At 43.0% G+C, this 72,089-nt stretch overlaps 1 protein-coding gene across 3 annotated transcripts; it reads right to left on the bottom strand.

The window, feature by feature from the left end:
* Window positions 1–22,030: 22,030 nt before the first annotated feature.
* LOC147426249 (uncharacterized) lies at window positions 22,031–58,300 on the bottom strand. 3 transcript variants are annotated; one of them, XM_086498052.1, is made up of 7 exons: window positions 57,939–58,300; window positions 57,583–57,718; window positions 44,959–45,121; window positions 38,908–38,990; window positions 37,974–38,060; window positions 37,766–37,897; window positions 22,031–22,435 (listed from the first exon to the last, which is right to left on the bottom strand). In XM_086498052.1, exons 1-7 carry the CDS (start codon window positions 58,112–58,114, stop codon window positions 22,433–22,435), a joined length of 780 nt encoding a protein of 259 aa, XP_086354178.1. In that variant the 5' UTR covers window positions 58,115–58,300; the 3' UTR covers window positions 22,031–22,432. The 3 variants fall into 3 exon arrangements, with proteins under 3 accessions (XP_086354178.1, XP_086354177.1, XP_086354176.1); XM_086498051.1 differs by lacking the exon at window positions 22,031–22,435 and adding an exon at window positions 23,564–24,913 and having other exon boundaries at window positions 44,959–45,108; window positions 57,648–57,718; window positions 57,939–58,295; XM_086498050.1 differs by lacking the exon at window positions 22,031–22,435 and adding an exon at window positions 23,564–24,913 and having other exon boundaries at window positions 57,939–58,287.
* Between the last annotated feature and the right edge of the window lie 13,789 nt (window positions 58,301–72,089).

Consider the following 72,089-nt stretch of genomic DNA (forward strand, 5'->3'; position numbering starts at 1 on the left):
ACTTCATGTTTGCAGCCATGTGGTTGAACCATGGTGCCCCTAGGATAGCATCCTTATGTTGGAGAGGAGAGATAAAAGAGTCTTCTTTGTCAACATAGCTTTGGACATGAAGCCTCAACTTCCCAATCAAGGGAGTAATAGAGGCTTGATGTCCCTTGAAAGCTCTATTGACAGTTACAATATCTTCCATCTCAAAAACTTGAATGCCCAACTTAGTAGCCAACTTTGTTGATATGAGGTTGTGAGTAGATCCAGGGTCAAACAAGATGAAGACATCATGCTCCCTTACCTTTCCTCAAGAATAGGAGAGAGGTGATCCTTTGCAATGAGCGTCCTCATTTGGAGCTTCAATAGTGGAAGCTCTAGGAGTCTCATTGCGGGCATTTCTCTTGGGGCAAGAATGATAGCTATGTCCTTGCTCCCCACACTTAAAATATTTATGGTCCTTGCAAAAAGCTTCAAGCTCTTCAGGAGAGAGTTTATTTTTACCTTTGTAAACTCCCTTCTCCTTGGACCGATTGTTGTTGTTGTTATTGGAATTGGCTTGGGAAAAATTTTGGGCATTGGTTTTTCCCTTTGCATCACTCTTGTATTTGCTTTCCATGGGCTTTGACATTCCGTCTAGCCCCTTGTTGTAAATTGATGCGCCAAGCAACCATAGTGTGGTGGATTACTTCGGTGATAGAACCAGGCCATTGGGAGTTGACGTACTCAGCCATCTCTTCAGGTAATCTCGCACAGAATTGTTGCTTTTTCTCGACAAAGTCTATCTTTTGAAAGATAGTAGCCTTGAGATGTAATTCCAAAACTTGTCCACATATTTGTGGTAGACTCATGGGAGAGAAGCTTCAAACTCCGCCATTCAGTAAGCACTTTGTCCTTTGCATCGCTTGCAAGGAATTGCTTCATGATGGAAACTAGTAGAGTTTTCCATGTCTTTGGGGCTTCACCGTTGCCACGAAAGCTAGTCCACAATTGAAGATATGATTTTTGGAAGTGCATAGCTACATGGCGTAGCTTGGAGGACTCAGTGAAGCCCTCGTCTCCAAAGGCCGCATCAAATTGTTGGATGAAGGCCAATACTTTGTTGGTAGCACCAAAAGTACCATCATAGGTGAGAAAAGAGATACTCTTTCCTCCCTCTTTGAACTTCTTGAGCTTTTGTGACCTTCGCCATGCAGGGTAAGATTTGCGATGTCCTCCTCTCTTGTATTCTCTAGGAGAATAGTCATAGCTTTCGTCGAAAGAGGAGGGAGGTGAAGAAGAAGGAGAAGAGGGTGACCTCTTGCTTGCCCTTTTCTTCCTTTGTTTCCTCTCTTCCCTTTTGGAGTGACGAGGAGAAGGACTGTGGGTTGACCGTTTCCTCTTGGGAGGAGTTGGCAACCGTCTAGACCATCGTCTTCGTGGAGACACATCTTCAGAGGAACTTAGGGATTCATTACTTTCTCATTCTTTGGATTCCTCCTTTCATTTGGGAGAGAGTCTTCTTTTGGGGGTCTCATCAAGAGGCCTCCTAAGCTCTCTCTCCTCTTGGAGAGGAGGGGAAATCCCATAAGCGCGAAGTTGTTGAGTAACTTTGGCTTGCAAAGCAGGGTTGCCCATAGCTTGCTGCAACCTAGTAACAAGATAATTGACAAACATAGGGCATCATCATTACCACCTTCATGTGCAAAATCAAAGTTATCAATTTTCATTCTACTCTCTTGGTTATTGTCAGTCATGCTAATTAAACTTATGTATAGATTACTTTGTGCTTTGGTACCCGCAAAAACCTTAGTCGCACTCTTCTTTACCTTTGAAAATCAGTTCTCAAGCATCCACACCCATGGTTTAGATATTGTTGATTGCAAAGACTAGTGGAGCGGGTCTAACATTGCTCGATTTATAATGGTTCTTGTTGATCTTGCTCGTAGATCAATAACGGTTAAGCCAAAGGCAAGCCCTGAGAGGCTCCATTATTAAGACTATAGTTCCCAATGGTGTACCTCGAACTAGGCCCTTCTCAACCAAGATAATAGATCCCTGTCCCACTTACCCTATTGCAATAAATAGGCCCAACCTTTCATGGAAAACTTAAGGACCTCTCTTCTTAAGCAAGAAAAGAGAAACCAATAGCTTTGATACCAATGTAATGGAAATGGCCTAGGAACTTTGAGAATAGCAAAATTAAGAGAATTAAAGAGAGCATTTTTGTGAGACTACTTTGAGAACATAGAGGGTGAACTTATTTAGTGGTAGCAACTTAACCATTGTACTTAATTAACTTGGCATGAACAATACTTTTGCAAGAGAGAGAGAGTTTAGAGAACTTGACATTAATTGAGGACCGGATTAAAGTGGAGCCGCGGTACCCCCTCCAATAGGGTTTTGTATTGTAGATTCTCCCATCAAGAGAGACTTGGTACAATACAATCTTTGTGTTCCCTTTGACCTAGGTGATGCAATGAAGATGGAAAGCTTCCTTCATCATGAGCATAACATAGACTTTGTAAAAAGCATTAACTATCCCCATCCTCAGTCCCAAGGCCTCAAACACCTTCAAGGTGGAGAGAGCTAGCAGGGAATGAGGGTAGGGAAGAGTGTTGGGGTATAGGCGTCTGTGCCTTGCCCGGCCGCCCAGAGTCTGGGCGCCCACTGACTTCTATACCTTATACATAGCATAAGTGTATAGGGGGCTGCTCACCCATTGAGTCTCCCCACCCACATCGTGTGTGTCTCTCCTTCTCTCTCTCTCACTCTCCGTCTGTGGTGCTCCCCGATCCCCTTCAATTGGTATCAGAGCTATGGTGACCGCGGAGAGCACGACGGCTTTGAGAGCTTCGAGGCGATAGCTCGCTCGCTCTCGACGGTAGAGAGATTAAGAAAGCTTGGAAGCTTTGTGAGAATGCAATGGGAGCTTGTGAGCTCAGTTGAGAGTGATGTATGCTCTTGTGGAAGCTCAGAAAGGAGTGAGGAAGATTGTGTGTAAGTGAAGGTGTTGCCCTAAAACTGTGTGCGCAGCAGCACTGTTTTCAGATTCGTTTTTCTCCTTGTAAAATGCAGATCTGAGAATTCAGTCCGCCATGCCCATCCGTTTCGACGTGGTCTACAACTTTGCAGAAGAAACTTTTTGCAAATTCCTCACCGTTTTGCTGATATTCAGCTCAGACTGACTGTATACAGAAATTCCAGATTTTCTGTTGTCGCATTGTGTGCGAGTTTGATGTACTTTTGGAAGCACGGGAGATGCTTGAAGTTGAGTGCATAAATTCTGAGCTGAAGATGCAATTGCAGCTTGTGTTAAGCTTGTGGTTTGAGGGTTTTTTGGTAGACTTGGGTAACGAAGTACGGAGGCGTTTACACACCACCGAAGCGGTCTCTTGAGAGACGCAGGTTTTTGGAGCACACAGGTGGAGCTTCTTTCACTGGTTTTCACAAAATACTTTGGCAATGATTTTGTGCTTGGATTCATGGTCTTTGCGGATGGTTTGCATATGGTTATGGCACATGGTTGATGCCCATTATATATGCATTTTGGCGAGCACTTTCAAGTGCCGGTAAGCTCTCTTGAGAGCATTGTTTTCGCATTGATCAAGTTTCCGGATTGCAAATCTTTTGAAGTTTGCTTATGCGCAGTCACTCCGTTGATGTACGTTGAGTGCGGATTGCCATTGTACGTGAAAATGTGGAGCCATTTTGGCATTTCTACTCATTGGCATTGAGTAGTGTTATGGTTTATGGTAGAGATTGTACTTGAGTTTTTTGCTCAGTTTTCAGGGGAAATTCTGTCGGATTTTTCCCAGATTCTCGCCATAGTTTGTGATCGAGTGTTTACTCTCACTTTGACAGGTTTTGTCAGTTTGGACACAGTTTTGTGTTTTTTTGTATCCACTCTCGCAAGAGTGAGGAGTTGTGTATCTTTCTTTGCTTGAGACAGTGGTTTGCTCTCGGGTGGGAGAGTCTTGTGATCTCGAGCATTGTTTGCCATAGTTTTGCAGAGCTTATGCATGTATGTTGAGTGTAGTTTGATGCGCATTGATTGCTCATTGTATTGAGCTTGCAGGACAATGGTTATTTTGTGTTGATAGCCATTGTACGTCGAAACTCTGGCGAAATTTTCCCAGGAGTTTTATGCGTATCATTTATGCGATCTAGGTAGAGATTGCGGGTCGCACTCAGCATTTGCGTGTGGTGTTCTCTGTAGGTGGGAGATTTGTGAGTGTGTATGCATCGATACCGCACAGTGTGGGCTTGGTGATTAGCTCACAGATTGCAGTGTGATACTAGAGCAGGTGAGGCTTGTATTAACATTGCGGGAGCTCTATTTTGGAGTGTGTCTCACAGGTTTTACATTGTGTTTCTGGCCATATTTGTAGACAGTTTCCAGGTGTTTTTGGTGAGGTGGTTTTGCTTTCTAGTTTGCTACATTGTGCTCATGGCAGAGACAGGTGATCGATCAGATTGTGACCTCTCACAGATGTGCGTGTTTGATGGGTCAGACTTTGCGGCATGGAGAGAGTGTATGCTTGATGCATTGACACAGCGAGGGTTGCATCGACCATTGAGTGGTGATGCAGGTAGACCTTCAAACATGTCTGACGATCAATGGCAGGAGCTAGAGGAGATGGCACTATCTACACTCTCTTTGCACCTTGCGGAATCTGTATATGCTCTTGTTATGTATGAGACTACTTTGAGAGCACTTTGGCGCAGATTACATGATATGTATGATAGATCTGAGTCATCACGGACTCGTGTGAGACATGTACATTCACGAGCACGCCGACAGGTGACATGTTGGTATTGTGGTCATTCTGGACACGTTAGACGGCGTTGTTTTCGTCGTATGCGACATCGTAGGAGACATGGCAGTCTCAGAGATGTATGTAGTGATGCCATGGACTCAGTTGCTTTGACAGTTGAGGCACATGTAGTGTCGGAGTATACTAGTGACGGGGATGTCACTTTTACCTCGAGCTATGCACGAGATGCTATACATGTGAATAGTGCACTCCCTTCGCAGTGGTTGCTAGACGCAGATGCTATGTTTCATGTCACGCCGCATCGTGCATGGTTTTGTAGCTATTCTAGCGGGATGCTTGGCAGTGTACGTTTGACCGATGGATCGGTGCATGCGATAGCAGGTGCAGGAGATGTGAGACTGTCATTACCGAGTGGTGCATCTTACTTGTTACGACATGTGCGCTATGTACCAGATTTGACAGTGAGTTTGATCTCGATTGGTCAGCTTAGAGATTGTGGATGTCAGATTTCGCTACGAGAGCGAGATTTTGTGATGCATTTGGGTTCGCTAGTGATTGCGAGAGGTGCCAGGAGTGGTACAGGTTACCCATTGCATGTGGATCACGCGAGAGACGGTGTTGTCTCTGTGATCACGCAGCCAGGTAGAGAGCGAGAGAGCAGGCGAGTCTCTTTTGCTTGTGGGTTGCAGGATGCTTTGCATGGAGTGCAGAGTAGTGAGCTCGTTGTGCACACAGTTGGGGCACGACTTGAGCAGTCACACAGAGAGGTGACAGAGTCAGACATGCATGTTTTGCTAGTGACTGAGAAAAGCAGAGAGTCAGTTGTGCGAGATACTTCTATGCAGGATAGACAGGTAGAGCGGTCTTGCTCTAGTGAGTCACGACAGGAGGACGTTGTGCAAGAGTCTATGCATACGGAGTTAGAGCATGAGAGCTCTAGTGAGTCACAGCAGATTGAGTGGTCATGTTTGCAGTGGATGATTGCAGAGGAGGCTGAGACATCAGCGATTATGCAATCATTCCTTTCTATGCTCGACAGTGAGCATGGGGATATAGTTGTGCAGGATATGTCTTCCAGCAGACACCTAGAGCAGCTGGTTTGCTCTGAGGTTGCACGACAGGTTGATGCGTCTTTTGTGGACAGTCAGGAGATGCATGTGGCTGACACGCCTTGTCAGTCAGAGATGCCTATTGCCAGGGATATATATGTTGATGCATGCTCCGTAGAGCTAGCAGGGCCCGCTAGCATTGCATCGGCATTCTGTGGTCTCATGTATGAGATGCTGATCTTGAGACCAGATATCGCAGCTGCAGTGGGAGCATTTGCAGTTGGGGTTGTTAGTCGTTTGTTGACTGATGATGGCATAGTGCACGAGGGAGATATGCAGGTATTGCGTACATACTTGCAGTACGTGTGCGGTACGTCTGGTGGTGTATGGACTTACACGGGAGCAGGACAGCCGGATGCACATGATCACAGCCAGCCAGTGGGCATTGATTGAGAGCGGTTTTCTCTCGCCTTTTGTAGTCTTTAGACTAGGTTCCCTTGCTTAAAGGCACAGTCGCCTTTAAGTGGGAGGTTGTTGGGGTATAGGCGTCTGTGCCTTGCCCGGCCGCCCAGAGTCTGGGCGCCCACTGACTTCTATACCTTATACATAGCATAAGTGTATACTCACTCATTGAGTCTCCCCACCCACATCGTGTGTGTCTCTCATTCTCTTTCTCTCACTCTTCGTCTGTGGTGCTCCCCGATCCCCTTCAAAGAGGAAGAAGAAACATCCGTAGGAGAAAAAAATAGTTCTTCACTTATCATCACTCTTCTTGCTAGCATACATAATAGCATAGTAATGAAGATGGAGAAGATGGCAAGCTTAAGCATTGAAGCATGGCTCTTGGTTGGATTTGCATTCCATAGCCAAGAGTGTTGGTGTAGGCTCTCAACTTCTCTACTAGCTTGAAGAAGGAGATGGAGCTCCTGCACTTTGCACTTCACACAATGACTGAGTGAGTGAGTGAGTGTGTGTGTGTGTGTGTGTGGGAGAGTATACCCCCCAAAAGCTAGCCCCCTCCTTTCTTGGTCGACCCCCTCTTCTAGCACTAGCTTGCATTTGATCGGACCTCCTCAAGCTTGCACAATCATATGCTTAGTGCATATTAAGCAACAAGGGTAGTCTTGGGACAAGTGTCCCCCTTTCCACTTTAAGAGAGAGGACTTCATAAATGCATAGACAATTAATTACATTAATTAAATTAACTAAATTATCATTGGACCCCTTGGGAGGCCAACCAATAGGCTTTAGGCACACCAGGAGGGCAACATGAAGAGGAGCTTGACAAGTGTCCTATTTGCTTTCTTGGTACCAAGATTGCCTTGTGTGAGGGTGTGTGTGTTCTCTCTCTAGCCCCTACAAAGAGGGCTCGCCCCCTCATGAGTAGGGATTATGTTGAATTTGTGGAACACCTTACCCTCAAGCACCTTAGTCATGGAGGACCTTAGCACCTTAGTCATTTAGCACCTCAAGCACCTCAAGCACCTTAGTCGGCAAGCACCTCAAGCACCTTAGTCAACAAGTATGACAAGCACCTCAAGCTTGGACCGGGTTCCCACCTCAAGCTCAGCCCTAGCTTACCTAAGGTCAAAGGAATTTTAACGCTAACCATTTGAGGTCTTTAATTAAGCCAACCCTAAGGTCTTCATTAGCTAGCCTTGCTCTTCGACATATCATCTCTCATTTGGACCCCTTTACCATTGGCCCCGTGTTGATATAACATGTCTATATTCTAACCCCTGTTCTCGTCTATTCTCCCACATTAAATGATCAGTTTAATATGAGAAAATCATTTGGGTTGGCTAGATATTAGATTTTATGACACAAGTTAGAGACTATATAGACATTTTAGAGTGGAATGAGAGATTGTAGAAAGTCTACAATAAATGCAAGCACACTAGAAACCATAAGGTCATCTTTCAGCATATAATTTTTAATATTTCTAGAGACTTTGATTGAAGGTATACTGCAAGATATTAGTGGTGTGAACAAGTCACAAAGCCTATACTCATTTCACCAATTGGACAAATGCCTAGCTGAGAGTTTGGAAACCATCAAGAGAAAACAATCATTGTTTCAAGTAAGAAATTGGAATTTAGCTAAATTTCACATCATTTATGAATTTGAGGTTAGGGAACAAATAACAATTAGGGAATAGAGTCAAAGGAGACCAATAAAGATGAGTGTCTTTTGAAGAGATTGTAAATCAGGTTGTATTATATTTGTTGAATACGATATTTGAAAAGGATGTTTTGGATGCATGATGTTGGGCGCTATGAATACTAATGTTAGAATTAACCAAACAAGAACCTCTAGGTATCACTAAAATAATTTCCCAATGACTCTTAAAATTCAGCACGAGAACTATCATGGGCCTAAGATTTACATGGTAGAAGTATCTACGTGGGGTGAAGGAAAACCCAATGGGAAAAACCTAAGATTTACATGGTAGAAGTATCTACGTGGGGATTGTGCATATGAAGGGATGGTCGAGAGTAAAGGTAATCTATTTGGTCCCTTAGATTACAATAATGCCAACATAAACACTATAATCATAGGGTACCCTTTAGACTCTCTTGTTTATGCTCTCCAATAGGCATACCTACCTCTTTGAAAAGGTGGAACATTGTGTATGCTAGGCTCTTGTTGCTCACGAGTGTAAATCGCACTCTCTCAAAATTGTTGTAGCTTGTGCAATTATAAGTGCACCTATATGCGATGATGTGAAGGCTTACATTGTATTGACATCATAAGTGGATCCAAGTGGAGGTAGAAGAAAACATGAACAAGGATTGATGTTGTAGATGATGCATGAAGAAGTCTAGTTAGTAGCGGAAATGCTATGAAAGATATGTGGTCACATCAATTTTTTGCTTGTTATGTAAATTCCTTGTAAATTCCCACATGGAGGTGATATGTAATTGGTGTATTGGGCTCATTAAGAGTTCCCCAATGTAAGTCTACTGCTAAAGACTAAGCCTAGGTGATTAGTCAATCCTTTTTGGGGTGGTTGGTTCGGTGACCCTAGGTGTAAAAGCCAAAATGTGCAATGTTGTGTAACAACTTTTTGGAGAAGTGAGGAGAGAGGAGAGCTTGAGAAACATGGCTTTGGATTACTTCATCTTCTACTTGTCCCTTTCCTTCTCTACTACTCTCTTATGTATGTGCTACTTGCATTGTAAGTGCTGAAAGATCTTGTCCCTCTCTATGCTTGCATGGTCACTTAGTTCCATGCATGTGTGCATGTTGTAGAGTAGATAATGTGTGGTTGCGGCCATGGGAATGCATGTTTCATGGCTTTCTTTATGTGTGTAGTACAAAGTGTGTGTGTAAAGGGTAGAGCAAGACTGCACTATGTGTGTGTGTGTGTGTGTGTGTGTGTGTGTGTGTAGAGAATGTGTGTAGAGGGTAGAGCAAGATTGCACTTTGGGGGTGTGCGTGTGTGCGTGCGTGTGTGTGTGTGTGTGTGTGTGTGTGTGTGTGTGGGTGGAGAAGTAGAGACTGTGGTTGGAAAGAAAGTAGGATGGATGCATCTCCATTGCTCCACTCCCTTGCTTTGATTCTTCAAAAGGTCCTATTTCCACTCCAATTGAGAACTCTTATGCATGTGTGTGATGTTGTCATGCACTATATAGGTCACGAACTCTTTGGATAGATAATTTGGGTCGTCAATCTAGTGCACTATACTATGATTGCAGAAATCTTTGGTACCATTGTAGGGAGTAATTCTCCTAAGTTATTGGAGCTTGATTTGGACATTAAGGAAGAGAATAATTACTAATTTCCTCTTTAATTTCATGTGTTGGGTAGACTTGGGTATGATTACTGATTTAATGAAAAAAATAGAGTTACCTACTATCTCCTCCATTTTAGTTCATTATTACCTTGTCTCTTAACCATAGATTAATTGTTAAGCATAGTTTAATTTGAATTTAAGGACAACATTCACTTATTGTGGTTTAATTTGATGATTTCACCCTCTCATGGCTGATCAATGTGCCTAATTGTGGATAATCTCATGACTGATGACTGATATTCATTAATTTTGCCTCTTTGTTCACTAATTTGACAACTAACAAACTAATTTTGCACTTCGCGCTCACTACTTTGTGGTGGTTTTTGGTTGATTGCACATGCATATTTGCACAATCAAGTGCATGGTTGACTTGCATTGACCGTTGATTTATGCTAATTGACTAACGTGTTCTTGATTTTGGTCGGCTTGGGCAAGGATCAGTCACGAGAAAGTGCACGCGCCCACATGCACGCACACACGCACACACACACACACACTGGCTATTTTTTGAGCTATTTTTTGAATGAATTGACAAAACCTTTCTCTTCTCCAAAAAACGGGGGTTAAATGCCTTGTCTTTGATCCTCTTGATTTTTGCACCATATGATGGTTGTGGGGCTCACAGTCTCTAGAAGATTCAATGGGATTCATCAAACGGTTTTCCCTACATTCCCTTGTAGAGGTAGAGAGAGGAAGTATCCAGGTGGAGAGGTAGCAATAGAGGAAGGTGAAAACAAAGTTATAGAAACAAAATAGAGGAGGAATGATAGATATAAATATATAAATAAACTACTTGAGCCATTTCTCCTCTGATAATTGCAAAAGGTTGCACTCTTCTTTGAATTTTCACGTTCACCTAAAATGGAGCTTCATCAAATTGGCAATACCCAGTATGACAAATTGATTTCAAAAAAATGATACCCTAGATTCTCCATTTTTGTAAGTTTTATGTTAGCCTTGTGCACATATAGGGTGTCCCAGTTTGCAAGTAGGCCAAGGATTCTCTTGATTTTCTTAGCTTACATTTATCTAACCAACCCCCTCTTTGATGTCACCATGGAAAGTGGGTTGGCCTTGTGGCTAAATTCTACATACTATAAAATTGTGAGACCAAACAACATCTAACTATTCTTAAAATATCCCTTTTAAAAAAAACTCAATCTTCAAATGGCTTTTTGTATATCCACATTCAAACTTGATCCATTCCTTGTAAGGTACATTGATCAATAAAACTTCCATGGTTCTCTTTCTCTCTCTCTCTCTCTCTCTCTCTCTCTCTCTCTCTCTCTCACACACACACACACACACACACACACACACACACACACACACACACACACACACATGTAGGAGAGCTCCCTTGATCATCATATCAGAGAGTTCAACATTTAGAAGGAGTTTTTAGTCCACCTCATGTTTTTAGTCTTTCTAAACTCATGTGGCATTGGATTGTTTTTTACTGATGGGGCTATATTGAGGAATTTTATCCAACTCTAGTCAGTAGATTGGTAGGTCATGCTAATAATTGTATAATGAGACTCTTCTTCTTATGGTTCTTGTCTTCTGTTTAGTCCTTTGATCACTCATATCAAAGAATTCAACGTTTAGAAGGAGTTTTCGGTCCATCACGTGTACTTTTTTGGGTTGCCTCAATACTATGTTCTTTCTAAACTCATGTGGCATTGGATAATTTGAAGAGGCCAATTTTTTTTACTAATGATGGGGCTGTATCAAGGAATTTTCTCCAAAATTATGTTTAGTTTCGTTTGTTGTAATATATGCATAATCTCATTTGTTTGTGTGGTTTTGAAACTCACTTATTTTTATCTAGTCAATAAATTGGTAAGTCATGCTATAATGAGACTCTTTTAATTATGGTTCATGTCTTTTGTTTACTTCTTTAATTACTCCCATTGTCACTATTTTTGGACTTTTCACTTGTTAAAAGAAAAATTCTTGCTAATTTAACCCAATGGTTCTTCCTCTAATGCTTTGGATGTCTCCATTGCCGTTAAGTCCATCTCATTATCATCCATTGTTTCTTCTACTTTGATACATTGAACAATGATATTATTCATGATTATACTAGATTTCTTTGGCCTCTATATTTGTTGGACTTATCGCTCTGCTTTGTAATGAGAGACCATGTGCACCTGAGCTAATTGGTTTAGACTGTTGTGGTTGATTGCACTCTTGCAAAATAATTTTATGTTTGCCAACTTATTCTATGTCTACACAGAAGTGGATCCTTGCCTAATTTCATTTTTCCACAACATATGCAATTTTTGTTTCCATCAATACCCAAAGACAATGAGATCAATATGGAGCATGGTGCTAGTCCACTTCTGCCACAAAAACCATCAAGCAAAGAGATTAAAATTATGCAAGCTCCACTCCATGGTAAGAGCTCTCTACAATAAAAGTCAAGTCGCTCGAGTGAAAAACCAAACACTCCAACATAAGAGTTAAGACTTGGGCATTCCAGAGCCAAAATGTGGGTGGATGTTACACTTAGAGCTTTGAGTCCCATCTACTCGGTGTAAATAAATTGTTTGTACATAGCTTTTCTTTACTTTTCATCATTATGTGTACTTTTAACTCAAGATTGAGAGTTGAGCATATGTAAGTCATGCCGCTCATGCTGAACAAGACGAGCACAACAGTCCAAGTCTAAGTCTAAGATAAAGTTTTGGTGGAGATGGTGAAGCATACTCACGTATTCATGCATTGTAAGGGAAGAGCAAAGAAACCTCTTCAATAAAATGCCTCCTTGGACTTATGTCAGTCCCCTATGACACTTCAATGCCTCAAAAGTGCAACATAAATTTCTTAGAGAGCCCATCACAACTCTCTTTTTGCATCGCATACTATTTTTATTGAATGATCTTTGAGTATGCATCATAGAGCTTCTCACCACCGTCACACACATGCATTAGGTAAGTTTTCATTGTACAACCCATGCACATGCACTTACTACTCTCAATATGTCATCTTTCACGATCAAATAAAAGATGAAGGCACTTTTTGCCCACTAAATTTTTTCCTTTTCCTTCAGGTTTTCAATAAAGAAGAGTTTCATCATCAGCCAACACATAAAAAAATAATGGCACAGAAGTATTGTCTACACTGATACTTCCAAGGCATAACAAAGGTTGAACAAGGAGGTGTCCCCCACAAAGAATACTTCTTAACTATGATTGAATTGATACAGGGGTGCATCCTCACTAGCCTCATCAACATCTATTGCTTCATTGAGCCAAACCAAATGAAACATCAAGGTACAGAAATGGATTTCATGGAGTTCATATTTGGCAAACTTCACCACTATAAGGACAACCAATCATCAATTGCATTCAAGCTTACCACTTCCCATCAAAGCCTCTTCAAATTAAATGTCTAGCCATAGGTTGGTTGCTTCTAACTTCTTTCCATATTAACTTCATCATCCATATGCACCATAGCTTTTGATCTACATATGGGCATTTAATTAATCAGCAATTGAAATGCCTTGCCCTTGTATCGAATCAAATTTTAAAGAAACTCTAATCAATCCATGTGTGACTAGCTTTCATATATTTTCTTCTCTCTTACTAACCCTCTCACCAACAACCAACTTATGCCTTGTCACTTCCCAAAAACCCTTCAATATGTTCACCAATTTCACATTGGGCACCCTTCACAAAGGATTGTGCAAGGACGAAGGCTCATAAGACAGGGAGGATTTGTGTGTCAAAAAGTGAAGACATGCCAATTAAGGCTTGGTCAGTGTTGGTCAAAGTAGTCAAAGCTTGGTCAACCATGGTAAATGGAGATATGAATGATCAAAGTGGACTATCATGGCCTAATATGGCTATTTAGAGTGTAATGCATCATTAGGAGCCTTATTGGACCTATTTTTAAGGTGTTGCGAATGCTACGAGAAGGTTAAAAACTTAGTCAAAGTGGTGATTTGACAAAAGTCAACCATTGTGAAGGATTGGGGGGCTGGCCTCTACAACACCTTAAACCAACAACACCAAGAAAAGAGGATGAAGAGAATAGCTCTCTCAAGATAATATGGGTTGATCTTCTCTCACAAATTTTGACAACCTCACTCACGCTCAGCCTTAACTAGCTTCGACTAGCTTCCCTCTACATCGCTACAACTCCCACTATACTTGGATGCACTAAAGGAATCAAGGAAATCAAAGAAAAAAAGTAAAGAAAAACAATGGAAATCTCTGCACTTTTTCTCTTAACACTAGAATGGTAACAGGACACTTTTATGTCCTTGGACACTTTTGTGTCCTGTTAAGTGACCATTTTTCTTGAATTATTTGAAGAGTATGAAAATGAAGTTTTAGGTGCTATATATCCACAAAGTTGCCTTATGAGCTGAAAAAAACTTAGCATTTTTTTTTGAGTATCGATCTCACCATTAACCTTACTCTTGCACAACATTTTCGAACCAAAACTGTGTGAAAAAACGGGTCCTGTTTTTGGCTTTTTTTCAATTTTTGGCAACTATACCACTCTAAAATTCATGTTTGTGAGGTTTAGATGGCTAGAGGTTAGGCCTTCATAGTTCTCAACATGTTTTGATGCTTGTAGGGAGAGCTAAGTGTTAAAATGGAAAGTTATGACCAATTTACAAGAATTGCATAATGCTGTTTTTTGGCCAAAATTAGCACTTTTATGATTTTTTTGGTGGCTTTCTTGATATCCAAATTCAATTTTGATTGTGTAAGTGTAATGTATAACATAAAGCTAATCTTCCTTGAGTTTTGGGGGACCTAATATGCTATATAGCATAGTATATGATGATGGTTGAGTTTTTTGATTGCTGAAGAATACGATACATTTTAGAGTAGCAAGTATAACTTTCTCAATATTGCTAGTTTCTTAGGCCAATTGTGTGTATTTTGTAGGTAGTAACCATATCTAATCATAGACTACAAACTTGGCTAGATATTCAGTAGTTTCTATGGGTTTCTAGAGGTCATAATGCTAAACCCAATTTTTTTATGTTTGCTGTATTTAGCACTTTATCATTGCCCCCAAGGTTCCAATTGTAAGAGATCCATTATCCTTTTGACATGCTCCATGGCTCCTTTTGAATCGAGAGGCCCAAAGGGAACTAAGAAAATATGTATATAGTATCTGTATTGAGCGTGACTATAGAAACTTTGATGATAGGTCCGTAGAATGGCAAAAATGCAACTTTTTTGTACCTATTTTTTTTGCCCAAAAAATAATTAGTGAGGTAAAAGCAACCATATGTTTTGGTCACCAACCCATTGAAGTTAACGGGGCATTTTATCTCATGTCCTACAAAAATCTCCACTCTTATTTATATGCAATCAACCGTAAGAAATTGTTGTTTTGGGAAAAATGCAATGGTCCATCAACTTTGGGGGCTTGTAGTGACCAAGGGATGAGAAAAATTACAAGTTTATCATTTTTTCCATATGTAGTAGTTATTGAACTATAAGCTCATGAAAGGATTTTCCAAAATGAGTGGATCTACTATGGTTTTGGAATTTTTTCCCAAAACCCTGAAAGGACACTTTTATGTCCTGTTAGGTTACCATTCTAGTGTTAAAACCAAGGGCTAGTAGAGACTCCATAGGCACTCCCATATATACACATAGTTTGACCAAAACCCATCCAAATCAATCCCAATTTGAAAACCCACAAAGGTCAGCAAAAAACTCAAAAAAATTAACGCAAAACTTGGGGATAACCTTGCCCTTTTGAATATGTACAAGCAAGGAACTGCAACACATAGTCTACCCTCGACTAGTTGCACCACAGGAACTACACAACATGGTTGCCATACCTCAAACCAAAATGAAGAGAGGTCAATATGCAGAGCTAAGAACCCACTCTCATCAACCCATTGAGGAGAGACACACTCTCAACTCACCACACCAGGCAAGAGGGGCACCCCTACATCAAAACCCCCACTCTTCACCACAAGCTACAGCAACACAGAGTTTCTTCTTCACATATGAGATATTATTTGAAGTTTGGACACTTGCACAAAAATAGCAAAACTATGTACCCCACACAACTGGCCCGCATGTGTAGAGACAGATGGTACACACTGCCTTTGTACACTTTGTACAAGCATGCTTTATTTACATCCAAGGGTCCCAAAAGCACAAAAAAACACTTTTCAAATACTTTGGGGTTGCCCTCAAAATCACGTCGCCCCCCCAACAAGCTTGAAACATTTTCAAGTGTTTCAACCACATTGCCACTTCTCGTAAGCACCTTCAAAGCCTACACTACATGCAAGAGAATATGCACATAATGAGAGACAGAAACAAATTATCTTCTCTTATCAACCATATGCAAATTGCATCTAGCATCCAACCACACAACATAAACCATTTAAAGATCAGCATGATACCTCCCAACATATCTACCATACACTTCATATAAAAGAGAGACCATACAACTATTTTGCTACCATGTCCACAACAATACCAGTCAAAGCTATTCATCTCCCACAAACTATTGGCATGAGAATCATAGGCACATGATAATGATGCATCAAGATATGCTTTAAAGGTACCCAATATCTTCATCACATAAACATAAAGGCATCTCTCACTCATCACACACTCCATATCATCCTTGCTTGGCATAACTAGAAGCCAACTATCATCAAAGCCTTGTATCTCACAATCAACACCGACATCATCCCTCATACGATCTTCCTTATTTGTTTGCATCTCAAAACCATTCATAAGAAGAATAAGAAAATCCACAATATCATATTTTTCAAGGAAATCAAGCTCTTCGTTTTCTTGCATAAAGTCAAAACAAACGCTCTCTTTATCAAAGTGGGAGCTTGGAGAAACTGATAGCTCATTGAACAAGCCATAAGGGAAGACATAGTCTTCGATATCAACCACCTCATCATCACCAATGGATTCTTTGGTGACATTAGATGAATCCATATTAGCATCATTACCATCCAAGTGATAATCCAAATCATCAAAAGCATTTACATCATCATTGGCAGCCATAGGCAACTCATCAAACAACCTGTAAGTAGAGGCATAGTCTTCATCATCAACCACAAGAGTAGAGTAGCAGGAGAGTCTTGTAGACCATGTAAATCAACCACATCAGCATCCTCATACTCAAGAGGAGACTCTATACAACCCACATCACATACATCATCCATTGTAGATTCTCCCACAACTTTGCATACCAAAGCATTCTCATCAAATAGGCCGTATGTAGACACATAATCTCCAATGTCCATCCATATCAACATCACTCTTACCCATGCAATTTATACCATTTTTCAAAGCACAAAAATCGGCATCTTCATCATCAAGAGGAGAACCCATAGAATCATTTCTTTCTACATCATACGCATTCACCACATGCATGTCATTTTCTTCCACGTGATCACATGCTGCTATGTTTGCATGCTTGGTTTCTTCCTCAATAGCAAGTGACTTCTCAAGTGCATGACCATTTTCAACAACCCCATACAATAAATCATCCAAGTGCATATCCTCTATCTTTGGTGGCGCATTCAAACCTACCATAAACCTTATCTTCCTCTCTTTGTTGTAGGCAACCTCTAATGCTTCTTTCATACTTTTTGAATTCTTCAAATCCACATGTGAACGCAAGGTGGGCTTCAACTTGCTTATCAACATTTCCAACCTCTCAAATTGCATGTGTGTACCATGTAACTCATTCACAGGCATCACTTTAGCATGCTTCACTCACTTTTTCCATTGCATCCATACATCATTGAACCTCTTCCAAAAGCAAGAAACAAATTCATCTTCACGCATAGCTAAGCTCTTCACCCTTGACCAATCTTCATTTGGAGTTGGAATCAATACATATCTTTAAATAAATGTTGCTTCCAAGAGTGACTGACAACTCTTATATGCATCATTCAAGCTCTTATACCACATATATGCATCACCTTCAAGCAAGAGAGGAAACATACAAAGCCATTCTGCTTCACAATCATTCCTTGTTAGTAAACATTGCAATTGTACTTGTCTCAAGAACCTTCTTGGGTCTTCACCATCTTCACATGTAAACCTTGGAGAATTCATGACAAAAACTTACAAGTAAAAGGTTGAGCTGGACTCCAGGGAAAGTCTCAACCGGAGAGCCAAAATAGATCCTCAAGTAAAGGGGGCACCAAACCATGTGAAGGATTGGGGGGTGGTCTCTATGACAGCTCAAACCAACACCAAGAAAAGAGGATGAACAGAATAGCTCTCTCAAGATAATATGGGTTCTCACAAATTTTGACAACCTCACTCACACTCAGGCTCGACTAGCTTCCCTCTACACCGCTACAACTCCCACTATACTTGGATGCACTAAAGGAAGCAAGGGAATCAAGAAAACCAAAGAAAAAAAGAAAAAAAAACAAAGAAAATATCTTCACTTTTTCTCATAAAAACCAAGGTCTTCACTTCTTTTCCAACGCCCTTCCAGGTGCTAGTAGAGACTCCATAGGCGCTCCCATATATTTACATAGTTTCACCAAAACCCATCCAAATCAAGCCCAATTTGAAAACCAACAAAGTTCAGAAAAAAAATATGAGAAAAAGTGATGGAAAACTTGGGGAAAACCTTGCCCGTTTGCATATGTACAAGCACGAAACTACAACTCATAGTCTACCCTCGACTAGCTGCACCACAGGGAACTGCACACAACATGGTTGCCATACCTCAAACCAAGATGAAGAGAGGTCAATATGCAGAGCTAAGCACCCAATTTCATCAGCCCATCGAGGAGAGAAACACTCTCAACTCACCACACCAGGCTCTTGCAACGCAAGAGGGGCACCCCTACATCAAAACCCCCACTCTTCACTGCAGGTTGCAGTAGCTCATAGTTTCTTCTTCACATCTGAACATCTCTCCTCACTCACAATCCCAAGCTAATAAAAGTTGAATTTTTGTTCATATTTTTAAAGCACTTACTCACTCTTTGAAGTCTGGAAACTTCTATGCACAAAAACAACAAAACTATGTATACCCCGCATAACTGCCCCCATGCGTAGAGATAGCTGGCACACACCGCCTTTGTAAACTTTATACAAGCATGATTTATCTACATCCAAGGGTCCCAAAAGCACAAAAAAACACTTCTCAAAGACTTTGGGGTTGCCCGCATCATTCCTCAAAAACACGTCACACTGTAAAGATGTCAAATATATTCATGTAATAATTTGTTGAAATGAGAACAAGAAGAAGAGCAAGAATACAAGTTTATGCACTCAATGGGCTACTAGTTGCACGAAGATAAAAGATGTTTTGGGAAAATGGTGATGCATGATATGACGTAATGTTCTCATGATAGCCTGATCTTATATGAGTTCCAATTTGTACCTCCTAAGGTCCAAGTTTATGCTTAAAGTAGTTATTTTAGCTATTGTCCACCCAGACAACTAGAAATATCACTTTGTACAATGTGAAAGGGCTTTTTGACCTAATCTCTAAGCAAGAGCTCCTTGACTGCAAGCTCAAGCTTCCATAGATTGCAAGCTTGGTTTTTAATCTATGTTGGTGTAATGAAGAGCTTCTCTCCTTGTCTATTCTCTTCTATTCTCCATTGAGTGTGTGCTTGCGCTTGTTACACTATGTACATGTGTAGAAAGAAGCGATCTCTCCAATGCTTGTGTTCTGCTCTCTTGAGTGTGTGCATGTGCTTCTTTATGTAGTTCGTGCTTGATTGATGAGAACCAATACTTGCTTTATTATAGATTGATTAGGATTGATTGAGTGGGTAGGATTGAGAAGAGGTATCTTCACAATAGATAACTCTTTATAGTATTCTAGCCAGGGTAGAATAGATGCACATATTGCATTGTGTGTAATGAGACTCCAATATGCCAGTATGGTCGCCACCAAGCACTAGCCAAATATCTATTGGATTTGATAATTTATAGGATTCATATGTCAACACCCGCATAACAAACACACCCTACCTTATGGGTGCAACTACTTTTTAACAAGCCCTTCTTCTTGCCTAAAATTTGGACTCTTGGCACCTCCTCTTCTTCTCCTCCCTTTTCTAATATTCCACACAATCCAACGAGCCTCTTCTTCAACATGGTGCTCTCTTACAAGAATCTAAGGAGGAGGAAATTTGACTCCTACATACCAACCTCCATACAGATCCTCAATTTTGGTAAAGCAACCCACCTATTCGTTTGACAATGCCATTTCTTTCAACTTTGTTCACAATCTCACCTCACAACCTCTCACAATGAATGAAAAAATGCTCATGCCTAGGTCTTAAATGCATCCCACAACCTCCAAATTCTCCACCCAAATCCACTCTAGAAGCACATGATACCATGGATAAAAGGCTTCAATAAAGAGGTTTTCAAAACCATAAAGCATGCCTCACCTTCTCCCCACAAACTGCCCAAACCTCATTGGAGGCCACCCACAGAGGATCATTCTTTAAAAACTATCACGAAACAAAACCATCACCATCTTGAAAACACTGAGGAGTAAAAGAAATCCTCTTGGCGCTAAACTCCCAAAATTTGTACATTGAGCCCTCAAACCTCTTTCACAAAACAATTCCATAGTGAGTAGACTGGCCAATAAAAACCTAGGCTAACTCTCCTCTCCAAAGAATGGTATGAAAGTAAAGCCCTTAGACAAGTCCAAGATTACACCATCTATCAACTAACCACCATCCCCTAAGTATCTTCCCTCTCTCCATTCTATGTCATACATAGATATACCTTTCTCCCCCTCAACAATGCATCTATATCCGTCACCACCTCCAAACCGTTTAAAGCTTTCCCAATCTAATTCCTTTTGAAACTACACAAAACCTCCGGCGACACCATCCAATTTTCTCCTATAAGGGTTATATCTTTGAAAATGCCTCTAAGTGGCTCCACATTGGACTATACCCTATTCTTTTAGCCCGATTCTAAGCCCTTCTTATTCACCAGTCCCTCTACTCTAGTATCCCCATGAAACAAGGAATCCAAGCTCTCAAATTAACCATCAGTAACCCTCCAAAAACCAATTTTGTTATCTCTCTTGCTATCCTCATCCTTACACAGCATTATCTATAATCAAAGACAAGGTGTAGAAGCAAATCACAGGTACAACTATGAGATCCAATTTGTTGTGGTGTATGCATACCTCTTCCCATATCACCTAGACTCCTCATCCTCACTTCTTCCTAACTCCAACTTGAAATAAAATAAAATATTTATTGACCATGCCTTTGGAGAATGGACCCCCCCTTGAATCTTGGACACTCTCTCTCTCAATACATGTGCGGGAATTTTATATGAAACATATCAAGATTACCCCTTCCATCTTTAGATTTGAAGCTACAATCATTAACATTGACTTGTTTAAGAGACCAAACTTTCTAGCTCAAGGTAACCTCGACACAAACTGTCACCAAAAACCTCTCCAATCCTTTCACTACAAACCATGGATCTCTCGTCGTCTACTCCCTCTTTTGTTAAAATGAAAAAACCTTCTTGGCACCCTCAAGTTTCAAAACCCATATCTCCACCTTCTTGGAAATAACCACTCCTTTTCATCACAATCTTGGACTCCCCCCCACCCCAAACCAATCCATTAAAACTTCTTCTCTTCCCAATTTCCCCTAACTTAACACCACTAATGAGCTCTCAACCTAGAGAGCAAAACACAATCGGTTAATCGATTTGCCTAAATCAACCCTTCATCCCACCCTTCCCCTTCCTCAACACCAATGAGTGTTCCACATGCTTAGAAAAGATGCAACGAAACTCTAAGCTTATGTATTTGCCTTTTTATGACATACAATTTAAGCTTGTATTATTTTTGTCAGTAATCTTGAGGTTAAATTTTTGTTTGATCAACCATGAAGCTTTTTATAGCCTACACAAAAGTAATTGGTAGGTATAGAAGTCATTTTGCACTTCCTAGATGTAAGATAATCCTTGTTCTAAACTTTGGTGGAGCTTGTCTTGGATTTTTCCTCTATTATATTGAGATCATTAGGTTCTAAATGTGGACATGAGGCCAAATATTTTGTTTAGGCAAACATAAAGTTTGAAATATCACACTCAAAAACTATTGTGCAATAATCAAAGACAAGGCCATTTCAAAGGCCACCTATAAAGAAATTAAGGATTGCTTACATTTGCAACCTTGTTTAACATTTAATTCCTATGCATAGCATTTGAACGATGGAAAAATTTTCATCTAAAAGATTTAAAAAAAGCAAAGATTGAGAAATCAATCTGGATGTGTTAATTATTCCCACATAGCTCCTGTCTAACTAAATCCCCTAGCATAGCACCATGGCAAGCAATCGCTCACACTTCTCTCGCATGCACGCACTAGAGAGAGAGCATGCATGGATAAGAGACAAGAAATTAAAATATCTTTGCTCACTACAAAAAGTGCAACATTCTTGGGTGTGAAGAAACCTATGGGTAAAATGCTCATTAAAAGAGCATGTGGTAAATCTTCAAAAGATATTAGTATTTGTGGCATTGAATAGCTCCCTTCAAGATATCTCCGATTGAAATTAAAACTTGTGTCATTCTTGTACATTATAAGGAGGCTTACAATATTGTGTACAAAAAGTATATGTAGTTGTAAAGGTTAAAGCAATTTGCAACACCCACGTATAGGACTCCACTTCCAAGGAACATTGGCGACATAAATGCCTTATTACATGTGCACTCAATAGAGAAAGTTGGCTCCTCATGCAAAATGGTCTTCAAAATAGGCAAAAACCAATTACACCTTAAAAAGGTACCATTCATTCTAGGAAATTGCATTGATTGAAGTGCATCGCCCTTCATCTTGTTCGACTCCATGCCATTGACTCACTTGCATTCATCAAAGAGAACACAAAGTAAGTTATCTAATACACTCTGCATTTAACAAGCACTAGATTTTATTAATGAAGCTTTGTTTGTAATTGTAACCAAGACTACACCTCTTTAAGGCCAAAGGTTTTGAAATGAAAAACCTTCTTCTTGACGCCTGTAAGTAAAATTCAAAAACCTCTTTTCCCACTTTCTTGGAAATCTCCTCTCCTCCTTTCATTAGAATATCTCGTCCTATACTTCTCGTCTTCCCAATCTACCCTAAGTAAACCCCACTAATGAGCTCTCAAATCAAAGAACAAAAAATATTTGGTTAATGTATTTGCTAAACCAACCGTACATCCCACTCTTCCTTTTCCGTAATTCGATAAGCCATAGCAAAATAGGAGTATGATGAAGCTGTGTTCCTCTATTTGCATTTCTATGACAAACTTTAGGCTTGTATTATGTTTGTATGTAAACTTGAGGGTAACTTTTTGCTTGATCAACCATGAGGCATCATTTTCACTATCGTTTAACTTGTATTCAACTTCTCCTCTATAATATGAGAATTAGGTTTAGCTGTGGACTTGAAGGCAACATCACGCTTGCGCAAACATGAAGGTTGAAAGATCATCCTCAAAGCTATTGTGCAATATTAAAAGGCAACACCATTTAAAAGGCCATTTGCAAACAAAATGCTTCCATTTGCAACCTTGCTTAACAATGAAATCCTATGCATATCATTTGAACAATAGTAAGGTGTCATCTAAAACATAAAAGAAGCCAAGATTGTGCAACCAACTTGGATATGTCCATTCTTCTCACCTACCTCCTACCGAACTAAATCCCCTTGCACAAAACCATGGCAACCCCATCTCCACTTCATACAGTACCTTTAACTACCCTTCTTTGCATTGCATTCTCAACCACTATACAAGCTATGCTCTTTTTTCAATGCACACAAAGTTTAAGGTGAAAATACATGATGGAGAAGCTAAGATCATCATTTAATGCATCTTTTATGTAAGGCCCAAGCTTGAAGGCCATAAAAGCTAGGTGTTACTTTAGCTTCAAACAGATAGGGGACCCAACAACAAAGGCAGCACAATTCACATCAAATCAATCTTGCTTGAAATGAGAATGAGAGAGAGAGAGAGAGAGAGAGAGAGAGAGAGAGAGAGAGAGAGAGAGAGAGAGAGAGAGAGAGAGAGAGAGATTTGCATATAAATATACATGAAAAAGAGAGGAGCAGAAAATTAAAGCATCCTTGTTTGTTACTTAGTGTACCCCTAGTTGGTGTGAAAAAATTAATGGGTAAAATGCTCCTAGTATAGCATTAAAGGGAAGATGTGCAGAATCTTCTCTTAGCTTTGCTAAAAGTTAATATTGTATGTGGCATTGAGTAGTCCCCTTCAAGAGCTCCCCGATTGAGATTAAAATCTATATCATACTTGTACATATTACCAATATCAGGCACAAAAGTATTAAGTAGGTGTAAAGGTTAAAGCAACTTGCAATGCCTATATATAGCATTCATAATGTTTAATTTACTAGAGTTTGCATTTGCTCTCTCATTCAAGATATTGAGACCAATAGGTTGTTTAAATGTAGACTTGAAGCAAATATTTCATTTGCACAAAGCCCATGCACAATGAAACAAGGCAAAGCCCGTTGCGACACCATTTGCAAATGCAAGCACTTGTAAGCTTGCTAAAGATGGAAATTGTATTTATAGCCACTTGAATGACGGTAAAATCATCGCCATAAAGTGAGAAGAAAACAAACACCACCTTGGATATGTTGCTGAATATAACCTAAGGTCGCTGGGACACATGTAGCTTCCTTTACCAACCACCCCTTGCACCTACCCTGAAAGCAAAATTCCCCGTATCACACACGTCCACCCAAACATGTGTGATGGTGGTGCAAAACTACTGGCTGGAAGCTGTGTCTGCGAGAGACTCTTGTTGCCCGTGGTAAGCCCATCGCCCATAACCAAAAGACAGCCGACAATCCCCGCAGGCCTTAAACTCTGGATGCCACGGAGGCAACGAGATCATTTTACAGCTGTGCTAGACTCATTCATTGCTATAGATGTGAGATAACTTAAATTTCTCCAGTCCACCTCCTGCGTGTGAAACAAAGGCACCCAAATTTGCTTGTTCAGGCATGTCTGGGCGCCCACGTGTGACAGGGCCCTAAGAGTTGGAAATCACTAACATTGTGGCAATACTCACTTATTAACAATCCACAATGATATAGGCCATTTCAACCATCAGACTGCATAAAATGCTGATAATTTCAAGGAAAGTTTCTGTTTACTACAACTTTAGAACAAAGCTTCTGCATACATCAACTGGAAACTGCTTTCTTGTTTGCCCTTTTCTTGCTTCGGCCTTCCATGGCTTCCATTTGCTTCACTGCCAACCCAACAATATGGGGATCTTGATAGCCGAACACGGTTTCGTAACTAAGCTTCTCAATTCCTTGCGCCTCCTAAAGTCCAAAAAAAGGGGAGAAATTGTGTTTTCAAATTGAACTGCACTTTCAAACCTACATGCATGCAAGCACTAGCTCTCTCATGCCATGTTTATACCTTCAATCAGTTATAGCTTATAGATGTGACGTCCATTCTAGGGAATTACACTCAAGTACATCACCCTTCGTTTCGTTGGACTCTGCCATTGACTCGCATTCCTCAAAAGAGAACATAAAATAATTTGTCCGATGCAGTCCATGTTTAATAATAGGCACTAGGTAGTAGGTTTTCTTATAAACCTTTGTTTGTATTAGTAACCAAGACTACGTCTCTTTAAGGCCATAGGTTTTGATGTCCCTCCAAGCATAATTATTACATTTGAGCACCATGGTCCAATATTTTAGTACTGAACAGACTAAAGAATCTAATATGAAAAAATAAAAAAGCTTTGAGTTTGTACTCACAAGTCCAGAAAAATTTTGACAAAGGAGAATCGTCAAATGCATCAGACCTCTAGAGGAATTTATGTTGTCCTCCAAGATGCATATATCCTGAACAAAACCAATCTGAGGTGCATGAATGAGATGTGGCAAGAAAGGCCGCAAACGTGCACTGATCACCTGAGCCAATATCTTATACACGGAGGACGTGAGAGTAATCTCCCTACACTGAACAAGTATGAGGAATCCTCTGACTTTGGCATAAGAGAAATCAACCCGGAAGACATAGTGGGAGTTTGTATCGAAAGTATGTTTACATATACCCATAGAAGGTCACAGAAGTCTGAACGCATGTTGCATACCCCGTAGAATTGCATGGCAAATCATATCCCCATGCTACAAGAACAACTGATGAGTCAAACCATTCTCTCCAGGGCAAGAGGCACCATCGATACCAAGCACGGCATCACACATCTCCTTCATGGGGGAAGGAGCCAGCAAAATCCAATACGTCGTCCCCATCTCAAAAGAGAGGGAACTACCCAGTCATCACCCATTTTAGTCTTTTGCATTGTGCCTTGGTTTTCAGTCGTCAGAGGCTTGCTGTACTTTTGGGCCGCTTATGCCCTGCCTTGTCAGATAGCTGCCATGTCATGTATGTGATGCCAAGTCTCCACATCAGCTACATCAACTTAGCTGTGCCTAGAAGCCACAAATCCAAGCAACAGACTATCCCTTCACCTTGCTACTGCCACGTGGCAAAGAAGCCATATCACTAAGGCTCCCACATCAGAACATCCAATCAGCCACCAGCTGCTCTGTCAATGAATGGCCTGCCACATCAGCTGTGATGAATCAGCAGCACCACTCTCTGGCTACCAAATGTCACTGTTCACCACGCCATCCACTATGCCAACTGCACTGACATGACAAAAGATAGCTAATCCCTAGTGCATCTCGCATCTACCACCGGGCTATCACTATGGAATCCACTACGGATTGAACCACACACTCTTCTCGTATGCTTGGAGAACACTCTCAGATCCAGAGCTAGGCTCCAAGTCATCGTGCACCTCTCCCGTGTAAAAGCCATTGATTCCTTCCACCTTATAAATACATTTAGTTAGCACCAGCACTTAATCGTGCTCAGCTAAAGTGAAATGTGCTTGTCACTTCGTTCGAGTGATTCCTGAACTTAACCAGGCACCAGTAAATAACCTAACATTGTTACCTTTCCTTTGTATGCTAAAACTTTTCTCAGACTGTAGAACCTCATAAAGTCCTCAACTTCAGACTGTCCATCTTCTTGCTATTCCCACATCTTCACAAAGCATTCGTCGAATGTTATTGGCTGTTCCAGATTGTCAAGTACACAAGCTCTGCTTCACATCTAGGATCCTCATAGTGAATCCATGTCCTCTAATGGCCACACATTGGCACTTCTAGCTGTTCCATGATTCTTCCAGAATCTATAACAACAGTTCAAGAACCAAAACTATACACAGTATGAGTTGGGCTGATACTAAATAGTGAAAGGACTGCTAGCAAGCGTTACGTACGTGGCATCCAATATTACAATACCAAGAACAGATTTAACATAGCAAAAATTGCATTCACTAAACAGGGATCCTCTAATCACGCCTCGTATGGCCATCTCATAGGCCCGGAGGCCGCAGTTAGGGATACACCCAAGCATGACTGTGCAAACTGTACATATATGCTTCCACTTACCACCATGTCATCCCATCCTATGGCCACCCCTAGGAACCTACAGCTCCATGGCCCTCTCTGGAAACACACAGTGGCCTGCCAGATGGATGCCCATTAACAATATTCTGGAAAAGAATTAAATCTTAGGGAGACTTCAGCCTTCAAGCTATCTAGGACTTCAAAATTCTTGAGCTTCTTTGTCTTGAACTTCTGTTTCTAATCAAAACATTTAGCTGTCGTTGCTAAATCCCATGTCATTGCATTATTGCATGAGGTTGACTATGTTAAAAGATTGCTCGGCTAAAGAAACCATGAGGTTCCAAGCTCAAAATATTGTTGTTGCAAAGTATTTTCGGAAAAGAACACTTCATCTGTTCGAATTATTTGAGAAGAAAGCTCCGATGAAGGATACCAGTCTTGATGTGATAGTGAATACATATCTATGTAACACACATATATATAGTACATCAAAGAAAGCATCATCATATTCTATTCACAATATGCAACCACATCTTTGTCCTTAAAGGAAACATCACTAGAACAACTTGTGGCGCCTCGCCATCTTCGTCCATCACAATGGAAGAAGGTAGGGAATAATAGCGTATGCATCTGCATCTGAAATCAGATCAACTGCATGATCGACTGCACCAGGTTGGTTTAAAGCTGCAGCTTTGATTATTATCTCTATACTATTTTAAGTCATCGTAAAGTCAGCTCGGGTCCATCCTTGGCAAGATCGAGGAACAGGGTTTTTGGAAGGTGAAAGTGCTTCGGATTAGAATTCCTTTGCAAATTAGACAACTTTGGCCGCTTCAGGCACTCATACCAATGATGATCACCTACACAAATGGTTAAGTCCATCTTCCTTTTAAGTTTCAGCAATATTTGAAGAAGAGGCTTATTGAGTATTGAAACGTCAATCTTGAGAAAAGTCACGTCCTTAACCATGATCAAGTGGGACATTTGAGAAAGATCTGCTTTGACCACCACTAGATTGTCAATCTTGTGTGTAGGACCTTGAAGCTAAAGAGGGTACTGCTAATTGTAGCCTAGGCTGAGAATGTTGCATTTCAAAGGAGATATCTTGACGATATGCTACAAACTTCAAGTATCACCAATACAAAAGCAATCACCATAAAACTGATGCTTTAGCGTCCAAAATCACCAAACATTCAACATTGTAAATTGCAGCATGTAGGGTCGTCAGATTGTATTATGTACATCATCTCGCATCATGGGTTCAAGCCTGTCGACAAAAGAATGTAACAAGTCGGTAGAGCTTAAGGAATAATCTCCATAGTCAACTTCTGAAACTGGGAGATGTGGTCAAGGAGCAAGTTTGACTCAGGCAACAAAGAGAGGAGCGCACATGGAAGTCGACATTTGTAGAAACCAATGTCATGCAAAGTGCACACTGGAACTCATCCCATGTAGTTGGCCAGCTCTACGAGCCAGCGAGAAGACCACTGGAAGAGACTTTGATAACTAGAAACAAACAAAAATACTTCATACTAGATCACTTGCAAATTTCCCTTCGGAGGGTGTTGGCAGCCAAATAGGCCCCCTAGTGGTATTTCTTTGTTTATTAATCTATCATCAAGTCACAAGCTCACGGACACGAAAACCCCCAGACAAGGATATGGTGGCAGTTTCCCACGATTCGAAAATTTGGCATCGTTACCTCTATGGTGCCCTCTTCGTGGTATGGACTAACCACCATTCATTGAAATCTCTCTGTGCTTAGCCTGCCCCTCAAGATCACAAGGCAAGATGGGCCGAGCTCATGTGAAAGTTCAACTTTGAGATACGCTACCGGAAGGGCACTGCCAATGGGGAGGCTGATGCCCTTAGTAGGATCGCGAGGATAAATGTTCTTTCGTTCATTGACATCTCGACCAACTTTTATCTTTCTCTCAAAGGCCGTTGCCAAACAGATCCTCACTTTGGTGAGATTTGGCGACGAGTCCAAGAGGGATACGTAGTTTGAAAAGCAATAGCGGTCCGGACGCCCGTCCGTTGGCTATGGAGAGAAAGATAGCGGAAAAGTATTCCATTTGTGGTGGATTACTTTTCAAGCAAGTTTGAGTGTGTGTGCTTGTTGTTGACGATATCCGCAAGAAGATTTTGTTTGAGTGTCACAATGCTTCAAGAGCAAGACACACTGGCATACAGCGTACTTTGGCCTTCGTAGACCGGCATTTCTATTGGCCGCATATGAAAGCCTTCGTTGACAAATATGTGTGGGAATGCACGCACTGTCAGTTGAATAAAGTTGAGCGTCAAAAGCGTGCTAGGCTCTTACATCCTCTACAAATGCGGCAAAAAATGGACTAGCATTCATATGGACTTTGTTGTGGGACTGCCGTGGACCAATCATGGTCATGACACCATTCGTCGATCGACTCACGAAGATGGTACGCTTCATAACAACTCGCGCCACCGTAAAAATTACGAAATAGCTCAACTCTTGGTGGAGAACCTATATAAACTTTATGGATTGCCCGAGTAAATTATCAATCACCAGGATCCCAAATTTTATGGGATTTTTCGCAAATGGTCTTCCAGATTTTAGAGACTCGTTTGTGCATGTCATCCTCTGATCATCCTGAAACCAATGGACAGACCGAACGCACCAACCAAACCATGGAGGATATGCTATGTGCATATGTCTCGCCATCCATCTGATTGGGAATATTATCTCCTACAGATCGAATTTTCTCAGACCAATACTAAGCACTCAGCTACTGATTATAGCCTGTTCATGCTTTTGTATGGTTATGAGCAAAAACCACCAATTGCCACTAGGTTCAAAGGCGTAAAGATGCAATCCGTGGCCGATTTCTTGCACGACATGCAAGAAATGCTCATGCTCGCTAAGGAAAGCAAACAAACCGCCCAACATTGGGCTTAATGCTAACCAGCATTGACAGACTTGTAATCTCCAAGAGGGAATGCGGGTGTACCTTAAGGTACCAAAGGATTCTATGGAACAAAGCATAGAATTCAACTCCTCCCAGTCTTTGGGTTTACGTTTTTCCAGAATTGTACTATGCCGCCAGATGCTAGGTGTATCTTTCAGATACATGCTAACATGGCGTAGTTTCGAGCCTTCTGAGAAGTTATCTTCTACAAAGGCCACTCGAATTGTCGAATGAAAGCGAGAGCCTTGGTAACAACCCTCCTTCCATTATAGCATTCGAATTTGACATCTTTATCTCCAGCTTTGAGCGTCTTCTTCTTCTTGTGGTGTTGGGACCGCTCTTGGAGATGTCTTTGGAATCTTTGTGCACCGGAATTCTGTGTCGACTCTTCCTTTAATCCTCATCTTGCTTTACTGCTTGCAATGGTGGTTGTTCTACAGCCTCATTTGGATGCAGCTGGGTCATCAAGAACGATATTATCCACGTTCTTCATAAAAGAGTAATTCGATGAGTAATTCGGCTAAGGGATTGAATCTTTTTCATGTTGTCGAGAGGTTCCCACTATAGGATCCCTCTAAGGCTGTGTTGGAGCGCCAGTCTAAGGTATTCCCTCACTTGGCACTCGGGGATTCTGGGGTAGCTCTTCCACCATCTTTGCTTTCCCTTTTTCAAGGGTCTTAAGCACTTTCTGTACTCTGGCTGAGCAAGAGCAGCTTGCAATTCCGCATTCTGTTGCCTCAGCCGCTCGAGCTCTTCTACTTGTCTTGCCATGACTGCTATTTTTCTGCCAAGAATTGTCTCTTCTTAGGAAAGGAAACAAGAGAACCTTGCTATGATACCACTGTCACAAAAATGAAAGTGTGCACTTAATACTTTAAAGTTGATTTACTATTTCACGTAGGATTCTTCACGACATAAAATTGAGAAAACAATGCAGAAAAACGACACAGCACTAGGGATGAGAAGATGGATTGGTCCCCTCCCTTGAAGGAGATTTGTATTACTTTCTAAACTTACAAGCACAAAAACCCGAAACAGTATTCATTATTCTTGTCCCAAAAACTTTTCTGATGCATTAAAAATGCACAGATTCATAAGCCTATTGGCTGAAATTCATCGTACAAGTAGCCACACGAGAATTACATGTGCGAGAGAAGCTTCTATTGTTATCTGCTCGCGTAGGGGGTACCTACACAAGTACTTCTTGGCTGAAAACTGCTTTTGGACTTTGTCGGAGTGCTGAAATCTGTGTGGGCAGCCAATACTGTGTTTGTCTGAGAGCGTATATCCCCTGTAGGGACGTATGGGTTATCCTACACCTTCGCCGCACAATTTATGGCCTCTATGCGCCCTCTACAGATGCCTAAGCAAAGAAATCGTTGAGGAGAGAGAAAGTGGTTGAACTGAGAACTGAGAGAGGAGGCTTTGTGTGTGTGGAAACTGCTGCAGAGTGTGCAAAACTGGTAGCGCTACCCTTTCTTATAGCCTTGTGAGGAAATTTGGTCATCTAGCGCTGCATGAGAGAGAGAGAGAGAGAGAGAGAGAGAGAGAGAGAGAGAGAGAGAGAGAGAGAGAGCTCATAATGTTTCTACGCTGATTGTCCCAAAAATTTGACTAGAAGGTGCAGATGTGCATCTTGTATCTCTACAACTCAGAAAAGCATCCGATCATAAGTCACCAAAACCGGCCAGCCTTGCACATCAAAGATAGCACCCACCAACCAACATTAGCTGACAAGTCCGTGACACCTGAAATCACCCAATCCCAGCCCTCTAGAATGGCCTCCTCTATCATTGTCTAACCCTAGGACCTATGTCAAACTGAGCCGCCATGAAATCAACATCTAGAAGCCGCAACTCCGTTCACAAAAGCATGGATCTAGCAAGGCCTCAGTCCCACGTGCCCCAATCAATGTGCTTCCTCTCCCCTAATTGTCTGCCATCTAAATCCATAACAAATGCATTCCAAATAAGGGGCTACCTCTCCACCTCCTCCACACAATCCCTACGAACCAATGCTCTCCTCGTGGAAACCCATATCTAAACCATCGAACACAAATAAAGGTGAAAGCCAAGAGAGAGTCAAAGGAGCATCATTGAAGAAAAAACAGAAATCCTGCCTCCAAGCATCACGAACACCAAAACGTCAAACCACCGTCTCAAGCGCATGCGAGAGAAGCGAGAGAAGAAGGTTCCAAGGCTCATAGCCAAGAAATAGACCTCTAACCATGAGCTTGGAAAGCAAAGCTCTGCTCTGTATCTCCGTCCCTTGAGCATAGAATGTGAAAGCGTGAAGTGGCGGCCCACCTCCCCCAATCGTGACGGCACCAATAGCACTCGTATAAAGCAGCCACTCTTGAGACCCAAGCTACGGGAAAGCCCATCCCATTAAACCCTATCGTAAACCTTCTCAAAATCAAGTAAAAAATTTGCTACAGGCTCCAGGGAGGACCAGGCCAACTCTACTACCTCATGGGAAACCAACAATGTTATCCAAGATGCAGACATATTGGAATTTGGGCATAGTAAGACATCAAGCCGACTGAAGTAACAAAGAGGTAAAGGCAACCAGATTGTGCAGTAGGGTGAGAAGGGCGCCATAGCATGGCCTTGAGCTGTGCAACAAACACACACACACACACACACACACACACACAGAGAAAGAGATAGTTTGGTAAAGTAAGAGAGAAGAACCGCTTGTTTTACCCTTACCAACTGGTGTACTTTAAAACTATTCGCTTCATGCTCCTCTCCCTCTTTCTCGTCTCTATGGGCTCGTGCGCTCCGCCATGCTACTCCGTCCACTCCGGTTGAAGGAGCTGAAAGAATCATCCTCTGGAAAGCTCAAACGATTGCGTCGTTTTTCGGCAAGAGGGTGTGCAAAGAACGTGAGCTTAGCAACAAGCGCCACCTTCACCATTGCTCTCCTGCTCTCGCTCGCGAACCCCTTTTTCTTTGTTGCACCTTGGCGATTCATTGCTTAATTCTCTTTCTCAGGCTTAACACCCTTCTCCACCATCCACGCCTTAAGCGTCTCCGATTTCTCTTTCCTTATCAATGCGTGCCTTTAGAGCTCCGAAATCTTCTTATGCCCCAAAGAAGCTAGGCCGTCTCAAGCACAACACAGATGAGAAGCAAGAGCGTCTCCACTGCTTCACGAGAGAGAGGGTGTGCCACCTTGACTGAGTCAAAGAGAGAGAGAGAGAGAGAGAGAGAGAGAGAGAGAGAGAGAGAGATGAAATAAAATGAAATGTTATATTAACATCTTCAAAAGGCCAAAGTGACCTATGAGACCAGAAAGTTACAATGTGGTGGATCTGATACAAAGTCAGAGTAACAAAAATGACAAATATGACAAAACTCCACTATCGCATGTAGTGACTCTACCAAGTAACCACCAAGCGATAGGGAGCGTTGGGCAATCCCCAAGCTTCCTATTCACTCAGTATTGACTCCATTGCATGGCTTGTAATCACATTACCAAAAGGGTCCCCATTGTCGGTTACATCAAGGTCAACACCAAGCGCTAGGGAGCGTTGGGCAGTCCCCAAGCTTCCTATTCGCCCAATATTGACTCCATTGCATGACTTGTAATCATATCACGAAATGAAATGAAATCCTAAGCTGGTAGGTGTGAACTAAGCAGCTAGCTAGGATAGCTAAATCACAAGTCATAAGAGATCAAACATTGGTCGCAGAGAGAGAGAGAGAGAGAGAGAGAGAGAGAGAGAGACCCTTTAGAGTCTAGACAATTGCACAATCCCAAAAAAAACCAAATGGAGAGAGGAGGAGAAGGGGGGGGGGGGGGGGGGGATGAAATGAAATGAAATGCTATATTAACGTCTTCAGAAGGCCAAAATGACCTATGAGACCACAGAGTTACAACACGGTGGAATCCAGTACAATGTCTGGGTACAAAAGATAAAAAGTGAGAAATGAAATGAAATGAAATGTTATATTAACGTCTTCAAAAGGCCAAAGTGACCTATGAGACCAAAAAGTTACAATGCGGTGTATCTGATACAAAGTCAGATTAACAAAATAAATTAAACTAGGATAACCAAATATAAATACTGCGGAATCCAAAACTAAGCTGATAGGTGTGAAAGGTCAAAGCGTGAAATGTGTGAACTAAGCAGTACAATGTGTAGACAATATGGGAGGGAAGTAGAGATCCATCTTCATAGAGATCCATCTTCATCTGCACCCTGGACGACGAAAAAGTATGGCTCAAATCCTTCGCTGTAGCCTCCTTCGAAACTGTGTAGCTCCTCTTCTCCATCGGGGTCGTCTAGATCTCCCTAGCTCCAATGCTCGGTCTATGAGAATGCCAGTAGTGCGGGCAGACCTCTCCGCTGTTGGCTGCTCCTCTGTCTGTTCTTCTGGGTGTACAATATGTAGTGTAAAGAAATCTGTGATCTGTCTCTCTCTTCAGCTCTCCTCAGTAAAGTTTCTCTATGCCTGTGTAACTCAAGTAGATATAGCCCAAGACATCTCTGATCCTTATAACTCATGACCCTAGCTAGAGGCCAAAAACCTTCTCTGAATAGACAATGAAAACGGCCTCATATCTCATAGTACACTGTGCAATGACATAAGTAATGTACCTCTGTCTCTAGCTCTAGATGGCATAAGCGGCATATCCTGCTATCTGCTGGTGTCCCTCTGAATCTGCCAGTCTCAATCTCGAGCTGATGTGAGGACGTGCGTATCTAGCCAATGGCACACCGCAAACCATGAGAAAGATGCGTGTCCATATAGCTAGGTCGAATCACAAACCCATCCCTTGTGAGGTGGAGAAGATGCTCTCTAAGAAAGCCATCTTTGTGCCCAACTCCTGTATCGGCTCTATCCATGTCCTCCTCATGTCGAGGTGGATCAGATCCTGACGAATGAGTCTATTAATCTCTACCCGCGTCAGAGACCTCAAGGGTGCCTGTAGAGAGTATTGAAAAGGACGCAACCTGTCCATGGTGAAACCATGTGTCTGAAACCATGATGCCATTTGTGCATACCAGCATGATGTATCCCCATTAAGAGCTAATTGTCTGGAGGACTCTAGAGCCACCCTGGCATATCTGTCTCTGGTAGTATCCCACAGACTGTGTACAAAGGAGACTGATCTGGTAAGCGCCTCAATCTCCATAGGGGGGGCAGCCAATTCCGCTCGAATGATATCATGCCGTACGGAAGCCTTGGCTCTAATCAGCCGAGAGATCATAGATACCAGGGGCTTCTCCATACGCCTCCAACCATCCTTGCCTATAGAAGGTCCCCAAACCTGCACCCCATATAACATAGTAGAGGCAACCAAAGTATCAAAGAGCCATAACTTTGTCTTAGGTTCCTGGAACTGAGCCTGCGAACACATCCTCTCCATTCCTCTCAGAGCCGCACCAGCTCTAGTTAGTCTAGTCTCTGCTGCTCTTCTCAAAGAAAATCTCGGCCTAGTAAAGACTACCCCCAGGTAAGTGTATGCATCTGTATACTCCACAATCTCCTGACCATATTTGAAAGTAGGTACTGATCTCCTGACCCATTGCGGTGTGGTGTTAAACACCATAACCTTGGTTTTACCTAAGTTTGCACACAATCCACTATCCTCTACAAAACTGCGTAGTGCATCCAAATGTCGTTGCATACCTTCTGGTGAGTCAGATATCAGCACAATATCATCAGCATATAGCAACAATGGGATCCACGTCCTTGCCAGCTGGGCACCCCTGTCACCCTCTCTGTCAATGTACTCAGACACCTCATCAACATACATACCAAATAGTGTAGGAGACAATGGGCAGCCCTGTTTCACTCCAATAGTAGAGTGAACTAAATCAGATACCCCTTCCGGAGTGCGTACATGTCCCATCACTGATCTGTACAAAGCCATAATCCCCTAAATCACCTCTATGGGCACCCCCATCTCCTATAGTCTGCGCATCAATCGAGCTCTTGGTACCGTGTCAAATGCTTTGCGAAAATCCACAAAGCTACAATAGATCCGTCTCCCATGTGCTCTGCCCTCCTCAATGATGGCCCTGAGTGTCAGAATATGATCAAGAGTGGAGAAACCCCTCCTGAAGCCGGCCTGACCCTTTGCTCGTACACCCTCGCCCTCTGCCCAATTACTCAAGTGTTGCTCCAGAATAGATGCATACAACCGTGCCAATGTGTGTCCAACCATAATAGCGCGGTAGTTCCCAGGCTCAGTGGGTCACCAACCTTGAAGATGGGCACAATATTAGACACCCTCCAAGTCTCAGGTAATCCCTCACACATGGCACGATTGAACAACACTGCGGGAACCTCCATCAGCATATCCCTGGCATGTATTAAGTGCTCCGCTACTAGACCATCATGATCATATGCCTTCCCGGTCCTCATCCTGTCAATGGCCCTTTGTACCATCTCAGATGTAAAGAAAGTGCTCGTAGCTGGGCAAGGCTTGGTAGGGTCTGGAAGGGGTTCCTGTCCAGTAACCGTATATAATGATGTCGCATATTGGCCCCACACATCAGGTGAAGTAATCACTGGGGGAGGGGAGAGAGAGAGAAATGAAATGAAATGAAATGAAATGAAATGTTATATTAACGTCTTCAAAAGGCCAAAGTGACCTATGAGACCAGAAAGTTACAATGCGGTGTCTCTAATACAAAGTCAGATTGACAAAAAAATAAATTAAACTAGGATAACAAAATATAAATACTGCGGAATCCTAAACTAAGCTGATAGGTGTGAAAGGTGAAAGGCGTGAAGAGAGAGAGAGAGAGAGAGAGAGAGAGAGAGAGAGAGAGAGAGAGAGAGAGATTTTATTTAATAATTATTTTTTAGTGTTAAGAAAACATCATTTGCAAAAATGGGGTGTATTATCATGATTTAGATCGTCAGATCTTGATCTTTTCAGAGTAAAATCTTTCACAGTAAAATCTATGGGCTCCAACCAATCACAAAATGGTCCTTCTAAAAAAATTAACCTCTCATTTTTCATTAGCAAAAAGGGAAGGCACTAAGGCCTTACCCCTTTGGGGTAGCCAAAAAGGCCGAGTCTGTGTGAATGTTTTGATCATGGAGGCGAAAAACTTGTTCATGTTTATAACTTTATAGATGTCATGCTCTCCCACTCCTTATTTTTCTGCTTCGTCTTACTCCAATCTTCAGCCTTCATGTGCAAGTGATGATCTTTTTGCTGGTAGCACTTGTGGGAGGTATTGAGGACAATTGGACCTTAAAACAATAAATCTACGAACATTATTCAATAATCCTTTTGCACTACAAGCCCATGGTTGTATTGCTCTTTTGTTGAGTATAAAGCTTCATTGTGATCTCTTTTTTCTTTTGTAATTTGGCTTGGGTTCTATGCATCAAGGTATTATTATGAAATAACTCTTCTATTTAGAGGAAAGAGAGAAAAAATGAAACAGATAGTTGTCAACTCCTAAATGTTCCTCAATGTAAATTCCCTCCAGTAGCATACCCTGCATATGAGGGAAATTACCTTCATACATGCAAGCACATGTATGATGTCCACTTACACCATGTCAGAAAGATATTAATTTAACAGGCTATAATAAGGGTTAGCTCAATTCCACAAAACACACAAGCAAAAGACGTGCATATACTTGTTAGAAGAAACAAAAAGAACTTAAGACATTAGCAAAAGAAAAAGGATGAATAAATAAGAGAAGCTTACTCGAAGGAGTTAATCTCCTTTTTCAAAAATCAACCGTGAAGTCATTCACAAGTTTATAACAAAACAAATGCATAGCCAAAAGAAATAACCAAAACGCTTGTCAAGATCATACCTCCAACACCTTAGACAATTCTTTTGGAGGTGCACTCTGGACACCAAATAACTGAAGCACTCTGTGAAACAGTAATTGACATGAGCGTAGAAACTCTCCTTCCGCTTGAACATTCTCCACAAAAATGAATGGCTGCGTACGATGGCTTTTAATTAGTAGATGACAAAGGAAATACTTCAGTGATTTATTGGCCAGGGTTTCAATACACCTTGCCAGGCTTTAGCAACCGTATGGCCTCCCGAAGGACTGTCTTGGTGTCCCCATTTTTTAGATTACACAAGCAGTAGACACTTACCTGCATTCCAGCATCCATACACAGCCTCAAAACAATCACACACAGTTGAAAAGCAGTAAGCTCCTAGAGGCATTATTCAATAAAAGAAAGGGAGCCACCACAGAGGTTTAAAAGTTGTAAGAGATTGGTAGGCCCAACTTTAAACAATATCCATCCTTTACTCGCCCCCCCCCCAGTTCTTTCCCCCTTTTCCCTTTTCGTGCTCCATGAAATATATTTATCAAAAACTCTTTGCAAACAGCTGATCACAATGAGAATAGGAGAGAGCAATATTGCAAAACAATGAGTTTACTCCACAGCTTTAAGATAACAAGAGAGTGGCTAGGAATATAACCTACTGAGTTTTTATAACAATTCACGGCCCACCAGGCAAAGTATTGTGCAAAACCAAAAGAGAGGAATTGTAAACCAAAAGCAAAAGCACGGATACTTTCGATACGGCACTCAAACAGCAAGAGAACCTGTCAGCAAATGCAAGGCACATAAGCTCGTCCCTGTACTGGGTGTATCCAGCATGCTGTCATATCATGTCATTGTTAATTGAAATACCTCTGCATTGACTTAGAGCACTAAAATGTGGCCATAATGCAACCGCACTATAACAAACTTGAGGACATTCAAGTAGATATCAAAATATGGTGCAAATTTGTCTCTCTTTTCACAGTCGCCCACCAACATTAGACAACCACTGCACATTATCCAAAAGACCTGAATAAGAGGAACAATTAAGCCAGACAGGCAACAAACACAAAGCCCAGAAGTAGTGAGTCTTAGTTATGCTCAGATAGCATACTTGAAATCTATTTAATTAACTGCGATAAACTGTCCAACATGGTGGAGGAATTACCACTGCATCCATGCTATTTGATGGTAGAGACAGAGAACTGAGGGCCTTCACCTTTATATCTACTGGAACTCCAGCACGAACAGCTTAAAAAGCCAAGTCGTGACAATTTAGAAAGAAAATGCAGAAGATATAAGAAATCTGACATCTAAGGAAAACAACCACAAAACAAAAGAGAAAAAGTACTGCCCTCCAGTATAAAGACATACACTTGATTAATCAGACTTCACAAATCCTAAAGTTCCTCACATTCAAAGAGTCATAAGAATCAATATCTGCAATCACGAGCTGGAGGTTTGTGGGGATTGACCCTCTTGATTGTTGGGGAACAATGATGATCACAAGATAGACTTCACAGATTTGCAGTTCCCAGCAGTAAACCTAATTTCAATCCACAATACTACTACATGGTCTCAGCTCCACTTTGATTTTCTGTATGCCTCCCATTTTTGTTTTTTTAAGGATCTTTTTTATTAAAGCATGGTGTTTAGACCTGTAGAATTAAAGGTTTGATCACCTATGAAAAATAGAATGTATTTTCATCTAAAAAGAACTCTTCATATGTCGAGCGAAGACTCTGCTGAGAAAGCCATCTGCAGCTGTTCAGTTGAGTATACGTGTCACGTTCTCACTGGTTCCCGTGAGGACACCCTTGTCTCAGTATGCTTCTCTACAAAAGTTTCTGAAGATAAGCATCACATTTTAGGTTTATTTGAGGTTTTGGTGACATATTTCAGGGTTCAAGAAATCCTGAAACATATTTCAGTGCAACTATGGCTGGAGTACATTGGCAAAAAATGGTCATTTTGAGAGAAATAAATTAGAAATGACAAAAAATGGCCCACTGATGTCCCTAAATATTGACAGGAAATGGTCATTCCCAGCATTTCCCATTCATGTTCCATCTTGTTCCACGTTTCTTGTCACAAGGGTGCTCAAATGGAGTATCTGAAGCTTGTAATGATGGAGGGTAACATAAGATCTATAAATATTAACTAGATTTGTCAGAATGGATATGAACTGTAGCTGTGAAAGTCACTTTGTACTCAGCTTCACAACTAGAAGTGGCCACAGTAGGCTGTTCTTGCTCAACCAACATATGGTTTCTAAATATTGATAGGAAATGGTCAATCCCAACATTTCCCATTCATGTTCCATCTTGTTCCATGTTTCTTGTCACAAGGGTGCTCAAATGGAGTACCTGAAGCTTGACATGATGGAGGGTAACATATGATCTACAAATATTAACTAGAATTGTCAGAATGTATAGCTGTGAAAGTTACTTTGTACTCAGCTTCACAACTAGAAGTGGCCACAGTAGGCTGTTCTTGCTCAACCAACATATGGTTTTGCAAGTACAAAGAGGTTGTCTACTGGCTGCAGACTTGCAAGAGGCATTTCGATCGCGTGTAGGTGCAGATTTGGAGGTTAGAAGCAGCCTGCTGGAGACACTTGGTTGGATGTTCATTTGAGTCTCAGATTTGGTACTGATTTGGAGTTGTGCCGGCTGATTTGGAGCAGATTCTTCCAAGTACCTGATCCTATCCTCCTCACACAAGCACACATGAGGGAAGGTGACACATTCGGTGATGGTGGGGGATCATCGACAAGTGCTACATGGGATTGGTATACAACCGGATGCGTGACAAGACAATGAAGATACCTACCCTACCAACTTTTCTCGCTGATCGTCATTTAAATGGTACCAACTATATATCTAGAGGATGACGATGGCGGTATTTGATTCGTATGATCTCGGGTTCTATGTGATCGAGAAGATTGAAAAGCCGTCTTCAGCCGAAGAGGGGACACTTTTGGAGCGTGTCAATGCTCAAGTGCGGTCCTTTATCATCTTGAATTGTACCTGACAAATCTTGGAGCATGTGGAGGCAATGAAGAGTTCCAAGCATATTTGGGATCGATGGGCATATTACTCCTTAGAAGAGAGAGAGAGAGAGAGAGAGAGAGAGAGAGAGAGAGAGAAAGAAAGAAAGAAAGAAAGATTTTTAACGTCTATGTCAGGCCGAAATCGGCCTATGAGACAAATCAAATGTACATGGTGTGTATGTCATCCGTCTATCGGAAAGACAAATGAAACAAAAACTGATACTGATACAAAACTGAACTGAATGTAGGTAGTGGAGTATCTGAGGAGGGATGGATGGAGCTCTATCTCTAGGGGTATATGCATGTCTATATGCTCAAGGTAGTACAATCATGAGAATGCATCAAGCTATCTAGCTCCATCCTGTACTAATGGGGGGATGTAAGATGTGGTACATGGGCGGGTCTGGTGCCAAGGCTACCAGGATGAAAGCTGTCGGGTCGGCCCTCATCTGAGCCACTCGCTCCTCAGTGGCACGGCGCTCCCGGGCTCGGATCTCCTCGATCTGTCGGTGGTGGGAGCTCGCGCCCCTGTAGCCTGTGACTCGTGGTCGTCGTCTAGCTCGGCTCACCTCCGCCTGTGGGAGTGTCACTCCCCTCTAAGTGTCTGGTGAGGGAGGGGCGGCAATCCTCTGAAAGAAGTCTGTGAGCTGCGATTGTCTCCCCTCTGTCTGTGTAGCTGTGTGTGGCTGTAGTAGTGTGTCCCGATGGCTCTGTATCTCTAGTAAGAAACGTCCGAGCTGTCTCTGATCTCGAGAGTCCATGATCTCTCGGAGAGTGGGCTGTCCTCTGAATAAGGCCTCATACCTGCCTCTGATCTCAGTGTATGCTCTGCATCTACATACAAAGTGCTCCTCACTCTCCACCTCCTCTGTGCAGGCTCTGCAGACTCGCTCCTCCCTGGGAACACCAGTATGTCTCCCGATCTCAATCTCTAACCTGTGTGAAGCCACTCTCAGCTGACCAATCGCCACCCGTGAGCTATGTGGCATATATGTGTCCATGTAGCGTGGTCTCTGTATGAACCCCCCAGACAATATGGTGAGAAACTGGTCTCTGTAATCTGACATCCTCGTCCCCAAGCCAGGTGACTCCCAGACTCTCCTAGTGTATAGCTGCCACAGATCCGTCTCAATACCAAGTTCCTCTCACTGCGAGAGAGGTGAACATATGGTGAGTGGGGGTCATACTGGAATGGTGGTAGGCTCTCCATGTCAAGACCGTGTCCCTCAAACCATGCTCTGACCTGTGAGTACCATGCTCTCTCATGCCCACTCTCTGATAGCTGTATAGCTGCCTCAAATGCTCTACGAGTAAGTCTGTCAGGAGGTAGCTCTCTCATCCTCTGGATGAAGCAGACTGTCTGGAATAGTGCCTCTACAACCATAGGTGGTGTGGCGAGCTCGGCTCTAATAATGTCATGTGGCACTGTCTTCTTGCTACGGAGCAAGCGTGAGATCATACATACCTGTGGCCTCTCAAGCTGTGTCCACTGGTCAGCTGTCAATCCTGGTGCCCATACTGCCGCCGAGTACATCAAGGCCGGGGTGACTAAGGTGTCGAAAAGCCACCCCTTCGTGCGGGGCTCCTGAAAGTGTGCCTGGTGGCATCTCCGCTCTAGCATGGCCAGAGCTGCATATCCTCGGGTGAGCCTGTCAGCAACAGCCTGCCTCATAGTGAAGGGTCCTGGTAGGCTGGTGAATGTGATGCCAAGGTAGACATAGGAGGTGACTACATCAACCTGTCCTCCTGCTGCTGTGAAGGTGGCAGCGCTCCTCACTGCACTAGATGTGTGAAAGATCATAACCTTGGTTTTGCCAAGGTTCACAGTCAACCCCCTGTGTGTGCTGAATTCGTCCAAGGCCTCAAGATGGCCAAAGTGACCTATGAGACCAGAAAGTTACAATGTGATGGATCTGATACAAAGTCAGAGTCAGAGTAACAAGATGACAAAAATGAAATGACAAATGTCACAATAAAATACTATGGAATCCTAAACTACTAGGTGTGAACTAAGCAGCTAGCTAGGATAGCTAGATCACAAGAGATCCAGCATCGGTCGTTGGCGGATCTCATCAATCTCCTCCATGGTCAGTAGTCTGACCGAGAGTCGTGCATGTCGAGCCAAAGTGATCCGAATCCTCTGATGCAGCCTCCGCCGATGCTGTGTAGTCCTCCGCAGTCGTGGGCGTCTGGATCTTCCCAGCTCAGTCGCTCGGTCGATCAATGTGCCTCTGGTGTGAGACGACGAGCTCTGCTATGGTAGTAACTCCTCCGGGTGTCGAGTGGCAGCTCTAAAGAAATCTGTGATCTGTCTCTGGGACTGGCTAGCCTCTCCTCTCATCAAGCTCTCTCTGTGTTTGCGTAGCTCGAGTAAAAACAAACCCAAGCATCTCTGATCCTCGTATTGCATGACTCTGGAGAATGGTCCAAAGCCCTCTCTGAAAAAGCAATGGAAGCGGCCTCGTATCTCGTAGTAGACGGAGCAGTGGCATGTGTAGTGCAACTCTGTCTCAGGCTCGATGTCACACAAGGGGCGTGTCCTGGCCTCTGCTGGTACTCCGCTGTATCTCCCAGTCTCGATCCGCAGCTGGTGTGAAGATGTACGTATCTGGCCGATAGCACATCGTATCCCATGAGACAAGTGGGTGTCCATGTATCTGAGCCTCGTCACAAAACCATCAACCGTAAGCTGGAGGAGATGCTCTCTGTAGAAAGCCATCTTCGAGCCCAGCTCCTGTGCTGGCTGTATCCATGTCCTCCTGGTGTCTAGTTGAGTCAAGTCCTAGCGGATGAGCCTGGTGATCTCGGACTGTGTAAGAGTCAGAGAGGGTGCATCCAGTGAGTACTGGAAGGGAGGCAATCTGTCTATGCTGAACCCATGCGCCTGAAACCATGATGTCATCTCCCCATACCAGCATGTTGTATCTCCCTGCATGGCTAACTGTCGAGAGGACTCAAGTGCAAGGCGGGCATATCTGTCTCTGGGAAGTTCCCACATGCGGTGTATGAAGGAGATGAAATGAAATGAAATCTTATATCCATGTCTCCTAAAGACCAAAATGACCTATGAGACAATGGTGAATTTGATACAAGGTCTGGATAAAAGAAAAGAAACTAGCTAAACAGAAACACTATTAGAGTTGTAAGGTGGGTATCAAGAGCCTGAGGGGTACATATACAAAAGGTGGGTGTCTATCTCAGAGAACAGAGACAAAATCATGAATATGTGTGTACAAGAATCCAAGGTTAACTTGCATCGATCGGTGAATGATCCTGTCAATGTCCTCCATGGCGATAGTCTGCACAGGGCATCTCCCATGTCTTGCCAGATAGATCTACTACTCTGCTACAGCCTCCTCCGACAATGGGAGCATCCCCTCATACTGGGCCTCTTGGATCTCCCCAGCTCTGTTGCTCGATCACTCAGTATGCCTCTGTCACACACACATACACACACACACACACACACACACACACACACACACACACAAGACGAAGAAGAAGAAGAAGAAGAAGAGAAGGGAAGAGAAGTTTTCACGTTGTAGGAACAATCCCAAGAGACCTCAAAGATCTATCCGACAAGTGTTGAACTCAAGACTTGTTATTCAAGAGGGGAGGGAAGGAGGAAGACCATTCGAGGGGCCCCAGCCATTAATGGCACTCCACACAAAGCAGAAATTCGGGTGATTACAGCACTACTAATGTACAAATACATAGATAAGTTAGCCTTAGAATGATGGGCGTATGTACAATGCACGAGAATAAAGACTCCTAGTGAGAGAGAAAAAGTGCCCCAACCATCCCAAAGTGTGTGCACACGCATCACTCCCTAATATGGTACTAGGCTTGAGAAATGACAGTGTCTCAACTTTTTGTAACATCCAAAGACATGCAGAGTAATAACAATGATATCGCTTGTCCATTGCAAGAAAGCAAAGCCCTAGAATCAAGATTGGTAAAGGAAGGCTTGAGTACCCAAAAAAAATTAAGTGAAATGAACATCAAGACAATCTATGTCTTGTACTTGCACCACTCCACGAAAGTAGCAAGACCAGTAAACAATATCTTCTACAATTCTCAAACTTCTTTCAATGCTTCCTTGTTTGAAGTCAAGAAATATGTCAGACAGCTCAAAACCCCTCACTAGAGCTCTACTCCAGATAATACCTTGATTTTTAATAACTTCACGATTCTTTTCATTGGTGACAGCAACAACTTCTGCTACATCGCTTGGATAATAATACAAGTTCCGTCCTTCATGTATATCCATATCTAAAACTTTCGATCCACCTCTTGGAACATGATTTCCCAGCAGGGCTGCAATGATGTACTACAATTGCCATATCAGAATTTAAAAAACAGCATATAATCCTTCAATCATAAACAACTAAGCTTGCCGAACGAGAAAGAAAGGGCTAAAGTCGTAATGGATTTCCAGATAACCAGTGGGTTCTATCACTCGTCCAAGAGAGAAAGGAAAAAAAAAGACAACGCCTTGAAACATTCTCTTGCATATTCAAGATAGAAAACTCTATGATCGCTTGGAAAAGTTGACCAACGCCAAACCCTGTCCATATTCAAAAACTGGAAGAAAGTCTTGTTTCCAGCCCATGGCCCATTCAACTTATTCCCAGTTCCACACTCAGGTCATACAAATATTGTACTTCTATAGGAAGAGGATGCGACATAATGCTCACTCACTACTTTTGCTGATGCAATAACAGAAATGAAAGAAAGTGTTATTGACATGAGGAGCACCCATATTTCCCAACAGCTAGATGAATGTCAGCAATACAACAATGAGACAAGGATATATCCAACACAAAGTAGTAGTTTTATTCATCCAAGGGGTTGAGACCCAAGGGTATACTCAGCACATTAAAGATTCATCCAAAGAGCCTATGACGCAAAGAATGCCAGGAAATTAAACCCCCCCCCCACCCCCCCCCAAAAAAAAAAAAACGTCCTTGATTGCAGACTGGAAGGACACAATTGATAGCTTCAAACTTCAATGAGGAAAGTGCAAATAGTCCTTCCCCCCAAAAGGCATGCTTTTCACCCACAAATTGTCTCCACAAAACTGGATCACATGATTAAACTCACTCTATCTTACTGTCGGCCTCAAAATCACTCAATTCACTTAGACTTAGCATTGGGCATGGTTCATAAACACATTACACTCGCTTCACATTGATTACTATGACTATGACTCACCATGCTGACTTCTCAAACCTGAACAAAAGACCTTGACTCTACACTTCAAAGCTGCAACTATGTGACTTCTCTCTGGGCAGTCAAGCACAGATAATACATTAGACCAAAATAGCTTAGACAAAAAAACTCCTGGTAATCGCCAATGCTTATTTACAAAACTTAGGGTTAAGGCTTCCAAAGTTCGGGTTAATGTTCACAAAAAGTAGTGTTTGCTCTAGGGATTCTCAAGTAGCATCCTAAAATAGTTGGTAGAATTCTCCAAGGCAAAGTAAATGGCCCCTCCCCAGCCCCAGCCCCAAAGCGCAGAGAGAGAGAGAGCGCAATCTCGAGGCCCATTCTCACAGTAAGATATTCTTGTGAGCATTGTTTGAACTCGGATGTCAGATGCCAGGTTGAGGCAGAAACCCTAAAAGCTTAGCATGCACTCTCTCTTTCCCTAAAATCGGCATTAGTCGACTCCTGTCTCTAGCTGACTCTCTCTCAGAATAATAAATGCTGACTGATTTTCTCTCCAAAAGCTACGTCACTAATTGTAGGTGGACTAGTCACTAACACTACGCTAAACAAAATGTTTTTATTGTCACTAGAGAGCATTGCCCTAAACTTGTCATTCATACCTCGGGCAATGATTCACGTCTCCTACTCAGGTTAACTCCGTGCTTTAAAAAAGCAAAATGTTACCGGCAAGCCACTCGCGAGGGGGTGAATCAATAGCAAACACCTCGAAACTTGAAAATAGTTGATACTTTTAACTTTAAAACAATTGAAGTCGAGACATCGTAGAGCAGAGTTACTCCACCCAAATGCATTGGCCCCTAAGTCAGGAGCCCCTTTCGGTACTACTTTAAAATTAATAAGTCACTGAGTACAACTGTCAGGGAGTCCACTCTGCAGCTGTGCAACCATGCACTAATCTCTTAGAGATGACCCCCAAGGCACACTTTTATAGGCACCACGGCCAAAAGCAAAAGCTACAGAATCTAGTGCCCAAAATCAAGCAATGCTAAAGACATGGCACCCCAAAAAGCCTTACAAGTCAATACTTTCAAAACCTGCCGTGGAAAAGCCCTGCTTTTTGCCACGTCAACTACCCACAATCCGCGGTGCGTTTTATGGCGCACATCAAGGCAGGTCTTTTGCTGCCACGTCAGTCACACCATCAATTCGGAAGACCTCTCTCTCTCTCTCTCTCTCTCTCTCTCTCTCTCTCTCTCTCTCAAAGCTGATTTGGGGGATTATGGAATTATACAGGGTCAGTAGTGGGGCATGTACGCACTCCAGAGGGGTTATCTACATTAGTTCACTCCACCATCGGGGTGAAGCAAGGCTGCCCGCTCTCTCCTACTCTATTTGGTGTGTATGTGGATGAGGTTTCTGACTATATTGAGAGAGAGGGTGATAGAGGTGCACAGTTGGCAGGGACATGGATTCCACTATTGTTATAGGCTGATGATATTGTGTTGATCTCCAACTCTCCGGAGGGACTGCAACGTTGACTCCTTCTTTGCTTGGTCAAGAATAGTGGACTTTTGACTTATGTCCCTTGTGTGTCGCCAAATGTCCTAAACTCTTCATAAGTTATCTCGTTTGGCACTCTACCTCCCTTTGAATGTCCTCTGCTGAGATAGGGTGTAAATTCTTGACATCTTTCAACTTTGCTTTTGTCTTCATTGCCAGCTTTAAATTTGGGTTGGTGACATCTTGCCACCATTCGTAAGCTTCCATCAACGGTTGATCTGTATATGCTTACATATAGAGAATCCTTTGTGAAGATAAGAAGTCAGTTCATCAAGGACTTAACCTCCATTTTCCCCTTGACATCCATAAAAGTCAAATCATCTTATATAGGTTCTTCAGACTGAGCCTTAAACTCTTCCTCCTCGACCTACCTTTCAACATTCGATTCTTCATTAACTTGATCCTCTTCAATTACTATATCAGATTTTTAGTCAAAATCTCTCTACTCCATTTCTAAGTCGGTTTTGTGAACCCTGTCAAATTCTCTATCAAAATCCATGATGTGTGCGGCAAAAGGTCCGACTGGATCCTGCGGAGAAGAAGAATCGGTTGAAGCTCTCGTACCACTATAACCGGAAAGCCACTCGTGAGGTGCTGAATCAACAGCACACACATCAGAACTTCAAAACTGTTAATATTTTAACATTAAAAGAATTCGAATCTAGAGCGGAGTTCTCTACCCAGATGCACTGGCCCCAAGTCAAGCGCCCCTTTCGATAATTCTCTTTCTCTTATATTAATAAGCCACTGACTACACGGAGTCCACTCTGCACCTGTGCAACCATGCACTAATCGCTCAAAGAGACCCCCAAGGCGCACTTTTATACGCAATATAGCCGAATGTAGCGCCCAAAAGCAAGCACTTCTGAAAACATCGTACCCCAAAAGGCCCTACAAGTTCATGCTTTCAAAAACTGCCGCCCAAAAGCACTCGTTTTTGCCAAGTCAACTGCCGACGATTCGTGGCACATTTTGCGGGGCATACCGTAGCGGATTTTTCACTGCGTACAATCTGCCACGTCATCAGTTCGGTAAAAATCAGAGGCCGATTAGTTATCACATCATCAATTTGTGACACAAAAGGTCATATGGCCAAAATTCATTAAGTGTTTTGGTCAAGTGAGAGGTGGGCAATTTGTTGTGTTGTTAATATCCCCGAAGGAAGGCAATCAGCCATCACTGTGTGGGATGTTGTAATTGACTTAGACACTCCAAGTCAAGAATCTACCGCGACACCACAAGAATTCACTTCAAAACAATCCACAATTCACAATTGATTCGACACTGGCCCGGTGGAGTTTCGTGCCTAGAGATGTCGGTATTTCTTTTTGTATTAATCTGCAACTTAAAGTACAAGTGAATGGGAGGCTCTCACTCTCAGACTCTGCTTCCAAATGCTCTAAGAAGTGGGAGGCCTACCCACTTATCTAAAGGTTACAAGGGATGCCCAAAAGCAAAGCCCCAAAAGCTTCAAAGTTAAAAGCCCTCAAAAATAAAGCAAGGCTCTCTCTCTCACACAAGCTTTACTTGTAAAAATTAAAGCAACTTAAAGTACAAGTGAGTGGTGGGAGGCTCTCACTCTGCTTCCAAATGCTCTAAGAAGTGGGAGGCCTACCCACTTATCTAAAGGTTACAAGGGATGCCCAAAAGCAAAGCCCCAAAAGCTTCAAAGTTAAAAGCCCTCAAAAATAAAGCGAGGCTCTCTCTCTCACACAAGCTTTACTTGTAAAAATTAAAGCAACTAATAAAAAACTCTCCTCTTGGGTAGAGTTTTACGTAAGCCAAAAGCTAGAATTAACGTAGCCAAAAAGCAGCCCCTTTTCGGTACATTTTCTGCCACGTCAGTCTAACGCATTTTCAGCCGGATGTTGTGTTGCAAATGGCGGGAGTCCGTACACTCCTGCCACGTCACGTTTCACCAAAATTCGCGGGACTGTCCATGCTTGAAGGAGTGTGTGTACACTGGATAGCCAGCAACCATGTCACCAGTTTGTGACATACCCCCCTCTTGAAAGCATTGTAATCTCCCTCGTTTACGCCTGCAAAACAGACAGAAGCCATAAACTGTCTTAGCAGACACTAACTGTTAGTACCGACACACTAGGAACACACATCTAGCACATGATATCAATCGACAATCACATCACACGACATCACATGACAAATCACATTCAACATTCATTCGGATCTCAGACCATGATTTATCGGCAATGCAATTAGCAATCGCATCTAAATCCACTCAGGACCTCATAGATGCCCGATTGACTAATCCCTATTGCAACCATGTCTATCAAGATCATTCATACTAAAATGTTGCAATCATTTCGTCTATCAATTCCTGCACTTAAACAAGTCAAGAACAAATCAGGATCATATTATCGGGAATTTCAGTTGGTAAAGTCATACAGTGGAATACTGTCAGCTCTCAGTATCCCTGAAGCTCAAAGAGACATCAGTGACTCTAGTATCAAAAATCAAGGCATTTTGTTGACAAAGGAGCGGAGTAACTCCCCTCTTGTGCATACCCACTGCACCAGATATCCAGCCAAGCTGAATTCGGGGTTCCATTTGGAATAGACTATGCTAAACCAAAAGCTTCAAGGTAAAGTTTCACAATCTGAGGAGTATTTGCTAGGTCCTCCTCCTCCATCCACTTCGCATCCAATGCAGGATAGTTCTTGAATTTAACCAAGAACCTCCTTCTCACTTTACCCTTAATCTTTCTATCCTTATGTGTCAATATCTGTTCTAGAACAAGGATCTCCTCGTTTTCTTCCACTTCGGGTTGCTCGTCAGGCTCCCCATCTTCGGCCACATCGCCTTTAAAAGGCTTCAACGACTCACATACAAAGCATTGTGAATCCTCCAAGTGTCGGGCAACTTCAATCGAAGGAGACATCATTTATCTTCTCGGAGGTCTGGAAAGGTCCATAGTATCACATACCGAGCTTTGGAAAAAGCCTCTCCTTTCCCTTCTTCTTTCTTAGGCGTGCCTTCTCAAAACGTAAGAGCACCAAATCGTTCTCCTTCAATTTCAAATCGCGACGATGGTGATCAGCTGCCTTTTTCTATCTTTCTTGAGATTTCTGCAAAGTCTCACGGACCTTGGCAAAAGCCGTGTCCAAGTCTCCCGTGTAATCATCGGCTTCAAAAATCTTATCTTTCGTGCTTAGGAAGAGTGGAACCTTCATAGCACCTTCAATAATCTCAAATGGCGCCTTTCCCGTCGAAGAGTGTATCGTGTTGTTGTAGGCAAATTCCACCAAAAGTAAATACTTTTCCCATTGAGTCTTCTGATCCGAGATGTAAGACTTCAATAAATCTAGTATCACTGAATTGGCAATCTCAAATTGCCCGTCAGTCTGCAGGTGGAAAGATGACAAGAATTGCAACCGCATGCCAATGTTCTCCCAAATAGCCTTCCAAAACAAACTCGTGAATTTGGGGTCCGTGTCGGAGACAATCGTCTCGGGCATGCCATGTAATATGAAGATCTGGGCCACAAACAGTCTTGCTTAGTGATCCGGCTTGACTGTTTTCTTCACTGGAATGAAATGAGTCTGCTTGCTAAATCTATCAATAACAATCCAGATACCATCGTGACCACTTTGTGTTCTCGGGAGATCAAAAATGAAATCCATTGCAATACTTTCCCACAGGCGAGTGGGTATGGACAAAGGCTGTGACAATCCCTGTGCTTTATGCCTGTCAAATTGACCTTCTGGCATACCACGCAATTGCGCACAAACTCGTCCATATCCTTCTTGAGTCTCAGCCACAAGAAGTATCTCTCCACCCCTTTCAAGGTGGTAGCAATGCCACAGTGACCCATAAAAGGTGGACAATGGCATTCAGTCATAACCTTTTCCCTCAGCGGCTGTGTAACGCACAACATGGTTTTCCTCATCGAGTAGCCATTTCGAATGGATATCCCGCTATTGTCTCCCCATCCCGTATTCGTGTGAAAACGTCTACAAAATCTGTATATGTGGCATACTGATCGACCATATCCTCGAAGCTCCTATGATGTATCGCGGAAATAGCGAGAACCAACGGCTTCCGAGACAAAGCATCTGCCACCAAATTCTTCTGTCCCTGAACATGGACAACCTGGAAGTGAAATTGTGACAAGATGTTCGCCCACCACATCTGCTTTTCCGATAGCTGCTTCTGTGACAAGAAGTAGCGTAAACTCTGATGGTCTGTGAAGACAGTAAAATCTGCTCCGAGTAGGTAATGTCGCCACTGAGTAAGAGCATGGATAACCGTCAAAAGCTCTTTCTCATAAATCTGTGCTGTCAATTCCGGCCTTGAGAACAATCGGCTCTCGTAGGCAATGACATGGCCTTCTTGCATTAAGACCGCACCTAGACTACGACCACAAGCATCACAATATACTTCAAATGACTTTTGCAAGTCCGGCAAAGTCAAAACTGGTCCTATAGTCAATTTCTCTTTCAATGTCTGAAAGGCAGTCCCTCTGTGGGTCCCCACGAGAAAGGGACTCCTTTCTGTGTCAAGATATGCAAAGGGGAAGCAAGCTCTGCAAACTTTCTAATGAACCGCCTGTAGTATGAACACAAGCCCAAGAAGCTTCTAACTTCATGGACATTCTTCAAATCGGGCCAATCACAGATAGTCTCTATCTTGGCCGGGTCCATCTGCACTCCTGCTGCTGACACAATGTGTCCCAACAAGTGTATCCCTAGTAGGAAAATTTCACTTTTCTTCGCATTAATCACTAGCTTGTGATCTCGTAATGCCTGAAAGACCTGAAGCAGATGTTCTCTATGTTTTGCCTCATCCTTGAAGAAAACACTGATGTCGTCAAAGAAAGTGCCAACAAAAAGTCTGTACTCTCGAAAAATCATGTCCATCATCCGGTTAAATGTCGCAGGAGCATTGGTTAGGCCAAACGGCATCACCAAAAACTCAAATAACCCAAAAGTCGTCCAAAAAGCTGTCTTGTAGACGTCTCCTGACGCGATTCGGATCCGATTATATCCGCTTTTCAAGTCGATCCTGCTAAAGCACGAGGATCCCTGTAGTTGGTCAAGTATATCATCGATTCTAGGAATCGGAAATCTGTTCTTGATGGTGATTTTGTTGAGAGCTCTATAATCGATGCACGTTCTCCAAGATCCGTCTTTCTTCAAAACCAACAACACTAGAGAACAATACGATGAAGTTCTAGGCTGGACAGACCCTTTTCCAAGAGGTCTTTCACTTGGTTCATAATTTCTTCGTTCTTGGCTCACCTCACACGATAAGGTGGCCAGTTCGCTCGTGTGCTTCCAGGTATCAGATCAATGGTATGATCCTCAAAACGAGCGGGTGGTAACTCACCTGGTGTCACAAATTGCTGACGTGTCAAAAGCCCTGAAGAATGGGGGCAACTTACATATGCCGGCCGAGGGGCCTAAACCCTAAGAAGAACAAGTAGCAGAAGAAGAAGAAGTCCTACCAACTTATGGGGACCCCATCCGATGGGGCCCCAGTGACATAAAGGGATTAAAATAAAGCAGGATTCACACACACTCGCGCAAAGTTGACGACGTGGCAATTGTACGAAAGTTCTGAAAATTACATTGGTTGATGACGTGGCAGGCTGTACGGATTTTCGCGTTTTGCGTTGGCAGCTTTTGGCATTGCTTTTGGGACCAGAAGCTTTTGATTTTGAAGGCTTTTCACTATAACTGCTTTTCGGACCAAGGGCCTTAAAATATGAGGTTAGGGCTCATTCTCTGGCATGCTTCCTGGAGAAGGTGCAGAGTCTGGAGTACTGGCTTGTATTGTGTTGATACAATATAAAGAAATGCCGAAAGGGGCGCCAAGGTTTGGGGCCAATACTCTCTGGGGTGGAATGCTGCCACTCCGGGTCGCATGTCGTCTCTCTCTTTCATTTCAGTTGTTATTGAAGTACTAAAAGTCTGTTTAGTCTGTTCTTTTCTATTGGCGCGTGGTGCCCGTCTTATGACACCTGGCAGGCCCTCTGAAAAGCAATCGGCATGAGTTTGGAGAAACTCTTGACATTTCAGTTGTTATTGAAGTGCTAAAAGTCTGTTCAGTCTGTTCTTTTCTATTGGCGCGTGGTGCCCGTCTTGTGACACCTGGCAGGCCCTCTGAAAAGCAATCGGCATGAGTTTGAGAAACTCTTGGCGTTCTTTATCAAGTTCAGACATATTTGTCCTATTCTCATCATTCATCTCTCTCAAGAAGATCCAATAAACAAACAGACTGGATTTCATTAATTTTGAAATGGCCGAAGCCGATACAATAGGGACAGACTCGCCCTTAAGTTTTACATCAAGTACAATGGCTCTGCCCTTCTCTATGGTCAAAGTCGCTTTTCTCGCCCGATAGTCGACCATGGGATTGTTCTTGTGGTAGTAGGGAATTCCCAAGAGGACATCACAACCTTCCAAAGGCATTATGTAGAAGTCCTCATGCCCCAAATACCCTTGACAATGCAACCGAAGTTTGCCAATGGCAGGTGTAATGGCTATGTCCCTGCCAGGTGCCGCTAGAACTGCCTCTGCTAGTGGTCCCATCCGATCGGTGGTGATCTCGAGCCGCGCCGCCAATTCAAGTGAAATGAAGTTGTCCTTCGCTCCTCCATCAAAGAAGATCGGGGCTTCTTGGTCTTTCACTTTGCCCCAAGCTCGGCAAAGTTCTGTACTCTCGTCCATCGTGCTTGGGTCAGTACCCACGCAATCTGGAACCAGTCCTGTTTTCATCTTGCCTTTTCGTCCACGTTCCTCAGCTGCTCTCGAACCTTCAGGCCTGTCTTCGTCCTTGTCGTTCTGTTCTTTCGGTGCCTTTTTAGGGCACTTCGCGGAGATATGCCCAGTTTCCCCACATCCAAGGCACTTTCCCTCTTTGATGTAAAGAGCTCTCTCTTGAGGAGTGAGTTTGGGTCGTGCATCCTTTTCTTTCTTTTCTGGGGTGCTCTTCCTCTTTCTACTTTCATTTTTCGGAGTCTGTGCGGTCCTTTGCGTCATGATTTCATTTGTGGGGTAGGTCAAACTGCCTGAGTGAATGGCAAAACCCCATTTCGCATGACTTATCAATTCCTAAATGGAATCGAACTTTTGCTCTAAGCAGTGATCTCGAATCTCTGTAGCAAGACCCAAGGTAAACCGCTCAATCTGTTCTTTGAACGAGATCTTCTTAAATGAAGAGGCTGGTAGAAAAGAGCTCCAGAATCTCTCGCAATATGCGTCTCCAAAGTATCCTTCTTGGTCATCCGAAGATGGTTCCAAGCAATTCGTATGTCGCGTTCGTACTCTCGAGTTAGCCCGGAAGACATAAAAAAAGCCTTTTGAATTTCAGCCATTTAACTGGCGCCGTCTTGTTTAATAGAAGCGTGGACCACCAAGTTCGAGCATTTCCCTTGAAGTAAGAGGTAGCCCTCTGAATCTTGGAGTGCTCTAAGTAACGCACTCCAGAGAAAGCTATGTCAAACTGCTGTATGAAAGACAAAGCCTTCGAAGCATCTCTATAACCAGAAAACGTGTCAAATTTAATTGACTCTCCACCTTCCTTAAACTCTCGGACTTTCTTGCTTTTATCGTCCAGAAAGTCATACTGGTTGGTTTTGAAAATTTCTTCTTCTTTTTTGCATAAAAGCTGCTGTCATCAGAGTCCAAACTATCTGAAGACAAGTCCTTTGTAGAACTGTCAACCATTGGGCGAGATTTAGGCTTCTTTGCCTTTTTCTTGCTCTTTCTCAAGCTTTGCTTTTTGCTTCGCTTTTGCCCTTTCAGTCTTCTTCGCTCGAGTCAAAGGAGCTAGAAGAACTCTTAGAAGAAGAAGAAGAACTGGTACTTCTTCAAATCGAACACGCTTCTTCTGCTTTCTGGCCGACGCAAATGTAGACTGACGACCCAAATAACCCAAGAAGTCAGTTCCTTTTTTCTGCTTTTTGTCGGGCTTTTTTGCTTCGTTCTCCGCGTCAAAAAGCTGAGCAATTCATGCATCAACCACCTCTTCTAATTCTTGTTATGTATACATCCTTGGAAGGTTTCTTCAGTGCCGGTTTGAGGGGTGGTTCTATGGTCTGCCGCCACTGTGAATGCACCTTGTCGAAGAAGGTCTGGCTCATAAATTTTGCAAATTTCGGGTCCTTCGCAAAATTTAGCGTCGTCGATCAATCGTCGACGCTCCACCTGAGTAGGCAGAGGCAGACCATACTCCTCGCGTGAATCTTCGTCGTGATCTCTTTCCGCATCTCCGGATGTAAAGAAAGTCGATTGATCTCTGCTTGAAGCCATAGGTACTGCGTAAAAAGGATCGGATTTCTCATAGAAGAGAAATCGGCCGTGCTCTGATACCACTGTAATTGACTTGGAACTCCAAGTCGAGAATCTACCGCAACACCACAAGAATTCACATCACAGTTCACAGTTCACAATTGATTCGACACTGGCCTGGCGGAGTTCCGTGCCTAAAGATGTTGGCCCCAAAGACTGGCGCCCCTTTCGGTTTTTTTTTTTTGTATTAATCTGCAACCAAAGTACAAGTGAGTGGGAGGCTCTCACTCTCAAACTCTACGTCCAGATGCTCTGAGAAGTGGGAGGCCTGCCCACTTATTTAAAGGTTACAAGGGATGCCCAAAAGCAGAGCCCCAAAAGCTTCAAAGTTAAAAGCCCTCAAAAATAAAGCGAGGCTCTCTCTCTCACAAGCTTGCTTGTAAAACTTAAAGCAACTAATAAAAAACTCTCCTTGCGTAGAGTTTTATGTAAGCCAAAAGCTGGAATTAACATAGCCAAAAAGCAGCCCCTGTTCCTCACGTTTTCTGCCACGTCAGCCTGGCACGTTTTCAGCCGGATGTTGCGCCGCAAATGGCGGGAGTCCGTACACTGCTGCCACGTCAGTGTTTCACGGGAACTCGCGGGACTATCCATGCTTGAAGGAGTGTGTGTGTGTACTGGACAGCCAGCAGCCACGTCACCAGTTTGTGACAGATGCCAAGCTTTAATCTCCGCAAATACCTTCCATGCACTACACAAACACAAGGAAATGGGAGACTTGCAGCTGCGCAAGGGTGTCATGTACGCTGGCTGATCTGCTTCCCTTCTGATATTTGAGTTCCATGAGAGTCCCCTATGAATGTGGAGTTTTACACCATACATTCATGCACATATCATGCCATGCTAATCCGAACGGTGCGAAACAAAAGGCATGAGTGTTTACAGATGTAAACTATGCTTGCTCTGCAGTTTCCTTCTAGTTTTTGCCTTTCTTCAACTTAGTTATTTGTTTCCCCTTGCCTCAGGGTTACAAAATTCTATTCTTGTTTTTGCCTTTCTTCAACTTAATTATTTGTTTCCCCTTGCCTCAGGGTCTCAAAGCTAGAATTTTGTAAAGGTGAAAACAGGTCCTCCTGGGCCAATACCATAGAAACAATCTCTTTCCAAATAGTAATACTGAGTTGCCCATTAGTAATAAGAAAACAAATAAAAACTAGAATACCTTGCAGGCAATAGGGTCCGGTAAAGGCTTTATTCATTCAAGACTGAGGTCTCTTGATACTCTTCTCCTCTCTTGTTTGTGCATAAAAAAGATTGTTCTCTTGTTTGTGCTTAAGAAAGATTGTTCACATCGCCTATGTAAATTGTGCGACTAAATTGGAGTCAATGAATAAACCAAATATGGCTCAAGGAAGATGATATGGCAACATTTGTGAGTTGACACATACATGATACTAGCTGGTCCATCCTTTTACCATGATTTGCTAGCCTCACAATGGGCAGCGGAGGATGTCACATGCACACCAGCTCTCTGTGACATATGGGCATGCTCCACCTACTTCAAAAGTGAATGAACTGAAATCGAGAAACCTTACAAGATGGATCGCAGAACCTGCGAAGGTTCCCTGGGGGAAGCTAGCCCATCCTTGGGTGCAACTAAACACTTACTGGATGATTGATAACAAACAGCAACCAAGAGTTTAGTATTAGCAAGAGGCTGAAACTTGCTGGGTCCCCACTGAAAAGAAAAATGGCATGCCTCGTTCCATCGAAAGAAGCTTCATCCAAAGACACGAAGAGCACCAACCTGGATCTTGAAGTAGACAAAAGCGCGAAAACCCCCAAAACCAATAAGAGCTGCTAGAGCTGTACCGAGTGTCACTGAGGAGGCAACCTCATCTGGAAAAGAGGATGCAACAAGCACAGAAGAAGATGCTCTATCTCTGCATGCGATAAGAAAAATACTTGCTTGGGACAAACATTCATCGAAATGTGTGTGTGTGTGTGTGTGTGTGTGTGTGTGACGTTACTAAAAAAACTGTGTGTGTACGCGCATGCAAGTGCATTGGAGAATAACAGGTATGCATGCCTCGCATTCCGTGTGCAGTGAGTAACCGCGCGCGCGCGCGAGAGAGAGAGAGAGAGAGAGAGAGAGAGAGAGACCTGGAATGTAGAAAGTGTCTTGTCCCGACAGGCGAATACATGCGAGAGCTGCGAAACGAGTTACTCGAGAAGGAGAGTAGGCAGCTACGAGACAAGGCATGAGTCTGCTGGAATGGATGGGAGTATACCGCAGAAGCTGATAGCAGCCTCGGACCAAGTTCCTTGGTGGCAGCCATTGCAGAAGATTTGGGCTTCTAAATAATCTCGAGAATTTAAACATCATTTGCCATTGATTTGATGATTCAGTAGGTTGGATTCATACGAGGCCTAGGCAAAGCACAGCCACCCTTTCTTTGAAGGGTCTCGGAGGGCTAGAGACAAAGTGAGGGAGTGAAGGGGGATCGAGAGGATGAGGCCAAGAGGGGGATCAAGGGAGAGGTAGCATTTTGAACGCTAATTGCTCATGTGTGTTGATCGACATGCAATGTGCTTACATCTTGTCCTAGATGTCATCTCGTGGAGAGCATTAATTGCACGATACGTTTATGTAGACGTAGGGCCAAAACACTTAGGGTTGTTTTCACAAGATGCGAAGCCAGAGCCTCTATCCAAATGAAATCATATATCCATGCAACATGATGAGATTGCTTGGAAATGATTTAATCAACATGTATGTCGAGCGTGGCGCACTTAGACGAACTTCCTATCTAGTATATCATCTTTTGGGTGCATTTACTTTAGGACATTCCCATTGGAAAAGTAACACTTTGGGCTGTTTTTGGAGGATGTAAGAGATTTACACCATGAAGGCTTGATTCTCTAGTTGTTGACATAAGCAAAAAATTTCACCATGATATTGCTAATGAGGGGCTATTGAAAAAGGATGTCATGGTTAGCATTAGTGATGCAACTAACATGGGTATCTTCATGAAACGAGAAAATATACTTGATGAGCTTTCCTAATTTTGCAACATATGTCCAATAGACAAAAGGCCAAGGAAGTCTTGGGTTGTTTTTATCAAGTGCAAAGTAAGGGCCTCTCTTCAGTTGTAATCACAGTTGCGTTTCAAGCCCATGGTCGGTTATGGCTGGGCGAACGAGCAACCGCCCACTTATTATTTGGTTCATAAAGATAATAAGGAGTGTGAGAATAATTCTCTCGATGGCTCCACCAAAGGGTCTGTGTATTGTTCTTCCCTTCCCCCTTCTCCTTCCCTCTTTTGCACACTCCACCTCTCAGCACCATCTATTGGTATCAGAGCTCAGGGGCACCCGACCCCGAGCCCCGGCATCTCCCCTCTCCTACCCCGTGTGCAAACTCCCCTTGGCCAAAATCTTGATGGCATCTGTAGCAGAACAAACAGGGTTTGCTTGAGTTGCTTGATTCTAAGTCGACAAGCAGGAGGAGCTGTTGTGATCAGGCTCGTAAGCAAAGGTTTGAAGGCTTGGGAGAACTCGAGTAGCAAGGAAGTGGAATCGAGCAGAGAACTCATGAGCCCAGTGGGGGCAATTTCTTGAGCAAGGGAGATTTGGGCAAGAAAACGGATTCAAGCAAGGCTTGTAGCGAGCAAATCAAAGGCATAGCAGCTTGTGTTGGCAAATTGAAGGCTTGCCTTGCAATGGCAGGCAGTCGTAACCTCTGAGAAGAAGGAAATCGAGCAAGGCTTGATCATCGAGAGCAGGCATTCTTGGCATCTCAGTGCTGGGAGAGCAGGGGTGCAACAGGCTCAAAATCTGAGGCAGCCAAGCCCGTGAGTAGCATATGTGAGTAGGTCGATCACACATACTCACACACATTCTGGCTCGTCAGTCATCAGACCCTACAGTTCTCGTCAGTGCAGCAATAGAAAGCAGTAATTCGAATTTTTTTCTTTTTACTCTAAGCCCACACACACTTTGTGTGTGCAAGCCCCTATTCCCATTGTTGAGCCTCGACAAACCTTCGTCAATCCTTCGACACCCCCGACTCTCTGATTTCTCTACCGCTCACACTTGGGCAACTCGAGTAGAGAGACCGAGTTTGAAAGTAGACTGCTCAGAGAGAGAGAGAATTTCAGGCCTCTTTGTGTGTGAAGAGAGAGAAAGAGAGCGAGTGAGAGATTTTGAGAGAGAGAGAGAGAGCGAGTGAGATAGAGAGGGCAGGGAGGTATCTCATCACCTTGGCACCGGAGGCTTTCGTCCGGCTGCGGAAGGTGACATCGACATCGTCCAAATTCACAACAACATGTCATCGTCACCACTCTGAGGCATCGAGAGAGAGTGAGAGAGAGCTCCGCTCTAGTTTTGACACGACATCAGCAACTTATCGCTCCACACCGGCACTGTCGTCAGCGTATAGAGCGATAGAGGGTGGACACTTTCTCAGCGCTCCGCATCGTTACGACACTCTCTTTACATGGGCGGATTTTTGATATCCGACCCGACACCGGTCTCACGCGGAAGATATTTTCTCGCGATCGACAATTGTGCTTGTCACACACACGGGTGAGGTACCTCTACCATAGAGAACTGACACCCGACATTGGCACCGAGCGTACCGATTGTGCTCTACGGCATGATTTTTGACTACGACACCTTTGGCAACTATTTGACTAGCGCATTTTCGCACTGCCTGGCGGTGAAAATCGGCACATAGCGACATTGACATGCACGTTACAGGTTACAAGGGGCTTTTTAGCCCGTTTACGCATAGATTCTCTAGGTTTTCAGACACAGCGCTTTTTCATGAGATTTCAACAGTCTTCTCGATAGCAATTTCTTTGCGGACAGATGCATTTTTGTGTGAGCACATCTAGTGCTATTGAGCTCTTTTGAGGTAGATTTCCCCGTAAGGATCACTTTTATTGCATGCAGTAGTTCTTGGCGCCTGTTTGAGCGCGATTCACTCATGTACGTTGAGTTGCGTGCACTCCCCATTGTACTTCGTGTGGCTAGTTTTGCAGTTTTCTCGGCTGTTTCTGGACCAGAAGAGCCCTCTCTGAAACTGTGGCTAGTCCTATTGTGTCTGCATTAGCCTTTGGAAGGTTGATAGCGTGAGGTTTTTTTTTAGCTGGGGTATTCTGTGATACAGGTAGCTGGAGTTTCCCTTTACGGTACCCTCGCCATGAGACATGTATCTGGACAGTTTTTTGTGCTTTTGACGTCGAGTTGGCAGTCACATAGCAGTGGTTTTGTGCAAAATATGCCCAATGATTGTTCTTTTGAGCAATCTATGCATTTTTGAGTTGAGTTCTGACTCCTTATACAAAAGAGACTTTGCAAAAATGTTCTTGTAGGTCCATTTTATGCATTCTTGGCACTTCTAGCTATTCTTACACAGTGATTGTACTACATTTTGGTTGAGTTTTTGCTCATATTCTAGGGGAAACTCTACTGAAATTATCCGAGGCAATTCGCCATAAAGTTTTTGGCTACATTCTCTTAAGCATGGCTGTGAGTAGTGCTTCTGAATACTACATTCAAAAGTTAGATGGCTCAAACTTTGTCATTTGGCGGTAGCATATGCAAGATGTTTTGATCAACAAAGGCTTGATCGCACCCTTGTGTGGAAGAAGAGAACATGTCTACACTAATAATGAGTGGGATGACTTGAATGAGTGTGCTATGGCGACCGGTGAATCCATTTACTTTACCATAATGGATAAGACCAACACCAAAGATTTGTGGGTTGCTCTATGCCAGGCTTGGGATGGCAACAACGCCTCGAACAAGGTTTTCTTGATGAAGAAATTAATGCGCATGAACATGAAAGAAGGTAGTAATGTTAGTTCTCATTTGAACAAGTTCAACAACATGTTTTCACAGCTTACTTCAAAAGGTCTCAATTTCAATGATGAAATGAAGGTCATTTTATTGCTATGCTCGCTACCATCGTCATGGGATACTTTCAACACATCTATAAGCAATTATGCACCTAATGGCAAGCTAGAATTCAGTAGTGTTGTTGTTGCTCATTGAGGAGATTCGACGTCAATCTCTTGATGCAAGTGGGCATGGTGATGCATATGTGGCTAGTGGAAATCGTGACAAAAGGGAATTTCAAAGGCAGCATGGTCATAGTCGCGGTCATTCATAGGATCGTAGGCAAGGTCGTAGCAAGAGTCACGGCAAAAACATGCGAAATGTAGAGTGTTTACTACTGCCATAAAAACGGGCACTTGAAGAAAGATTGTCGCACAATGCAGCGTGATAAGGGCAAAGAGAAAGCAAAGTCTGACAAACCTAAAAGCAGCGTGAAAATCGAAGAGCTTAATGTGGTTGAATATCCAACCATTGAGACAGTTTTCGAAGTGCGAAATGATGTGTTGATTTTCATATCGGATTTGAGTCCTGATGCATTGTTAGCTCATGATGAGTGTTATACGCAAAATTGGATTGTGGACTCGGGTGCTAGCTTTCATGTGACTCCTCACAAGGAGTGGTTTTCTACGTACACTGCCACGCATGACACAGTGAAGCTAGGCAATTCTTATGAGCTTGATATATGCGGTGTGGGCAGCATCAAGTTTTTTGGGCGCAATTTTTGAGCGAGCAATTTCTGGCAAGCGCTTTTCAAGAATCGGGCGAGCAGATTCCCAAAAGAAGGGATAATCTACCCATCTCTCTCTCTCTCTCTCTCTCTCTCTCTCTCTCTCTCTCTCTCTCTCTCTCTCTCAACTAAAATTTGATTGTCGGTCACGGCCAACTTACATTCAAACAAAAAACCACCATGGATGCATTCAATACACTATTAATAAGACAAACAAAAGTTCCTTACACACAATTATGGTCTATTTCATATAGCAGACCCCAAATCTATGTGTTCCATTGCATCAAAAGTAAATACAAATAGGGGGGGATACATCATGGGTGAGGTGGATGAAAGAAGGGCGGTGGCGAGCCATATGCTCTGGGAGGAAACAAAGGTCGTGCCAACGGGGGCAGTGCACCAAAATTGTGGGGGAACTCCTCCAAATGGCAGAGGGTACGAACCATACGTGGGGGGGCTGTAGGTAGTGAAAGAGGCAATGGATCAACTCCGGGCAGGGCCTCAGATGTGGAGGCAATGAATGCACTGGGAGATGGTCCAATTGCATGCCATGCCAAAACTGGGGCCGTGAAAGTAGTATACGGAGCTGCTACTACCCCACCTTGACTGCTGAGTGGTGTCGAGAAAGGTGGCTCTAGCGGATGAAGCTGCTCTGTCACCTCCTTCGAATGCTCAATTACCTGAGCTCTATCACTCCTATGAAACATCAATGTCGAGCCTAAATCGGAAGGTAGGCGCTGAGCTGGCTCTAGACAAGCACTGAAAACTGACCAATCCTTCTCACAACTGATGCAATGCCTGCGTAGTAGTAAACATTGTGATGCCAATGTCCCCACTCCTGCAAAACAATCCAACACAGCATCTCCCATGTCTGTGAAGGTACCTAGTAGCCATCTACAAAAAAACAGAAATATTGAGATTTGTGATACCAATAATTTTATAAGAACATGAAGAAAAACTTCCAAAAAGTTTCTAGCACCTAGCAAACGCTGGACTCCTCTCAACACCTCCACGATAAGGCCTGCCCATACGATCAAGCATCCACGTGTGGAATCTATACTTGGTAACTTCTCCCACAACATATCGTCATCTACAAAGAAGCCACATACATTTGCTACACTCTCTCCATCCGCTCGATCATACCTCGGAAGCCAACACCCACCGGTTCTAGGGGGTGAAAAATGACCAGCAACAAAGTACCAACCTACGAATAACAGTAAAACATTGTTATTTTGAAATGCAAACATCGAAGTTACTATTCAATATCAAAAGAAAAAATAACATACCCCCTCTACATAGTCTTGAACAGTCGTGCAGCTAGACCCCGGCAGCCGTATGTACAATATCCTCAACAACTGGAAATGAGCTCCCTCTACCTTTGAAGTGACAATGGACAGACGTCACAACCATGCCATCAACCAAAAGAAACTCGGTTGCCAGAAGGAATGTAGCATCCACAAGCTCACTATCCCATTGGTTCCATAAAGGAATCCCACCCGTGCTAGCTGCATATGGCCTAGTGTGTAAGGGAAAGGCCATGTACATCAAACGTACACCACCCAATCTCAAGCTGGGGTTCATCTACCCTGTTCCTGATAGAGAGCCCAAGAATCTAAGTAGTGACTGCATAGAACTGCATGCAATCTTTGTTAGCACTAAAATTGTGGACATAACTTTGAATGAAAATTAGCGTGGCTTACCTGTCATTGCACAACACATCTGGAATAGCTTTTGCCAAGCACTTGACACTAGCATGCACTGTAGGTGGTGTGGCTCTACATGCATATTTGTATGTAGCAACATAAGATCAAATATATCTTTCAAGCAATGCTAAAGAGAACAACACAACATTAACCATTTTTCATGTACCTGGAGGGTTTTCTCCCACCACTCTGGCCATGTCTGATAGGTCCTCTGCAGCCCTGCCATGTGATGGTGAACATGGAGGGGACTCCTGGATGCCCCCTACTGGTCTTGGAGTGAAGGAAAGTGTCGGTACACTGTGGCTCATAGCACCGAGGCTATGAGCACTATCGCTGACTTCTACAGAATACTCTTCAACCACATGCTCTCTCTCACTATCATTGAAAGCAACAGCTCTCTTCTTTCTCTTCCCACATTGCCGGTCAGCCAATGGTGCTTGCGGGTCTTTCTTTGAGGCCTGTTTCTTTTTTTCCGGTTTCTTTGTTGTGTTTGGAGATAGAGCATCTTCTATCACAATGGCTTTCTTTCGTGACACAGTATGCTCCGCTATTAATTAAAAAAGAACAGTTATTGAGCCCATGTTGTATTGATGCATGGCAAAGGTAAAAACTATATAGTATGATACCTATGTATAGTGCTTCCTCTTCGGGTGGGTACTCCTTGTCTGGGTAGTCCAACCACCAAGGACACTTGAGCCATGCTCCCTTTGGCCGCAAGTCATCTATCCACGCGTCAGGATATACGCCCGTCTCCTCTCTATCCGACATGCACCATGCATCACTGGGGTGCTCGGGAATGGGGAAGACAAGAGCATCTCTCCACCATCTACAAGACAGACCACAATGTTTTGAGCCATCGAGAACAAGATTAATGTATCCTATACATTCTTAATTTGTCAATTAAAGATGTCAAACCTGTACAACAAGCGTCGTGTCGTGCAAGCAAAGTGGGGTTGCTCTTCGGGATCCTGTGTGGACTTGATCCGAGCACTCCCCTTCTTGAAGGCTTTGTCAAAGTGCTTCCGTCTGTATGTTAGTAATGTGTGGGCAAGTGTGCAACCATGCTTCTCTTCAACCTTCTCGTGTTGGATAGCAACATGATGATTCTCGCCCTCCATTTTCTCGGCCATCTCAAGCACTCTCCTGCAGCAAATAATAGGCCACAAGTTAGATTATCAACAAATTGCTAGCTTGTGCAAATAATCACTAAATCTAACCTTTTCAATTGCCACCAATACATGTGATATCGAAGCCACTGGATCTATGCCTTCTCTGGCAACCCTATGCCATTCTCCTTCAAGGATGCATCACCACCTTAGAGCAAATCAATCAAGCGGCACTTCCTAGCAAAGGAAAAGCAAGACTTATTTTTCATTGCTACATAATAAAAAGAGAAAGATATCAAATGCTTTAAATGACATTTACTTACTCTTTCGGGCTAATGCGTGCACACACAACCTCTGCCACTCTCGAGGGTGTCATTTTGGTGGTCTTCTCGTCCCAACCCGTAAATGATATACAGTTTTGGAAAAAAACCGTTGCCATTCTTTGGATTTGAAATGGTTGCTATCTCAAGCCCTTTGCACGTGAAATATTGCTCTGTTTGAGATAGCGCTAGATTGATGCTTTCCTCGTATGCGTCAAGTGCCAACTCGTAGTCAAAGCTCCGGCAGCCCTTCCATTTTACTACTACACATAGCACCGAACTCTTCCTATCATTTGCCAAGGACACAATCAAAATACACATAATAAGATTTCGCAATCAAAACATATTCTCATTTAGCATTGGTTTCAAGCATACCTTCCAAATGAGTTGCGCAAGGACAACCATTGGCAATTTTAGCCACTTTGATTTGTTTGGACCTCTAAAATTCAAAGCCCTTTCTGCTGCCAGACGCACTCTTTCCAGAAATTTCTGCAAGAGTGAAGTAGGGTCCGCCAACCCTAGCTTTCTCATCATGAGAATATCATGAGCAGTTGTGTGAGGCATTGAAACCCTTGTGGCCATGTTTAACACTCGATTGTAATTTACATTGTCAAAAAAATAAGATGCATTTACATTCGCAAAAAAACAGTTGGACCTACCTATTGATCATTCCCAAAACCAATAGAAACTCCGCTGTCTCATGGGGTTGAAAATCAACAAGAACGCACTCCACCTTTGGTGCCTTCTCAATTGGGATGTCGTTCTCGTTCACCCACCGCATCCATGCCTCCAATTTGTGATTACCATCCCAAACCACAAAGTACCTCTCGACCATATGACTAAGCTCAGGAATTTGACGAAGCTCCTCATCCAAATCATATGACATTGCGAAGTGTGACCACGATGAGAAAATTGCTTATGCTCCTCCTCAGGAATCCATTCACTAACAATAAATCTTGCCATGGTTGGTTGGTAGCTTTTGTTTGCAATGGAGAGTTGCAAATACACCACATGGTCATCATGCATGCGAATGGTGGGGTTTGAAAGAAGTCGACATAGAGGCAAGCGTGAAAGTTTTCCATTGTATGGAGCTCTATGAGAATCCACCCAGCCCAAAGAAATGTGCTTGTCGACCACATTTCCAAACGCTTCATCTCTTACATCTTCAGTTGTGGTAGCAATTTCCACACGATGACTCAATCCTCCACTTGACTGTGTTGTTCCATCCACACCAGTTATGATGGACACAATCCAATCTAGAGAACTCAAGGCTTGAGATTGTTCGGTCTCTTGAGTGCATCACAGAGGGACTTCTTGCAACGTAGTAACATAAATCTCATCCACGTCACCATTATTTTTGGATTGATTTCTTGTTCTCATACTTGGGCTAAAGAATTAAAGAAGATAGATATAAGTATGACTTATGAGAAATTATAGCTAAGAGTTTGAGAAAGAAAAGTGACCAAAAGAGAACTTGATATAGAGAAATTTGTGTAATACAAGAAAGTAGAGATGAGGAAAGATAGAGAAATGAAAAGAGTTTGTCAATGCTCTTTATAAAGCTTTTAAATTTTATTAATTAAAATTAATTTTTAAATTTAATTTATTTGAAATGTGTGTGTGTGAGAGGTGGGTGAAGGTGTGTCTGTGTGCGTGTGCGTGTGCGTGTGTGTGGGTGCATGTGCGTGTGTGTGTGCCACACACAACATGCACACACGTGCTGGCACACACACGCTGGCATGTGTGTGTACACGCACACACGTCGCCAACGTGTGTGTGTACATGTGTTGCACACACACGCCAACGCGCGTGTGTGTATTTACGTACACACGTGCTGCACACACATGCCAACGCGCGTGTGTGTGTGTACACATACGCGTGGCAGTTCCACACACACATGTGCACGCGTGTGTGTGCGTGTACACACACACGGCAATCCACGTGGATTTGCCACGTGTACCGTCGGCAACCGACGGTACACGTGGCATGCCATGTGGCCAAGCGGACTGCCACGTAGACAACGCGCATGCCACGTATATCGTCGTTGGGCGACAGTACATGTGGCACGCCATGTGGCTTGCACGTTGTCTACGTGGCAGTCCACTTGGCCACGTGTATCGTCGATTGAAAACGATACACGTGGCAAATCCACGTGGCCATGAGGCGGCCAGGTGGACTGCCGCGTGTATCCACACACACATGCGTGCGCTGGCGTACGCGTGTGTGTGTGGGGACTATCGCTGGCCACGCGTTGGCCAGGGGCGGACACATGCCTCCGCATGGAGGCGTGTGGCCAGGGCGCATGGCCGCCTGCACACACAGGACCCCCACCCCCCCTTACAGACCGTCGGCACACACCCCCCCCCGCTTATTGGGCACCGCACACAAGTCCCCGCCCCCGGTAGCGCCCCCACACACGCCCCTGTCCCTGGTAGTGCTAGCGCACACGTCCCCCCTTCCTCGCCGCTCGCATGGGAGGGGACGGGGTGTACTGTCGGCCTCACGCCCCCGTTCCCCAGTAGCCCGCCCACATGCCCCCGCCTCCCGATAGCCGACGCCCACACACGTCCCCACCCCCTCAACTTACAACACTTCTTGTCCCCTCCCCCCCCCCCCCCGTTAGCACACCTGACTGCTCACACGTCCCCCACACAAACATTCAATAGAAAATTTATAAAGAATTATTCGAACGAAATTTTTCCTTTTATCCATTGCACTAGACCGTGCTCACACAGTCACACAGTCACGCACAAATGTTTTTTTATTAAATATTTTGTATATTTTTTACATAAATTTATTAAAATAATAAAATATTATTAAATTTAAATTTATAAAGGCTATATTATTAGACGTGAGTATATAAACAATTTGTTAGTTTATATAATGTGATCTTGTGCTTAATTATTTGTTAGCATATTATTATGGCTTAATGCTCTTTATTTTTCCTGGGTAAAGAGCTTTCTTATCCTTTTTACAATGGTAAATTTATAATATTTGAATCATTTCTTTTAGAATTAAATTTCTCCAATGCAATTTACAACTTTAGATGCAGTCATCGAAGTTGGTGATATTGAAATGAATTTGCCTCTTGAAAGGACGCTTAACAATTTTGGTGAATTCATCTATGTACTGGATGAACAGCTTTCACGTAAATACAAAGTCAACGTATCCCATCAAACACAATATGCAGGCTCACCTAGCACGACTCCCATTGCCATTGTGGATAGTCCGTCACAGGTGCAATTCGCTCAAAAGGAGTTAATAGATCTATGCACCCCGCCTCGAGTTTTGCTCTCAAATAGCTTCAAAAGGAGTACAAGACAAAAACTCCTACAGACCGAAAAGAAGGGCACATTGACAAAGCTTTTAATGCAAATACAACAAGTGGAACAAGTTACAGAGATTCCAAGGTCTTACAATGGTGATCTTGTTTTATAATTTCCACCTACCATGGGAAAGATGCACCATATGGATGCAATGGAGCATAAGTATGATCCTCATTTGTGGTCGAAGCCACAAACATCCAATATAGTTTTTCCAGGTGTAGTGCGTCTTAGTTATTGCATAGGATCTCTCAAGTGCATGAATGAACAATGTTTCCGCTTGGTTAATTATCATATTCCCAATACAAGTCATTTCAACGGTACATACAAAAGGCAACTGCACCCGGACAATATTGTAAGATTGGAGATAAGAGCCTTACATGCCACTTTTCTAAGGTAATTGCTTTCTGTATTGCAACATGTGATTGTGTAGTATACTATGTCATGCCATCCGATGAGACTGCCACTAGAGTCATGATTCATCGTGGTACACATCGACATGATGTGTGTAGCGGCACATCCAAAACACTAACGAACAACACCAAGGTGATGGTGCAAAGGATTTTGACTGTTGACCCACACGCAGGAGCCAGAAAGGTTCAAATGTATTTGGCAAAAGAAATTATAAGTACAACACTTCTTTGCAACAACACCAACGAAGGAATTTTAGGCGAGCAACAGCTATTTACAATCGCTGAGGAGTTGGGGCCATTGGTGCAAGATAATTGGTATGAGCATTTGCTAGATTCTTATTTCGATGCAAAACTCTATGCTAAATTATTTTTTCTCTAAACACTTTGAACATTGTTAGGTTTCGAAGGTCAGTATCTATTTTACGTAGAGGGGTTGACAAAGAATCTTTCAGCATTGATGCACTCCTAAAGCTGAAGCGAGACTGCACATATGATTTTTTCCATGGAAACCGGTTTCCTGGTCAAGGTACGGAGGGGGAGAAATGTTATGTCTTCAAAATGTCCACAATTGGTCCAGCATCCGCCGGTGTGGACCTGGTGAACCGAATGAGACAAGATCGGGATGGCGATCTTTAACGTGCGTGGATCCAGTTTGATCACATCAGACGTGTTAAATGGGTGACTATGGCCTGTCGTGTCTATGATCCAAGGTACATGGCGCACCTTAACAGCTTTGTGGGTTGCCTTTGACTCTCTCTAAAACAATTTGTTTGCAACATGCAGGACCTTTTGACTATTGCAACTTGTGAAATGAAACAAGAAGACATGGAAAGGCAATGTTTGTTTTGGGAGTGCCTCAATGATGTAATGATATCATGTGGGTGTGACATAGCTAATTTCTTTGGCTTCATGGTGGATGAAGCTCAAGCAAATTGGAATGCAGTTCAAATTGTTTTCAATGGTGGCGACGAGACCAATACAATGAGCGGTCGAGAGCGTTCTTGTCTTTTCCATTGGAAGCAAAGCTTGAATCAACACACAATGAAGTATGTGGTGCAAGCTTCTCAACACACACACAAAGAAATGTGTGAGAAGTGGAGGCAAGCACCAACAAAAGAGGCTGCACCAGCAGAGGCTCGTCTAATACGCCAATGGTGGCGTAACGGTCATTGCATAGACCGTAACATTCCATACATGGATTCATGGCTTAGTTGGTGGGAAATTCGTATTGCACATTGGGGTGGCATTATAACGTGCGTAGAAAGTAGCTTTGATGGACCAAACACTCCACGCACAAACCTTGAGGAGAGCAAGCATGGCAGCTGGCTAGCAGGGGAGGGTTTTCGTAAACGCATTTCATTATATGATGCATGTACAACCGACCTTGCAAATTCCATCTTATAGAGCACAAAGGCCATTTCATACAGCCATGGAAAACACATTGGGAAGGGTCCATCAATACAAAATCTTGCGGAACGCCATGAAAAACGTCCCAGCCAAGTGATAAGAGCAGTGAATGAGGCTACTGAGGGCACTCCAATGTATAAACAAGCAACTCCATTGACAGGAGATAAGGAGACATCAAGGCAAAAACACAAGCCAAATGAGGTTATCAATGTGGAAGATGATGCATCGCATAGGTCTGAGTACAAATCGGTCACCAAAGATCGCAAGAAGTGTGGAAGACCACGTAAGATCAACTTTGCAGAAGAAGGGATATCACAAAACCCAAAATGAAGTATAGGTTCTGGTGGGCAGTATGTAGTTGAGCGCAAGGTCAATGAGGCAATGTGGGCCATACGCCAAACTCCACAAGGTAGTAGAGTCACATGTAGTGGCACGCCAAGAGGAGGACGAAGGTGTGGATGTAGTATTTCAGGTTCTAGCCTTGGTATACCGGCCCCATCTTTTGAAGGATATCGAAAGCATCCGAATGGGGTGGTGCGTCAATGGTTTTGGTTTTGTCCGGATCATGTCTTGCATTGCCATATAGTAGACTAGAACATTGAGCCGCAGCCTCAGCATCCACCACACACTTGGCCCGTGCATGTGGGCACCAACCTATCGGAGGATGAGGTGCAAATATTGCATGAAGGGGGGTATCAAGTGGAGCTCAGCAAAGAAGGAATACCTAATGCAACGCCGGTTGTTCCTGCACAAAATATGACCAACTCTCCTTTCAAGTCAAAAGATACATCCACTCCTGAAGGCAGTGCACGAGCAACAGTGCAAGATGGTGTGCATGTACGATATCGGACTTCCATTTCCGAGGACGCTCCTCGCAAGATAAGTTTAGCACTAGCGTTGAGAGCGAAGATCGTAGAAGAGATATGTGCAGTAGATGGTGTTAATGAGGTCTTCAAAGAAGAGACCAAAAGTGAAGATTGTTGGGGTATAAAGCCCAATGTGGTCGCCCAGGTAAGTGGACGGGCCGCCATTACAAAGAGCTTGATCAGCACAGGTTTACTTGATGATGCTGGCTACGTCACCACTTTTGGACAGAACATGTGGAAGATATCCAAGGGTTCTATGACAGTAGCACATGGAGTAAAGTCTGGAGGACTTTATATGATTTATGTATCAAATGTCTCTAAAAATGTAATCAATGTAACCGAGCAGCCGAACGTTTCTTTGTGGCATAGCCGGTTAGGACATATGTCCAAGAAGGGAATGGAAATCTTGTCTCGTTGTGGTTATTTGCCTGGCTTTTCATTTAATGATTTTGAATTCTGTGAACATTGTCTGTATGGTAAGCAAACACAGCAGCCACATAAGCATTGAAGCAGTAGAAGAGATACACAGTTGGCACTTGTTCATA

Source organism: Adiantum capillus-veneris, chromosome 24 (assembly GCF_014529385.1).
Source record: "Adiantum capillus-veneris isolate H3 chromosome 24, ASM1452938v2, whole genome shotgun sequence".
NCBI lineage: Eukaryota > Viridiplantae > Streptophyta > Polypodiopsida > Polypodiales > Pteridaceae > Adiantum > Adiantum capillus-veneris.

Bases quoted from the DNA above. Each gene is read 5' to 3' on its own strand.
- LOC147426249 (XM_086498050.1), bottom strand. From the start codon at position 58,114: ATGGCTGCCACCAAGGAACTTGGTCCGAGGCTGCTATCAGCTTCTGCG. The intron at 37,898-37,973 runs GTGTATTGAAAC...CATCGTACGCAG, and splicing joins GGTTGCTAAAGCCTGGCAAG to CCATTCATTTTTGTGGAGAA. The intron at 24,914-37,765 runs GTATGATCTTGA...TTTGGACTTTAG, and splicing joins AATTGTCTAAGGTGTTGGAG to GAGGCGCAAGGAATTGAGAA.